Here is a 72,089-nt window from a genome sequence, read left to right as displayed (position 1 = left end):
ACAACATGACACAACAACATGACTCAACAACAACATGACACAACAACATGACACAACAACAACATGACACAACAACATGACACAACAACTTGACACAACAACATGACACAACAACATGACACAACAACATGACACAACAACAACATGACACAACAACATGCGACAACATCATGGCACAACAACACGACACAACAACATGACACAACAACATGACACAACAACATGACACAACAACATGACACAACAACATGACACAACAATAACATGACACAACAACAACATGACACAACAACATGACACAACAACATGACACAACAACAACATGACACAACAACATGACACAACAATATGACACAACAACATGACACAACAATAACATGACACAACAACAACATGACACAACAACATGACACAACAACATGACACAACAACATGACACAACAACAACATGACACAACAACATGACACAACAATATGACACAACAACATGACACAACAACAACATGACACAACAACAACATGACACAACAACATGACACAACAACAACATGACACAACAACATGACACAACAACACGACACAACAACATGACACAACAACATGACACAACAACATGACACAACAACATGACACAACAACATGACACAACAACATGACACAACAACAACATGACACAACAACATGACACAACAACATGACACAACAACATGACACAACAACATGACACAACAACTTGACACAACAACATGACACAACAACATGACACAACAACATGACACAACAACATGACACAACAACATGACACAACAACATGACACAACAACATGACACAACAACATGACACAACAACAACATGACACAACAACATGACACAACAACATGACACAACAACAACATGACACAACAACATGACACAACAACATGACACAACAACAACATGACACAACAACAACATGACACAACAACAACATGACACAACAACATGACACAACAACAACATGACACAACAACATGACACAACAACACGACACAACAACATGACACAACAACATGACACAACAACATGACACAACAACATGACACAACAACATGACAAAACAACATGACACAACAACAACATGACACAACAACATGACACAACAACATGACACAACAACATGACACAACAACATGACACAACAACTTGACACAACAACATGACACAACAACATGACACAACAACATGACACAACAACATGACACAACAACATGACACAACAACATGACACAACAACAACATGACACAACAACATGACACAACAACATGACACAACAACAACATGACACAACAACATGACACAACAACATGACACAACAACAACATGACACAACAACAACATGACACAACAACAACATGACACAACAACATGACACAACAACAACATGACACAACAACATGACACAACAACATGACACAACAACAACATGACACAACAACATGACACAACAACATGACACAACAACATGACACAACAATATGACACAACAACACGACACAACAACAACATGACACAACAACATGACACAACAACATGACACAACAACATGACACAACAACATGACACAACAACATGACACAACAACAACATGACACAACAACATGACACAACAACATGACACAACAACATGACACAACAACATGACACAACAACATGACACAACAACAACATGACACAACAACAACATGACACAACAACAACATGACACAACAACAACATGACACAACAACAACATGACACAACAACAACATGACACAACAACATGACACAACAACATGACACAACAACATGACACAACAACATGACACAACAACATGACACAACAACATGACACAACAACACGACACAACAACATGACACAACAACATGACACAACAATATGACACAACAACACGACACAACAACAACATGACACAACAACAACATGACACAACAACATGACACAACAACATGACACAACAACATGACACAACAACAACATGACACAACAACATGACACAACAACATGACACAACAACATGACACAACAATATGACACAACAACACGACACAACAACAACATGACACAACAACAACATGACACAACAACACGACACAACAACAACATGACACAACAACAACATGACACAACAACACGACACAACAACAACATGACACAACAACATGACACAACAATATGACACAACAACAACATGACACAACAACATGACACAACAACAACATGACACAACAACAACATGACACAACAACATGACACAACAACAACATGACACAACAACAACATGACACAACAACAACATGACACAACAACATGGCACAACAACATGACACAACAACATGACACAACAACATGACACAACAACATGACACAACAACAACATGACACAACAACAACATGACACAACAACATAACACAACAACATGGCACAACAACATGACACAACAACAACATGACCCAACAACATGAGACAACAACATGATACAACAACATGACACAACAACATGACACAACAACAACATGACACAACAACAACATGACACAACAACAACATGACACAACAACAACATGACACAACAACAACACGACACAACAACAACATGACACAACAACATGACACAACAACAACATGACACAACAACAACATGACACAACAACAACATGACACAACAACATGACACAACAACATGACACAACAACATGACACAACAACATGACACAACAACAACATGACACAACAACAACATGACACAACAACATGCGACAACAACATGACACAACAATATGACACAACAACAACATGACACAACAACATGACAAAACAACAACATGACACAGCAACATGACACAACAACATGACACAACAACATGACACAACAACAACATGACACAACAACATGCGACAACAACATGACACAACAATATGACACAACAACAACATGACACAACAGCATGACACAACAACAACATGACACACAACATGACACAACAACATGACACAACAACATGACACAACAACATGACACAACAACAACATGACACAACAACATGACACAACAACATGACACAACAACATGACACAACAACAACATGACACAACAACATGACACAACAACAACATGACACAACAACATGACACAACAACAACATGACACAACAACATGACACAACAACAACATGACACAACAACAACATGACACAACAACATGACACAACAACATGACACAACAATATGACACAACAACATGACACAACAACAACATGACACAACAACAACATGACACAACAACAACATGACACAACAACATGACACAACAACATGACACAACAACATGACACAACATGACACAACAACATGACACAACAACATGACACAACAACATGACACAACAACAACATGACACAACAACATGACACAACAACATGACACAACAACAACATGACACTACAACACGACACAACAACATGCGACAACATCATGGCACAACAACACGACACAACAACAACATGACACAACAACATGACACAACAACATGACACAACAACATGACACAACAACACGACACAACAACAACATGACACAACAACAATATGACAACAACAACATGACTCAACAACAACATGACACAACAACATGACACAACAACAACATGCGACAACAACATGACACAACAACATGACACAACAACATGACACAACAACATGACACAACAACAACAACATGACACAACAACATGACACAAACACATGACAAAACAACATGACACAACAACATGACACAACAATATGACACAACAACATGACACAACAACATGATACAACAACATTTCACAACAACATGACACAACAACATGACACAACAACATGACACAACAATATGACACAACAACATGACACAACAACATGACACAACAACAACATGACACAACAACATGCGACAACAACATGACACAACAATATGACACAACAACATGACACAACAACATGACACAACAACAACATGACACAACAACATGACACAACAACATGACACAACAATATGACACAACAACATGACACAACAACATGACACAACAACATGACACAACAACATGATACAACAACATTTCACAACAACATGACACAACAACATGACACAACAACATGACACAACAACATGACACAACAATATGACACAACAACAACATGACACAACAACATGACACATTAACATGACACAACAATATGACACAACAACACGACACAACAACAACATGACACAACAACATGACACAACAACAACATGACACAACAACAACATGACACAACAACAACATGACACAACAACATGACACAACAACATGACACAACAACATGACACAACAACATGATACAACAACATGACACAACAACATGACACAACAACAACATGACACAACAACAACATGACACAACAACAACATGACACAACAACATGACACAACAACATGACACAACAACATAACACAACAACATAACACAACAACATGACACAACAACATGACACAACAACATGACACAACAACAACATGACACAACAACAACACGACACAACAACATGCGACAACATCATGGCACAACAACATGACACAACAACATGACACAACAACATGACACAACAACATGACACAACAACATGACACAACAACATGACACAACAACATGACACAACAACATGACACAACAACAACATGACACAACAACATGACACAACAACATGACACAACAACATGACACAACAACATGACACAACAACATGGCACAACAATATGACACAACAACATGACACAACAACATAACACAACAACATGACACAACAACATGACACAACAACAACATGACACAACAACAACATGAGACAACAATATGACACAACAACAACATGACACAACAACAACATGACACAACAACATGACACAACAACATGACACAACAACAACATGACACAACAACATGACACAACAACATGACACAACAACATGACACAACAACAACATGACACAACAACATGACACTACAACATGACACAACAACAACATGACACAACAATATGACACAACAACATGACACAACAACAACATGACACAACAACATGACACTACAACATGACACAAGAACATGACACAACAATATGACACAACAACAACATGCGACAACAACATGCGACAACAACATGACACAACAACATGACACAACAACATGACACAACAATATGAGACAACAACATGAGACAACAACAACATGACACAACAACAACATGACACAAAAACATGACACAACAACAACATGACACAACAATATGACACAACAACAACATGACACAACAACATGACACAACAACTTGACACAACAACATGACACAACAACAACATGACACAACAACATGACACAACAACATGACACAACAACAACATGACACAACAACATGACACAACAACATAACACAACAACATGACACAACAACATGACACAACAATATGACACAACAACATGAGACAACAACATGACACAACAACATGACACAACAACATGACCCAACAACATGATACAACAACATGACACAACAACAACACGACACAACAACAAAATGTCACAACAACAACATGACACAACAACATGACACAACAACATGACACAACAACATGACACAACAACATGACACAACAACAACATGACACAACAACTTGACACAACAACAGGACACAACAACATGACACAACAACAACATGAGACAACAACATGACACAACAACATGACACAACAACATGACACAACAACATGACACAACAACATGACACAACAATATGACAGAACAACATGACACAACAACAACATGACACAACAACATGACACAACAACATGACACAACAACATGACACAACAACATGACACAACAACATGACACAACAACATGACACAACAACATGACACAACAACATGGCACAACAACAACATGACACAACAACATCATGACACAACAACATGACACAACAACATGACACAACAACATGACACAACAACATGACACAACAATATGACACAACAACAACATGACACAACAACATGACACAACAACAACATGACACAACAACAACTTGACACAACAACATGACACAACAACATGACACAACAACAACATGACACAACAACAACATGACACAACAACAACATGACACAAGAACATGACACAACAACATGACACAACAACATGACACAACAACAACATTACACAACAACATGACACAACAACATGACACAACAACAACATGACACAACAACATGACACAACAACATGACACAACAACATGACACAACAACATGACACAACAACATCATGACACAACAACATGACACAACAACATGACACAACAACATGGCACAACAACAACATGACACAACAACATCATGACACAACAACATGACACAACAACATGACACAACAACATGACACAACAACATGACACAACAACATGACACAACAACATGACACAACAACATCATGACACAACAACATGACACAACAACATGACACAACAACATGACACAACAACATGACACAACAACATCATGACACAACAACATGACACAACAACATGACACAACAACATGACACAACAACATGACACAACAACCTGACACAACAACATGAGACAACAACATGAAACAACAACAACTTGACACAACAACATGACACAACAACATGACACTACAACATGACACAACAACAACATGACACAACAATATGACACAACAACATGACACAACAACAACATGACACAACAACATGACACTACAACATGACACAAGAACATGACACAACAATATGACACAACAACAACATGCGACAACAACATGCGACAACAACATGACACAACAACAACATGACACAACAACAACATGACACAACAACATGACACAACAACATGACACAACAACATGACACAACAATATGACACAACAACATGACACAACAACAACATGACACAACAACAACATGACACAACAACAACATGACACAACAACAACATGACACAACAACAACATGACACAACAACAACATGACACAAAAACATGACACAACAACAACATGACACAACAACATGACACAACAACATGACTCAACAACATGACACAACAACAACATGACACAACAACATGACACAACAACATGACACAACAACAACATGACACAACAACAACATGACACAACAACATGGCACAACAACATGACACAACAACAACATGAGACAACAACATGACACAACAACAACATGACACAACAACAACATAACACAACAACAACATGACACAACAACAACATGACACAACAACATGGCACAACAACATGACACAACAACAACATGAGACAACAACATGACACAACAACATGACACAACAACAACATGACACAACAACAACATGACACAACAACATGACACAACAACATGACACAACAACAACATGAGACAACAACATGACACAACAACATGACACAACAACAACATGACACAACAACAACATGACACAACAACATGACACAACAACATGACACAACAACATGACACAACAACATGACACAACAACAACATGACACAAAAACATGACACAACAACATGACACAACAACATGACACAACAACAATATGACACAACAACAACATGACACAACAACATGGCACAACAACATGACACAACAACAACATGAGACAACAACATGACACAACAACATGACACAACAACAACATGACACAACAACAACATGACACAACAACATGACACAACAACATGACACAACAACATGACACAACAACAACATGACACAACAACATGACACAACAACAACATGACACAACAACATGACACAACAACATGACACAACAACATGGCACAACAACATGACACAACAACATGAGACAACAACATGACACAACAACAACTTGACACAACAACATGACACAACAACATGACACAACAACATGACACAACAACATGACACAACAACATGACACAACAACATGACACAACAATATGACACAACAACATGACACAACAACATGACACAACAACATGACACAACAACATGACACAACAACAACATGACACAACAACAACATGACACAAGAACAACATGACACAACAACAACATGACACAACAATATGACACAACAACATGACACAACAACAACATGACACAACAACATGACACAACAACACGACACAACAACATGACACAACAACATGACACAACAACATGACACAACAACATGACACAACAACATGACACAACAACATGACACAACAACAACATGACACAACAACATGACACAACAACATGACACAACAACATGACACAACAACATGACACAACAACTTGACACAACAACATGACACAACAACATGACACAACAACATGACACAACAACATGACACAACAACATGACACAACAACATGACACAACAACATGACACAACAACATGACACAACAACATGACACAACAACAACATGACACAACAACATGACACAACAACATGACACAACAACAACATGACACAACAACATGACACAACAACATGACACAACAACAACATGACACAACAACAACATGACACAACAACAACATGACACAACAACATGACACAACAACAACATGACACAACAACATGACACAACAACACGACACAACAACATGACACAACAACATGACACAACAACATGACACAACAACATGACACAACAACATGACACAACAACATGACACAACAACAACATGACACAACAACATGACACAACAACATGACACAACAACATGACACAACAACATGACACAACAACTTGACACAACAACATGACACAACAACATGACACAACAACATGACACAACAACATGACACAACAACATGACACAACAACATGACACAACAACATGACACAACAACATGACACAACAACAACATGACACAACAACATGACACAACAACATGACACAACAACAACATGACACAACAACATGACACAACAACATGACACAACAACAACATGACACAACAACAACATGACACAACAACAACATGACACAACAACATGACACAACAACAACATGACACAACAACATGACACAACAACATGACACAACAACAACATGACACAACAACATGACACAACAACATGACACAACAACATGACACAACAATATGACACAACAACACGACACAACAACAACATGACACAACAACATGACACAACAACATGACACAACAACATGACACAACAACATGACACAACAACATGACACAACAACATGACACAACAACAACATGACACAACAACATGACACAACAACATGACACAACAACATGACACAACAACATGACACAACAACATGACACAACAACAACATGACACAACAACAACATGACACAACAACAACATGACACAACAACAACATGACACAACAACAACATGACACAACAACAACATGACACAACAACATGACACAACAACATGACACAACAACATGACACAACAACATGACACAACAACATGACACAACAACACGACACAACAACATGACACAACAACATGACACAACAATATGACACAACAACACGACACAACAACAACATGACACAACAACAACATGACACAACAACATGACACAACAACATGACACAACAACATGACACAACAACAACATGACACAACAACATGACACAACAACATGACACAACAACATGACACAACAATATGACACAACAACACGACACAACAACAACATGACACAACAACAACATGACACAACAACACGACACAACAACAACATGACACAACAACAACATGACACAACAACATGACACAACAACATGACACAACAACAACATGACACAACAACATGACACAACAACATGACACAACAACATGACACAACAATATGACACAACAACACGACACAACAACAACATGACACAACAACAACATGACACAACAACACGACACAACAACAACATGACACAACAACATGACACAACAATATGACACAACAACAACATGACACAACAACATGACACAACAACAACATGACACAACAACAACATGACACAACAACATGACACAACAACAACATGACACAACAACAACATGACACAACAACAACATGACACAACAACATGGCACAACAACATGACACAACAACATGACACAACAACATGACACAACAACATGACACAACAACAACATGACACAACAACAACATGACACAACAACATAACACAACAACATGGCACAACAACATGACACAACAACAACATGACCCAACAACATGAGACAACAACATGATACAACAACATGACACAACAACATGACACAACAACAACATGACACAACAACAACATGACACAACAACAACATGACACAACAACAACATGACACAACAACAACACGACACAACAACAACATGACACAACAACATGACACAACAACAACATGACACAACAACAACATGACACAACAACAACATGACACAACAACATGACACAACAACATGACACAACAACATGACACAACAACATGACACAACAACATGACACAACAACAACATGACACAACAACATGACACAACAATATGACACAACAACATGACACAACAATATGACACAACAACATGACACAACAACAACATGACACAAAAACATGACACAACAACAACATGACACAACAACAACATGACACAACAACATGACACAACAACAACATGACACAACAACATGCGACAACAACATGACACAACAATATGACACAACAACAACATGACACAACAACATGACAAAACAACAACATGACACAGCAACATGACACAACAACATGACACAACAACATGACACAACAACAACATGACACAACAACATGCGACAACAACATGACACAACAATATGACACAACAACAACATGACACAACAACATGACACAACAAATACATGACACACAACATGACACAACAACATGACACAACAACATGACACAACAACATGACACAACAACAACATGACACAACAACATGACACAACAACATGACACAACAACATGACACAACAACAACATGACACAACAACATGACACAACAACAACATGACACAACAACATGACACAACAACAACATGACACAACAACATGACACAACAACAACATGACACAACAACAACATGACACAACAACATGACACAACAACATGACACAACAATATGACACAACAACATGACACAACAACAACATGACACAACAACAACATGACACAACAACAACATGACACAACAACATGACACAACAACATGACACAACAACATGACACAACATGACACAACAACATGACACAACAACATGACACAACAACATGACACAACAACAACATGACACAACAACATGACACAACAACATGACACAACAACAACATGACACTACAACACGACACAACAACATGCGACAACATCATGGCACAACAACACGACACAACAACAACATGACACAACAACATGACACAACAACATGACACAACAACATGACACAACAACACGACACAACAACAACATGACACAACAACAATATGACAACAACAACATGACTCAACAACAACATGACACAACAACATGACACAACAACAACATGCGACAACAACATGACACAACAACATGACACAACAACATGACACAACAACATGACACAACAACAACAACATGACACAACAACATGACACAACAACATGACACAACAACATGACACAACAACATGACACAACAATATGACACAACAACATGACACAACAACATGATACAACAACATTTCACAACAACATGACACAACAACATGACACAACAACATGACACAACAATATGACACAACAACATGACACAACAACATGACACAACAACATGACACAACAACATCATGACACAACAACATGACACAACAACAACATGACACAACAACATGACACAACAACATGACACAACAATATGACACAACAACACGACACAACAACAACATGACAATACAACATGACACAACAACAACATGACACAACAACAACATGACACAACAACAACATGACACAACAACATGACACAACAACATGACACAACAACATGACACAACAACATGATACAACAACATGACACAACAACATGACACAACAACAACATGACACAACAACAACATGACACAACAACAACATGACACAACAACATGACACAACAACATGACACAACAACATAACACAACAACATAACACAACAACATGACACAACAACATGACACAACAACATGACACAACAACAACATGACACAACAACAACACGACACAACAACATGCGACAACATCATGGCACAACAACATGACACAACAACATGACACAACAACATGACACAACAACATGACACAACAACATGACACAACAACATGACACAACAACATGACACAACAACATGACACAACAACAACATGACACAACAACATGACACAACAACATGACACAACAACATGACACAACAACATGACACAACAACATGGCACAACAATATGGCACAACAATATGACACAACAACATGACACAACAACATAACACAACAACATGACACAACAACATGACACAACAACAACATGACACAACAACAACATGAGACAACAATATGACACAACAACAACATGACACAACAACAACATGACACAACAACATGACACAACAACATGACACAACAACAACATGACACAACAACATGACACAACAACATGACACAACAACATGACACAACAACATGACACAACAACAACATGACACAACAACATGACACTACAACATGACACAACAACAACATGACACAACAATATGACACAACAACATGACACAACAACAACATGACACAACAACATGACACTACAACATGACACAAGAACATGACACAACAATATGACACAACAACAACATGCGACAACAACATGCGACAACAACATGACACAACAACATGACACAACAACATGACACAACAATATGAGACAACAACATGAGACAACAACAACATGACACAACAACAACATGACACAAAAACATGACACAACAACAACATGACACAACAATATGACACAACAACAACATGACACAACAACATGACACAACAACTTGACACAACAACATGACACAACAACAACATGACACAACAACATGACACAACAACATGACACAACAACAACATGACACAACAACATGACACAACAACATAACACAACAACATGACACAACAACATGACACAACAATATGACACAACAACATGAGACAACAACATGACACAACAACATGACACAACAACATGACCCAACAACATGATACAACAACATGACACAACAACAACACGACACAACAACAAAATGTCACAACAACAACATGACACAACAACATGACACAACAACATGACACAACAACATGACACAACAACATGACACAACAACAACATGACACAACAACTTGACACAACAACAGGACACAACAACATGACACAACAACAACATGAGACAACAACATGACACAACAACATGACACAACAACATGACACAACAACATGACACAACAACATGACACAACAATATGACAGAACAACATGACACAACAACAACATGACACAACAACATGACACAACAACATGACACAACAACATGACACAACAACATGACACAACAACATGACACAACAACATGACACAACAACATGACACAACAACATGGCACAACAACATGACACAACAACATGACACAACAACATGACACAACAACATGACACAACAACATGACACAACAACATGCGACAACAACATGACACAACAACAACATGACACAACAACATGACACAACAATATGACACAACAACATGACACAACAATATGACACAACAACATGACACAACAACAACATGACACAAAAACATGACACAACAACAACATGACACAACAACAACATGACACAACAACATGACACAACAACAACATGACACAACAACATGCGACAACAACATGACACAACAATATGACACAACAACAACATGACACAACAACATGACAAAACAACAACATGACACAGCAACATGACACAACAACATGACACAACAACATGACACAACAACAACATGACACAACAACATGCGACAACAACATGACACAACAATATGACACAACAACAACATGACACAACAACATGACACAACAACAACATGACACACAACATGACACAACAACATGACACAACAACATGACACTACAACATGACACAACAACAACATGACACAACAATATGACACAACAACATGACACAACAACAACATGACACAACAACATGACACTACAACATGACACAAGAACATGACACAACAATATGACACAACAACAACATGCGACAACAACATGCGACAACAACATGACACAACAACATGACACAACAACATGACACAACAATATGAGACAACAACATGAGACAACAACAACATGACACAACAACAACATGACACAAAAACATGACACAACAACAACATGACACAACAATATGACACAACAACAACATGACACAACAACATGACACAACAACTTGACACAACAACATGACACAACAACAACATGACACAACAACATGACACAACAACATGACACAACAACAACATGACACAACAACATGACACAACAACATAACACAACAACATGACACAACAACATGACACAACAATATGACACAACAACATGAGACAACAACATGACACAACAACATGACACAACAACATGACCCAACAACATGATACAACAACATGACACAACAACAACACGACACAACAACAAAATGTCACAACAACAACATGACACAACAACATGACACAACAACATGACACAACAACATGACACAACAACATGACACAACAACAACATGACACAACAACTTGACACAACAACAGGACACAACAACATGACACAACAACAACATGAGACAACAACATGACACAACAACATGACACAACAACATGACACAACAACATGACACAACAACATGACACAACAATATGACAGAACAACATGACACAACAACAACATGACACAACAACATGACACAACAACATGACACAACAACATGACACAACAACATGACACAACAACATGACACAACAACATGACACAACAACATGACACAACAACATGGCACAACAACATGACACAACAACATGACACAACAACATGACACAACAACATGACACAACAACATGACACAACAACATGACACAACAACATGACACAACAACAACATGACACAACAACATGACACAACAATATGACACAACAACATGACACAACAATATGACACAACAACATGACACAACAACAACATGACACAAAAACATGACACAACAACAACATGACACAACAACAACATGACACAACAACATGACACAACAACAACATGACACAACAACATGCGACAACAACATGACACAACAATATGACACAACAACAACATGACACAACAACATGACAAAACAACAACATGACACAGCAACATGACACAACAACATGACACAACAACATGACACAACAACAACATGACACAACAACATGCGACAACAACATGACACAACAATATGACACAACAACAACATGACACAACAACATGACACAACAACAACATGACACACAACATGACACAACAACATGACACAACAACATGACACAACAACATGACACAACAACAACATGACACAACAACATGACACAACAACATGACACAACAACATGACACAACAACAACATGACACAACAACATGACACAACAACAACATGACACAACAACATGACACAACAACAACATGACACAACAACATGACACAACAACAACATGACACAACAACAACATGACACAACAACATGACACAACAACATGACACAACAATATGACACAACAACATGACACAACAACAACATGACACAACAACAACATGACACAACAACAACATGACACAACAACAAAATGTCACAACAACATGACACAACAACATGACACAACATGACACAACAACATGACACAACAACATGACACAACAACATGACACAACAACAACATGACACAACAACATGACACAACAACATGACACAACAACAACATGACACTACAACACGACACAACAACATGCGACAACATCATGGCACAACAACACGACACAACAACAACATGACACAACAACATGACACAACAACATGACACAACAACATGACACAACAACACGACACAACAACAACATGACACAACAACAATATGACAACAACAACATGACTCAACAACAACATGACACAACAACATGACACAACAACAACATGCGACAACAACATGACACAACAACATGACACAACAACATGACACAACAACATGACACAACAACAACAACATGACACAACAACATGACACAACAACATGACACAACAACATGACACAACAACATGACACAACAATATGACACAACAACATGACACAACAACATGATACAACAACATTTCACAACAACATGACACAACAACATGACACAACAACATGACACAACAATATGACACAACAACATGACACAACAACATGACACAACAACATGACACAACAACATCATGACACAACAACATGACACAACAACAACATGACACAACAACATGACACAACAACATGACACAACAATATGACACAACAACACGACACAACAACAACATGACACAACAACATGACACAACAACAACATGACACAACAACAACATGACACAACAACAACATGACACAACAACATGACACAACAACATGACACAACAACATGACACAACAACATGATACAACAACATGACACAACAACATGACACAACAATAACATGACACAACAACAACATGACACAACAACAACATGACACAACAACATGACACAACAACATGACACAACAACATAACACAACAACATAACACAACAACATGACACAACAACATGACACAACAACATGACACAACAACAACATGACACAACAACAACACGACACAACAACATGCGACAACATCATGGCACAACAACATGACACAACAACATGACACAACAACATGACACAACAACATGACACAACAACATGACACAACAACATGACACAACAACATGACACAACAACATGACACAACAACAACATGACACAACAACATGACACAACAACATGACACAACAACATGACACAACAACATGACACAACAACATGGCACAACAATATGACACAACAACATGACACAACAACATAACACAACAACATGACACAACAACATGACACAACAACAACATGACACAACAACAACATGAGACAACAATATGACACAACAACAACATGACACAACAACAACATGACACAACAACATGACACAACAACATGACACAACAACAACATGACACAACAACATGACACAACAACATGACACAACAACATGACACAACAACATGACACAACAACAACATGACACAACAACATGACACTACAACATGACACAACAACAACATGACACAACAATATGACACAACAACATGACACAACAACAACATGACACAACAACATGACACTACAACATGACACAAGAACATGACACAACAATATGACACAACAACAACATGCGACAACAACATGCGACAACAACATGACACAACAACATGACACAACAACATGACACAACAATATGAGACAACAACATGAGACAACAACAACATGACACAACAACAACATGACACAAAAACATGACACAACAACAACATGACACAACAATATGACACAACAACAACATGACACAACAACATGACACAACAACTTGACACAACAACATGACACAACAACAACATGACACAACAACATGACACAACAACATGACACAACAACAACATGACACAACAACATGACACAACAACATAACACAACAACATGACACAACAACATGACACAACAATATGACACAACAACATGAGACAACAACATGACACAACAACATGACACAACAACATGACCCAACAACATGATACAACAACATGACACAACAACAACACGACACAACAACAAAATGTCACAACAACAACATGACACAACAACATGACACAACAACATGACACAACAACATGACACAACAACATGACACAACAACAACATGACACAACAACTTGACACAACAACAGGACACAACAACATGACACAACAACAACATGAGACAACAACATGACACAACAACATGACACAACAACATGACACAACAACATGACACAACAACATGACACAACAATATGACAGAACAACATGACACAACAACAACATGACACAACAACATGACACAACAACATGACACAACAACATGACACAACAACATGACACAACAACATGACACAACAACATGACACAACAACATGACACAACAACATGGCACAACAACATGACACAACAATATGACACAACAACATGACACAACAACAACATGACACAACAACAACATGACACAACAACATGACACAACAACATCATGACACAACAACATGACACAACAACATGACACAACAACATGACACAACAACATGACACAACAATATGACACAACAACAACATGACACAACAACATGACACAACAACAACATGACACAACAACAACTTGACACAACAACATGACACAACAACATGACACAACAACAACATGACACAACAACAACATGACACAACAACAACATGACACAACAACATGACACAACAACATGACACAACAACATGACACAACAACAACATTACACAACAACATGACACAACAACATGACACAACAACAACATGACACAACAACATGACACAACAACATGACACAACAACATGACACAACAACATGACACAACAACATGACACAACAACATGACACAACAACATGACACAACAACATGGCACAACAACAACATGACACAACAACATCATGACACAACAACATGACACAACAACATGACACAACAACATGACACAACAACATGACACAACAACATGACACAACAACATGACACAACAACATCATGACACAACAACATGACACAACAACATGACACAACAACATGACACAACAACATGACACAACAACATGACACAACAACATGACACAACAACATGACACAACAACATCATGACACAACAACATGACACAACAACATGACACAACAACATGACACAAAAACATGACACAACAACCTGACACAACAACATGAGACAACAACATGAAACAACAACAACTTGACACAACAACATGACACAACAACATGACACTACAACATGACACAACAACAACATGACACAACAATATGACACAACAACATGACACAACAACAACATGACACAACAACATGACACTACAACATGACACAAGAACATGACACAACAATATGACACAACAACAACATGCGACAACAACATGACACAACAACAACATGACACAACAACAACATGACACAACAACATGACACAACAACATGACACAACAACATGACACAACAATATGACACAACAACATGACACAACAACAACATGACACAACAACAACATGACACAACAACAACATGACACAACAACAACATGACACAACAACAACATGACACAACAACATGACACAACAACATGACACAACAACAACATGACACAACAACATGACACAACAACATGACACAACAACATGACACAACAACATGACACAACAACAACATGACACAACAACATGACACAACAACATGACACAACAACATGGCACAACAACATGACACAACAACATGAGACAACAACATGACACAACAACAACTTGACACAACAACATGACACAACAACATGACACAACAACATGACACAACAACATGACACAACAACATGACACAACAACATGACACAACAATATGACACAACAACATGACACAACAACATGACACAACAACATGACTCAACAACATGACACAACAACAACATGACAAAACAACATGACACAACAACAACATGACACAACAACATGACACAACAACATGACACAACAACATGACACAACAACAACATGACACAACAACATGACACAACAACATGACACAACAACATGGCACAACAACATGACACAACAACAACATGAGACAACAACATGACACAACAACAACATGACACAACAACAACATGACACAACAACATGACACAACAACATGACACAACAACATGACACAACAACAACATGACACAACAACATGACACAACAACATGACTCAACAACATGACACAACAACAACATGACACAACAACATGACACAACAACATGACTCAACAACATGACACAACAACATGACACAACAACATGACACAACAACATGACACAACAACATGACACAACAACAACATGACACAACAACATGACACAACAACATGACTCAACAACATGACACAACAACAACATGACACAACAACATGACACAACAACATGACTCAACAACATGACACAACAACATGACACAACAACAACATGACACAACAACATGACACAACAACATGACACAACAACATGACACAACAACAACATGACACAACAACATGACACAACAACATGACACAACAACAACATGACACAACAACAACATGACACAACAACATGACTCAACAACATGACACAACAACATGACACAACAACATGACACAACAACATGACACAACAACATGACACAACAACATGACACAACAACATGACACAACAACAAAATGTCACAACAACAACATGACACAACAACATGACACAACAACATGACACAACAACATGACACAACAACATGACACAACAACAACATGACACAACAACTTGACACAACAACATGACACAACAACAACATGACACAACAACATGACACAACAACAACATGACACAACAACATGACACAACAACATGACACAACAACAACATGACACAACAACAACATGACACAACAACATGACACAACAACATGACACAACAACAACATGACACAACAACATGACACAACAACAATATGACACAACAACAACATGACACAACAACATGACACAACAACAACATGACTCAACAACATGACACAACAACAACATGACAAAACAACATGACACAACAACAACATGACACAACAACATGACACAACAACATCATGACACAACAACATGACACAACAACAACATGACACAACAACATGACACAACAACATGACACAACAACAACATGACACAACAACAACATGACACAACAACATGACTCAACAACATGACACAACAACATGACACAACAACATGACACAACAACATGACACAACAACATGACACAACAACATGACACAACAACATGACACAACAACAAAATGTCACAACAACAACATGACACAACAACATGACACAACAACATGACACAACAACATGACACAACAACATGACACAACAACAACATGACACAACAACTTGACACAACAACATGACACAACAACAACATGACACAACAACATGACACAACAACAACATGACACAACAACATGACACAACAACATGACACAACAACAACATGACACAACAACAACATGACACAACAACATGACACAACAACATGACACAACAACAACATGACACAACAACATGACACAACAACAATATGACACAACAACAACATGACACAACAACATGACACAACAACAACATGACTCAACAACATGACACAACAACAACATGACAAAACAACATGACACAACAACAACATGACACAACAACATGACACAACAACATCATGACACAACAACATGACACAACAACAACATGACACAACAACATGACACAACAACATGACACAACAACAACATGACACAACAACAACATGACACAACAACATGACACAACAACATGACACAACAACATGACACAACAACAACATGACACAACAACATGACACAACAACATGACACAACAACATGACACAACAACATGACACAACAATATGACACAACAACATGAGACAACAACATGACACAACAACATGACACAACAACATGACACAACAACATGACACAACAACATGACACAACAACAACATGACGCAACAACATGACACAACAACATGACACAACAACAACTTGACACAACAACATGACACAACAACATGACACAACAACAACATGACACAACAACAACATGACACAACAACATGACACAACAACAACATGACACAACAACATGACACAACAACATGACACAACAACATGACACAACAACAACATGACACAACAACATGACACAACAACATGACACAACAACATGACACAACAACATGAGACAACAACATGACACAACAACATGACACAACAACAACATGACACAACAACAACATGACACAACAACATGACACAACAACATGACACAACAACAACATGAGACAACAACATGACACAACAACATGACACAACAACAACATGACACAACAACAACATGACACAACAACATGACACAACAACATGACACAACAACATGACACAACAACATGACACAACAACAACATGACACAACAACATGACACAACAACATGACACAACAACATGACACAACAACATGACACAACAACATGACACAACAACATGACACAACAACATGACACAACAACATCATGACACAACAACATGACACAACAACATGACACAACAACATGACACAAAAACATGACACAACAACCTGACACAACAACATGAGACAACAACATGAAACAACAACAACTTGACACAACAACATGACACAACAACATGACACTACAACATGACACAACAACAACATGACACAACAATATGACACAACAACATGACACAACAACAACATGACACAACAACATGACACTACAACATGACACAAGAACATGACACAACAATATGACACAACAACAACATGCGACAACAACATGCGACAACAACATGACACAACAACAACATGACACAACAACAACATGACACAACAACATGACACAACAACATGACACAACAACATGACACAACAATATGACACAACAACATGACACAACAACAACATGACACAACAACAACATGACACAACAACAACATGACACAACAACAACATGACACAACAACAACATGACACAACAACAACATGACACAAAAACATGACACAACAACAACATGACACAACAACATGACACAACAACATGACTCAACAACATGACACAACAACAACATGACACAACAACATGACACAACAACATGACACAACAACAACATGACACAACAACAACATGACACAACAACATGGCACAACAACATGACACAACAACAACATGAGACAACAACATGACACAACAACAACATGACACAACAACAACATGACACAACAACAACATGACACAACAACAACATGACACAACAACATGGCACAACAACATGACACAACAACAACATGAGACAACAACATGACACAACAACATGACACAACAACAACATGACACAACAACAACATGACACAACAACATGACACAACAACATGACACAACAACAACATGAGACAACAACATGACACAACAACATGACACAACAACAACATGACACAACAACAACATGACACAACAACATGACACAACAACATGACACAACAACATGACACAACAACATGACACAACAACAACATGACACAACAACATGACACAACAACATGACACAACAACATGACACAACAACAACATGACACAACAACAACATGACACAACAACATGGCACAACAACATGACACAACAACAACATGAGACAACAACATGACACAACAACATGACACAACAACAACATGACACAACAACAACATGACACAACAACATGACACAACAACATGACACAACAACATGACACAACAACATGACACAACAACAACATGACACAACAACATGACACAACAACATGACACAACAACATGGCACAACAACATGACACAACAACATGAGACAACAACATGACACAACAACAACTTGACACAACAACATGACACAACAACATGACACAACAACATGACACAACAACATGACACAACAACATGACACAACAACATGACACAACAATATGACACAACAACATGACACAACAACATGACACAACAACATGACTCAACAACATGACACAACAACAACATGACAAAACAACATGACACAACAACAACATGACACAACAACATGACACAACAACATGACACAACAACATGACACAACAACAACATGACACAACAACATGACACAACAACATGACACAACAACATGGCACAACAACATGACACAACAACAACATGAGACAACAACATGACACAACAACAACATGACACAACAACAACATGACACAACAACATGACACAACAACATGACACAACAACATGACACAACAACAACATGACACAACAACATGACACAACAACATGACTCAACAACATGACACAACAACAACATGACACAACAACATGACACAACAACATGACTCAACAACATGACACAACAACATGACACAACAACATGACACAACAACATGACACAACAACATGACACAACAACAACATGACACAACAACATGACACAACAACATGACTCAACAACATGACACAACAACAACATGACACAACAACATGACACAACAACATGACTCAACAACATGACACAACAACATGACACAACAACAACATGACACAACAACATGACACAACAACATGACACAACAACATGACACAACAACAACATGACACAACAACATGACACAACAACATGACACAACAACAACATGACACAACAACAACATGACACAACAACATGACTCAACAACATGACACAACAACATGACACAACAACATGACACAACAACATGACACAACAACATGACACAACAACATGACACAACAACATGACACAACAACAAAATGTCACAACAACAACATGACACAACAACATGACACAACAACATGACACAACAACATGACACAACAACATGACACAACAACAACATGACACAACAACTTGACACAACAACATGACACAACAACAACATGACACAACAACATGACACAACAACAACATGACACAACAACATGACACAACAACATGACACAACAACAACATGACACAACAACAACATGACACAACAACATGACACAACAACATGACACAACAACAACATGACACAACAACATGACACAACAACAATATGACACAACAACAACATGACACAACAACATGACACAACAACAACATGACTCAACAACATGACACAACAACAACATGACAAAACAACATGACACAACAACAACATGACACAACAACATGACACAACAACATCATGACACAACAACATGACACAACAACAACATGACACAACAACATGACACAACAACATGACACAACAACAACATGACACAACAACAACATGACACAACAACATGACACAACAACATGACACAACAACATGACACAACAACAACATGACACAACAACATGACACAACAACATGACACAACAACATGACACAACAACATGACACAACAATATGACACAACAACATGAGACAACAACATGACACAACAACATGACACAACAACATGACACAACAACATGACACAACAACATGACACAACAACAACATGACGCAACAACATGACACAACAACATGACACAACAACAACTTGACACAACAACATGACACAACAACATGACACAACAACAACATGACACAACAACAACTTGACACAACAACATGACACAACAACATGACACAACAACATGACACAACAACATGACACAACAATATGACACAACAATATGACACAACAAAATGACACAACAACATGACACAACAACATGACACAACAACATGACACAACAACATGACACAACAACATGACCCAACAACAATATGACACAACAACAACATGACACAAAAACATGACACAACAACAACATGACACAACAACAACATGACACAAAAACATGACACAACAACAACATGACACAACAATATGACACAACAACAACATGACACAACAACATGACACAACAACATGAGACAACAACAACATGACACAACAACAACATGACACAACAACATGACACAACAACATGACACAACAACATGACACAACAACAATATGACACAACAACAACATGACACAAAAACATGACACAACAACAACATGACACAACAATATGACACAACAACAACATGACACAACAACATGACACAACAACATGAGACAACAACAACATGACACAACAACAACATGAGACAACAACATGACACAACAACATGACACAACAACAACATGACACAACAACAACATGACACAACAACATGACACAACAACATGACACAACAACATGACACAACAACATGACACAACAACAACATGACACAACAACATGACACAACAACATGACACAACAACAACAACATGACACAACAACAACATGACACAACAACATGGCACAACAACATGACACAACAACAACATGAGACAACAACATGACACAACAACATGACACAACAACAACATGACACAACAACAACATGACACAACAACATGACACAACAACATGACACAACAACATGACACAACAACATGACACAACAACAACATGACACTACAACATGACACAACAACATGACACAACAACATGGCACAACAACATGACACAACAACATGAGACAACAACATGACACAACAACAACTTGACACAACAACATGACACAACAACATGACACAACAACATGACACAACAACATGACACAACAACATGACACAACAACATGACACAACAATATGACACAACAACATGACACAACAACATGACACAACAACATGACTCAACAACATGACACAACAACAACATGACAAAACAACATGACACAACAACAACATGACACAACAACATGACACAACAACATGACACAACAACATGACACAACAACAACATGACACAACAACATGACACAACAACATGACACAACAACATGGCACAACAACATGACACAACAACAACATGAGACAACAACATGACACAACAACAACATGACACACCAACAACATGACACAACAACATGACACAACAACATGACACAACAACAACATGACACAACAACATGACACAACAACATGACTCAACAACATGACACAACAACATGACACAACAACAACATGACACAACAACATGACACAACAACATGACTCAACAACATGACACAACAACATGACACAACAACAACATGACACAACAACATGACACAACAACATGACACAACAACATGACACAACAACAACATGACACAACAACATGACACAACAACATGACACAACAACAACATGACACAACAACAACATGACACAACAACATGACTCAACAACATGACACAACAACATGACACAACAACATGACACAACAACATGACACAACAACATGACTCAACAACATGACACAACAACATGACACAACAACATGACTCAACAACATGACACAACAACAACATGACAAAACAACATGACACAACAACAACATGACACAACAACATGACACAACAACATCATGACACAACAACATGACACAACAACAACATGACACAACAACATGACACAACAACATGACACAACAACAACATGACACAACAACAACATGACACAACAACATGACACAACAACATGACACAACAACATGACACAACAACAACATGACACAACAACATGACACAACAACATGACACAACAACATGACACAACAACATGACACAACAATATGACACAACAACATGAGACAACAACATGACACAACAACATGACACAACAACATGACACAACAACATGACACAACAACATGACACAACAACAACATGACACAACAACATGACACAACAACAACTTGACACAACAACATGACACAACAACAACATGACACAACAACATGACACAACAACATGACACAACAACAACATGACACAACAACATGACACAACAACATGACACAACAACATGACACAACAACATAACACAACAACAACATGACACAACAACATGACACAACAACATGACACAACAACAACATGACACAACAACATGACACAGAAACATGACACAACAACAACATGACACAACAACATGACACAACAACAACATGACACAACAACATGACACAACAACATAACACAACAACATGACACAAGAACATGACACAACAACATGACACAACAACAATATGACACAACAACAACATGACACAAAAACATGACACAACAACAACATGACACAACAATATGACACAACAACAACATGACACAACAACATGACACAACAACATGAGACAACAACAACATGACACAACAACAACATGACAAAACAACATGACACAACAACATGACACAACAACATGACACAACAACATGACACAACAACAACATGACACAACAACATGACACAACAACAACATGACACAACAACATGACACAACAACATGACACAACAACATGACACAACAACATGACACAACAACATGACACAACAACAACATGACACAACAACATGACACAACAACATGACACAACAACATGACACAACAACAACATGAGACAACAACAACATGACACAACAACATGACACAACAACAACATGACACAACAACAACATGACACAACAACATGACACAACAACATAACACAACAACATGACACAACAACATGACACAACAACATGACACAACAATATGACACAACAACATGACACAACAACATGACACAACAACATGACCCAACAACATGACACAACAACAACATGACACAACAACATGACACAACAACATGACACAACAACAACATGACACAACAACAACATGACACAACAACATGACACAACAACATGACACAACAACATGACACAACAACAACATGACACAACAACAACATGACACAACAACATGACACAACAACATGACACAACAACAACATGACACAACAACAACATGACACAACAACATGACACAACAACAACATGACACAACAACATGACACAACAACATGACACAACAACATGACACAACAACATGACACAACAACATGACACAACAACATGACACAACAACATGACACAACAACATGACACAACAACATGACACAACAACAACATGACAAAACAACATCATGACACAACAACAACATGACAAAACAACATCATGACACAACAACATGACACAACAACAACATGACACAACAACAACATGACACAACAACAACATGACACAACAACATGACACAACAACATGACACAACAACATGACACAACAACAACATGACACAACAACATGACACAACAACAACATGACACACAACATGACAAAACAACATCATGACACAACAACATGACACACAACATGACAAAACAACATCATGACACAACAACATGACACAACAACATGACACAATAAAACGATGACCCAACAACAACATAATAACATGTTTTGTGCACTATTACATAAAAGCTTCTGATTAAAACGTTTTATTATTTTCCCATGTCTCCAAAGACATCGCAGCATTATATAATTTTAAATATGATGAGATATTTTGTATACAGTCATCCCTCGGTTATCGCGGTTATACGGACCAGACGTCAAAAACTCATTTTTAATATACGTGCAATTTTTGTGTACGTCTATCAATAAGTGTAAATAAAACCAAAGAAGTGCCTATCTTATCATCTTTTCATCTTATCATCTTATAAACTTATCATCTTATCATCTTATCATCGTGTCATCTTGTCATCCTATCAACTTATCATCTTATCAATTTATCATCTTATCAGCTTATCATCTTATTATCTTATCATCTTATGATCTTATGATCTTATGATCTTATGATCTTATGATCTTATGATCTTATGATCTTATCATCTTATCATCTTATCATCTTATCATCTTATTATCTTATCATCTTATCATCTTATCATCTTATCAACTTATCACTTTATCATCTTATCAACATCATCTTATCAACTTATCATCTTATCATGGGTCCACTCGAGAATTTAGATGGACCAGACGTCAAAAACTCATTTTTAATATACGTGCAATTTTTGTGTACGTCTATCAATAAGTGTAAATAAAACCAAAGAAGTGCCTATCTTATCATCTTATCATCTTATTATCTTATCATCTTATCAACATCATCTTATCAACATCATCTTATCAACTTATCAACTTATCATCTTATCATCTTATCATCTTATCAACATCATCTTATCAACTTATCATCTTATCATCTTATCATCTTATCAACATCATCTTATCAACTTATCATCTTATCATCTTATTATCTTATCATCTTATCAACATCATCTTATCAACTTATCATCTTATCATCTTATCATCTTATCATCTTATCATCTTATCATCTTATTATCTTATCATCTTATCAACATCATCTTATCAACTTATCATCTTATCAACTTATCATCTTATCATCTTATCACTTTATCATCTTATCAACATCATCTTATCAACTTATCATCTTATCATGGGTCCACTCGAGAATTTAGATGGTCGAACAGATTTATGAGCCAATTGTGCTCCAAAAAAAAAATATTTTACACACAAAAACACAAGGAAACAAAAAAAATTGTGATGTACTAAAGTCACGTTAAATAAACCCGGCGGTAACGAGGGACGCTGTCTGTCTGTCTGTCTGTCTGTCTGTCTGTCTGTCTGTCTGTCTGTCTGTCTGTCTGTCTGTCTGTCTGTCTGTCTGTCTGTCTGTCTGTCTGTCTGTCTGTCTGTCTGTCTGTCTGTCTGTCTGTCTGTCTGTCTGTCTGTCTGTCTGTCTGTCTGTCTGTCTGTCTGTCTGTCTGTCTGTCTGTCTGTCTGTCTGTCTGTCTGTCTGTCTGTCTGTCTGTCTGTCTGTCTGTCTGTCTGTCTGTCTGTCTGTCTGTCTGTCTGTCTGTCTGTCTGTCTGTCTGTCTGTCTGTCTGTCTGTCTGTCTGTCTGTCTGTCTGTCTGTCTGTCTGTCTGTCTGTCTGTCTGTCTGTCTGTCTGTCTGTCTGTCTGTCTGTCTGTCTGTCTGTCTGTCTGTCTGTCTGTCTGTCACGAGTGTAGTCTTTATTCAACAGCTATTTTTTTACTTTCTCGTATATACGAAGTATAGAGAAAGTCTTGTAATCGTGCAAAAAAGAAAAAAAATCGAGATTTTTGCAAATCTCGACGTTTTACACCTCACTGATACGGAAAAACATAATTTTTCAATCTTGTCCGTATGTCTGTGTGTGTGTGTGTGTGTGTGTGTCTGTGTGTCTGTGTGTCTGTGTGTCTGTAAACACGATAACTTGAGTACCGTTACAGCTAGGTTGATGAAATTACATATATAAGTGTTTTATCAAAATCTTAGATCCGTATCAACGTTTGAGCGATTTCCGATAGCCGGAATTGGACTTTTTTACTTAGAATTTTTCAAAAGCATATAACCTGAGTACTATTTCAGACAGATAAATAAAATTTCACATGTAAGTAAAAGATCTAATTTTCTACATTCTTTCAAATTTTGAGTAATTTCCGTTGACCGGAAGTAGTAATTTACGCGAATAATATTGCGCACTATTATGCACATTTCATTTGGAGTTCACTTGGTGTGCAATTCTTCTTTCTAAGAGATTTTATTCTATTTTAAAAACTTTAAGTATTTAAAATGGAGTTCCCATCCCATGTTGTTTTATATAAGAACTAGACTACCCGTCATCCATTGGATAACTGTGGGTTTCGGGGGTCATCCATCAAAAAGCATCACGTCTGTCACTCAGAGGCGTAGCGACCCTTCCCGGCGCCCGGGGACAAACTTCAAACTTTCCGATTTGAACCCTCCCCCCCGCAAGATTTCGATTTGCAACCCCCCCCCCCCTCAAACTTTTGATGTGCATCCCCCCCTCAAGATTTCGATTTGCACCCCCCCCCCACCTCAAACTTTCGATTTGCACCCCCTCAACCTTTCAATTTATTTTTCCTACCCATTTTGGCTCCCCCTAAGGTCGGCGCCCGGGGACATATGTCCCCCCCCCCACTACGCTACTGCAGTGTCACTTATCGTCACAAAAAAACAGACCCCCACATTCAAAAATATGTTTTTTATCTTTTAAAAGCACCGAAAACACCGATTTCGGACTATCCCTTCATATACTGACGTCACAGGTGACCTACTCCTCTACTTCACCTGCCCAGTGTCCCGTCAAGTCTCAGACAACATGTTTTTATCGTTTAAAAAACGATTCCAGCCGAGCATGTCTCTGACCACACTATCCCTTCATATGCTTAGGACAAAGAAACAGATGGATGAACTCTACTTCACCTGCCCTGTATCCCGCCAAGTTCAGATAGGCAACTTTATCATTCACATCTAAAAAATAAAATAAAAATTGAAAAAAAAAATATCATTGACGTAATGGTCTAGAACCTGTGCCACCCGCATGAAAGCCGATTACACTAACAACTTAACACACCCTCCCTTCCCACACATACACGCCCCATACACACCCTCCCTCCCACACATACATACACGCCCCATACACACCCTCCCTTCCCACACACACATACACGCCCCATACACACCCTCCCTTCCCACACATACACGCCCCTACACACCCTCCCTTCCCACACATACACGCCCCTACACACCCTCCCTTCCCACACATACATACACGCCCCTACACACCCTCCGTGGGGTGGAGGTGGGGTGGAGGTGGGGTGGAGGTGGGGTGGAGGTGGGGTGGAGGTGGGGTGGAGGTGGGGTGGAGGTGGGGTGGAGGTGGGGTGGAGGTGGGGTGGAGGTGGGGTGGAGGTGGGGTGGAGGTGGGGAGCTAGGATCAAAAGGGTGCTAGGTGTCTTTTCTTAGGCGGTAAAGAGATGGGTGAGTGGGGAGGAGGGGGTTGATAAGTACAATTTGCATATACTCGCAATAAAATCAAAGATAAAAAGACATTTTGAACTAAGGGAAGTAACTATTTGAAATTTCTTTATTATATATGTGGGAGTTGTCTTTCCTACAATGTAAGCCCCTAAGCCCAACTGGACACATCCACCAGATACACAGCTACAACACACAGCTACAACACACAGCTACAACACACAGGCCTAACGACGCAGAGCTACAACGACACACAGCTAGAACACACAGCTAGAAAACACAGCTAGAACACACAGCTACACCACACAGCTACAACACACAGCTACAACACACAGCTACAACACACAGCTACACACAGCTACAACACACAGCTACAGCAACACACAGCTACAACACACAGCTACAACACACAGGTACAACACACAGCTACAACACACAGCTACAACACACAGCTACAACACACAGCTACAACACACAGCTACAACACACAGCTACAACACACAGCTACAACGGCACACAGCTACAAAACACAGCTACAGCAACACACAGCTACAACACACAGCTACAACACACAGCTACAACACACAGCTTCAGCAATACACAGCTAGAACACACAGCTAGAACACACAGCTGCAACACACAGCTACAACACACAGCGACAGCAACACACAGCTACAACACACAGGTACAACACACAGCTACAACACACAGCTACAACACACAGCTACAACACACAGCTACAACACACAGCTACAACACACAGCTACAACTCAGCTAAAATGAAGTTTCTCTGAAGCGTCATTAAATATTAATTTTCCAATGTTGGGTTCGCGTACAAATATCGATCCTGACTGACAGTATCGACATCAAAACCTCATTGTTGCCTGCTTGAACGTAAGGAAGTAAAACAACCACTTAACAACTAGATCGATACCGCCCACTAATATTGTTACAGTGAGCTCAGGTACACACAAGAACACGCCGAGTACTTGGGGCGAATATTTCTTCTCTGGATGGTCGTAGGTCAAAGGTCGTAGGTCATATGACGTAGGTCATAGGTCGTAGGTCATAGGCCATAGCGAAAGAATTGTCCAACAAAAGTTGTCAGGTCAAGGGTCACAGAAAACTCTCGAAACATTCAGAATAAGATGTTTCCATTAGCTTTTCTCTGATCGACTATGATCATTTTTTCTATACAGAAGCTTGAGCATGACGACCACGAGACGACCACGAGACGACCCGAGATGACCACGTGATGACCACGTGATGACCACAATGATCAAAGAGCAAGTACGCCGATGTTTGGACTAAAGCCACTTTAAACTTCCCAACCAACCCTCCCTAGCATCACGCCAACCCTCCCATAGCATCACGCCAACCCTCCCTAGCATCACGCCAACCCTCCCATCGCATCACGGCAATCAGCAGTACAGGACTAAATTTTTAATCTGAGATTTCTTGATGAGATAACATTTCTTGATGAGATAACATTTCTGGATGAGATAACATTTCTGGATGAGATAACATTTCTGGATGAGATAACATTTCTTGATGAGATAACATTTCTGGATGAGATAACATTTCTGGATGAGATAACATTTCTTGATGAGATAACATTTCTGGATGAGATAACATTTCTGGATGAGATAACATTTCTGGATGAGATAACATTTCTTGATGAGATAACCTTGCTGTTTTTCTGGTCAAAAGAATTTCTCGCGGCTCTAGTTGGAAGACAGGCCAGGGGGAGGGGTTTCAGCACGCTAGTGACGTCATCAGCTACCAAGCAATTAAGAGTTGACCTAGAGCCAATAGAACAAGGACCCCCCCCCTTGTCTAATTGCTATGTAATTAACTTGTGGCCATGTCAAAGCTGGGCCGCGAGGGTTCGGCTGAGAGGCTGAGGAGGGGCCAGTCCCAGGACGCGTTCAGCACCGTCCACTCCTCCCACCCCCGCGCCAACTTTCTTAGCCCCGACCCCGTGCTGGCGAGCTTGGAGAGAGCGCCCAGCCTGAGTCGTCTGCACGCGCAGAGTTCCACAGAGACAAGCGGGCTGGGCGAGACGGTCACTTCCGGTTTCTCTAGTCAGGAGAGCGTCCACAGTCACTTCGGAGATGACAGAGGGGCAAATCTGTGGGAGCGCTCGAGAAGAAGAGGCGGCAACAGTCCGGGTGGGGGCCGGGGGGACGGACTCGCCAGTTTAGCCAAGCGCCAGAACCCGGCGGTGCCAAACACTTACCTGACGCTCGAGGCCGGTCCTCAGGTGAGCCCACCTGTGGAACACCTGCCACCTGTGGAACACCTGGCACCTGACAGCGACAGGTCCACCAGCCGTCGAGCCCGGGACTCAGGAGGGAGAAGTCTGACGCCACAGCAGGCGAGAGAGGAGCTGCAGGAAAGACAGAGGCGTCAGCAGCAGCGGCACAGGCGCTCACCTCGACGCCCCGAACCCCCAGAGAGGAAAGAGGAAAGCCGCGTTAGGCCCTCGTCTGCGGGGAGCTATGCAGAGGCGGACCCCAGGAGAAGGTTACGTTCTTCGAGTGGCAGCAGAGAAAGCAGCACAGCCGAGGCGGATAAAGAATACGACAGATCATTCGTTGTTGTGGGGCGTGCTAAGACAAACAGCAAAGTGGGCGCTGTACCCCACTCTTCTGTTCGCCTCGACTCTCGAACTAACAGCAAAGAGGGCGCTGTACCCCACTCTTCTGCTCGCCTCGACTCTCGAACTAACAGCAAAGAGGGCGCTGTACCCCACTCTTCTGCTCGCCTCGACTCTCGAACTAACAGCAAAGAGGGCGCTGTACCGCACTCTTCTGCTCGTCTCGACTCTCGAACTAACAGCAAAGAGGGCGCTGTACCCCACTCTTCTGCTCGCCTCGACTCTCGAACTAACAGCAAAGAGGGCGCTGTACCCCACTCTTCTGCTCGTCTCGACTCTCGAACTAACAGCAAAGAGGGCGCTGTACCCCACTCTTCTGCTCGCCTCGACTCTCGAACTAACAGCAAAGAGGGCGCTGTACCCCACTCTTCTGCTCGTCTCGACTCTCGAACTAACAGCAAAGAGGGCGCTGTACCCCACTCTTCTGCTCGCCTCGACTCTCGAACTAACAGCAAAGAGGGCGCTGTACCCCACTCTTCTGCTCGCCTCGACTCTCGAACTAACAGCAAAGAGGGCGCTGTACCCCACTCTTCTGCTCGCCTCGACTCTCGAACTAACAGCAAAGAGGGCGCTGCCACAAATTTTGTGTCGAGTTCACGGTCCAACCTAAACGCCCCTCGAGCTAGCAGCAAAGAGCGCACATCGAGTCAGACGAGCAGCGCGCCAGCTGCTCACACCAAGCTGAGTGGGAGCAGGGACAGCATCGACGGCATCAGTAGCAGAGACAGTGTGTTCCAGACGGACGGAGCTATCGCTGTAAGCTCAGAGCTAAGTGTCCGCAGGTCACGTGACCTGTCCAGCAACTCGCGGACCAACTCGGACGAGTACCACGAGTCGGGGAGCTCGAAGAAAAGTTTCGAGACCGTGAGACTCAAGAGTCAGTCTCAGGACTCGAGACTCAAGAGTCAGTCTCAGGACTCGAGACTCAACTCTGACTCTGAGCCGACCACCAAGGCCCGAGGGGGGAGCCCTAAGCCCAGACCCGTGCTAGAGCCAAGCAGCCAGCTCAACATCGACACTAGAAAGAGGCTGCAGCCCACTCAAGGTGAAGGTCGCTCTGAAGCTCAGCGAAGATCCAGAACAGATTTCATTGAGAATTCCCGGAAAATTGTGGTCGAGCATCCAAGACAATCAGTGGAGGCCGGGGAGAGGCCCGGGGGTGAGAGCCAGACACAGGCTAGGCGTGGCGGTGACTCACACGGTTCAGGTATTGAACGCAACGACAGTAGATACGAAACTAGGTCAAGCCATTCAAGAGCAGGTCAGGCGAGGCTAGGCGAGGCGAGGGCAGGGGAGGCGAGGGCAGGCAGTGAGCCGGCTCAACGTCCTGGGGACATCAGACGGACCAGGGATGGACGAGATAGGGTAGACGAGGTGGGTGCCCAGAGGCAGCAACGTCAGACCGACGGCCTGGAGGGGCGTCACGCAACATCGAGGGACCCGAGGAGGGAGTCAGCGGGTGCTAGACGCAGACCTTCTGAGGACGATAAGTTTTCTGTTTACGACGCCGAAAGTGTGACGCCACGGGCAGGGCCAGGCAACATGGATTATGATCGTTTATTTCACCAAGCCAGCAGAGGAGTGAACGGCGTGGCGGGGGGAGGTTATCCACCAGCGCTTGACGGAGGCTACACGTCACACTCTACTAGGCGAGCTGGCGTTGGAAATCACGTGCAGCCGCTCCCACGTGACCGACCCGGGGCAGGGGGAGAACAGGCAGCCTCGCGGAGTGCGCCTTACACCAAATTCCAAGTGCCGACTACACCCATGGGCCCGATCCCCACCGTACAGCTGATGACGTCACCGGACGGTCCGGGCCTGAACCTGGACAGTATCCACAAGGAGTGGGAGAGAAGGGGCAGCAAAAGTTCCAACAGGAGTCACAACTCCAACAGGAGCTCCGGCACCAAGTTTCTGGGCGTCAGCACCGAGTCGGCCTGGACCAGGTGGTCACGTGATCGCCGGGCCAGCTACCGACGCCGCATAGAAAAGATGGAGCGCATCGGCGCGGGGACGGACACGGCCGAGCCCGACACGGAAGTTGTTCGCGTGTCAACGCCCGTCAAGAAAGCCCGCCAGGAGGGCTTGAAGTTCGTCCACCCTGACCTAGAGGCAAGGTACCTGTCTGAAGACGACCTCAAGGAGCTGAGGCGCCACAAGCAGCAGCAGGTGCACGCCATGAGGGTCATCGAGAGGAGCCGCAAGAACAAGTTCGGGCTGAAAGCTCAGGTCAAACTGACGGCGGAACAATGGCACACTCTCCAGGAGTTCTGGGAGCACTTCCTGTTTGTGCGGGCCCGATTCTTTGGCTTGTTCGTCAGTCTGTTGGCCCTCGTCTTCATGGCCGTCAGCATCGCCAGCCCACAGTGGATCAGCCGCAGTGAGTACTTGGTTTACTTTGTCACGTTAGTCTGTCACGTCAGTTTGTCACGTCAGTCTGTACTTTGTCACGTCAGTCTGTAAATTGTCACGTCAGTCTGTACTTTGTCACGTCAGTCTGTAGTTTGTCACGTCAGCCTGTAGTTTGTCACGTCAGTTTGTACTTTGTCACGTCAATCTGTACTTTGTCACGTCAGTCTGTAGTTTGTCACGTCAGCCTGTAGTTTGTCACGTCAGTTTGTACTTTGTCACGTCAATCTGTACTTTGTCACGTCAGTCTGTATTTTGTCACGTCAGTCTGTAGTTTGTCACGTCAGTCTGTAGTTTGTCACGTCAGTCTGTAGTTTGTCACGTCCGTCTTTACTTTGTCACGTCAGTCTGTAGTTTGTCACGTCAGCCTGTAGTTTGTCACGTCAGTCTGTACTTTGTCACGTCAGTCTGTACTTTGTCACGTCAGTCTGTAGATCGCTACATTTACCCACATCAGACGACCCACCAGTAACTAAATAAGATCCCCTGAGCCCCCGCCCCCAGTTGTAGATGCCAAGATATTACACACACACATACACGCACACACACATACATACACACATACATACACACATACAATAATAGTCTTAGAATATTCATAAGGTTGTGCCAGTCTACAAAAATCAATTTCCACAGGAAAGTCTAAGATTATATATATATATATATATATATATATATATATATATATATATATATATATATATATATATATATATATATATATATATATATATATAACGTGGTAACAAGTGTGACCCTCGGGTCCAACTGCTTAATGTCACTTGTTTCACAAGGTCAAGTTCATTTAAAGTCTGAGTGTGTGTGTGTGTGTGTGTGTTTGAATATTGTTGTGTGTGTGAACCACCTTGTACCGTGCAGCTCTCTGTAATCTTACATTTAGAGGTTGTACCAGTCTCACTTAGAGGTTGTACCAGTCTCACTTAGAGGCTGTACCAGTCTCACTTAGAGGTTGTATCAGTCTCACTTAGAGGCTGTACCAGTCTCACTTAGAGGTTGTATCAGTCTCACTTAGAAGATGTACCAAAATGCTAGGAGTAACATTAACAGGGCATTTATTATTGAAACAAGTAGATACATTGATCACCTCCCCTTTGTCTAGTTTCTTTTAGGTAGCAACGATAAGGGATGTTCCAGTTAAGTGTGTTATTAGGCGTAATTAGGTGTGTAGCTAGGCGTGTAATTAGGTGTGTAGCTAGGTGTGTAATTAGGTGTGTAGCTAGGCGTGTAATTCGGTGTGTAGCTAGGCGTGTAATTAGGTGTGTAGCTAGGCGTGTAATTAGGTGTGTAGCTAGGCGTGTAATTAGGTGTGTAGCTAGGCGTGTAATTAGGTGTGTAGCTAGGCGTGTAATTAGGTGTGTAGCAAGGCGTTTAGCAGGGCGTGTAGCTAGGCGTGTAGCTTGGCGTGTAGTACTGGAATGTTTAACCGGAAACTTCCGAAGATGTAACATCCGGTGTCTGTAACGTCCCAGGCAGATGGAGAGTTCTAGAGAGTTCTAGAATTCCCTGTTCATTCCGCCCATCAATAATTAGCCAAACACGGGGGGGGGGGGGGGGACAGGAAATGGAAGAAAATTTTCTATTGTTTCCTAGAATACTCTTGTTGATGCTTTTTCAAAGCTGTGAACGGATTAACAGACAGACAAATGAGACTACAACTTCCAACAGACTAGAGAGAGGCAGATAATTGTCTGAGTGTTGACTAGAGGGGGCAGATAATTGTCTAAGTGTTGACTAGAGAGAGGGCAGATAATTGTCTAAGTGTTGACTAGAGAGGGCAGATAATTGTCTGAGTGTTGACTAGAGGGGGCAGATAATTGAGTGTTGACTAGAGAGGGAGTAGATAATTGTCTAAGTGTTGACTAGAGGGGGCAGATATTGTCTAAGTGTTGACTAGAGAGGGCAGATAATTGTCTGTAAGCCACGACTCAAAATAGAACGCAAATGTTTTGAGTCGGATGTAACCTCGCTTGTAGAAAATAAAAGAACCAAACAAAAACTTTTGAATGCACTGAAAATGTAAAACATAATTAAACTAATTAATTAACATAATTAAAACTAACCTACTTTGCTTAAGGATTTTTAGTGTTTTTTTTCTTCGGTAAAAATACTCGAATTGAATGTAACTATCATACAGGAGCTTGAATGGTCGTTTGTCAAATACAGACGACAATAAATAATGCGTTAAGTTTAAGTGGATCCAGGGGTGTGTTGTGGTTGCTGTGTCGTGTGGTTGCTGTGTCGTGTGGTTGCTGTGTCGTGTGGTTGCTGTGTCATGTGGTTGCTGTGGTTGCTGTGTCATGTGATTGCTGTGTCGTGTGGTTGCTGTGTCGTGTGGTTGCTGTGTCGTGTAGTTGCTGTGTCGTGTGGTTGCTGTGTCGTGTGGTTGCTGTGTCGTGTGGTTGCTGTGTCGTGTGGTTGCTGTGTCGTGTGGTTGCTGTGTCGTGTGGTTGCTGTGTCGTGTGGTTGCTGTGTCGTGTGGTTGCTGTGTCGTGTGGTTGCTGTGTCGTGTGGTTGCTGTGTCGTGAGGTTGCTGTGTCGTGTGGTTGCTGTGTCGTGTGGTTGCTGTGTCGTGTGGTTGCTGTGGTTGCTGTGTCGTGTGGTTGCTGTGTTGTGTGGTTGCTGTGTCGTGTGGTTGCTGTGTCGTGTGGTTGAATTGTCATGTGGTTGCTGTGTCGTGTGGTTGCTGTGTCGTGTGGTTGCTGTGTTGTGTGGTTGCTGTGTCGTGTGGTTGCTGTGTCGTGTGGTTGAATTGTCATGTGGTTGCTGTGTTGTGTGGTTGCTGTGTCGTGTGGTTGCTGTGTCGTGTGGTTGCTGTGTCGTGTGGTTGCTGTGTCGTGTGGTTGCTGTGTCGTGTGGTTGCTGTGTCGTGTGGTTGCTGTGTCTTGTGGTTGCTGTGGTTGCTGTGTCGTGTGGTTGCTGTGGTTGTTGTGTCTTGTGGTTGCTGTGTTGTGTGGTTGCTGTGTCGTGTGGTTGCTGTGTCGTGTGGTTGCTGTGTCGTGTGGTTGCTGTGTCGTGTGGTTGCTGTGTCGTGTGGTTGCTGTGTCGTGTGGTTGCTGTGTCGTGTGGTTGCTGTGTCGTGTGGTTGCTGTGGTTGCTGTGTCGTGTGGTTGCTGTGTCGTGTGGTTGCTGTGTCGTGTGGTTGCTGTGTTGTGTGGTTGCTGTGGTTGCTGTGTCATGTGATTTCTGTGTCGTGTGGTTGCTGTGTGGTGTGGTTGCTGTGTCGTGTGGTTGCTGTGTTGTGTGGTTGAATTGTCGTGTGGTTGCTGTGTTGTCGTGTTGCTGCTGTGTTGTGTGGTTGCTGTGGTTGCTTTGTCATGTGCTTGCTGTGGTTGCTGTGTCGTGTGGTTGCTGTGTCGTGTGGTTGCTGTGTCGTGTGGTTGCTGTGTTGTGTGGTTGCTGTGTCGTGTGGTTGCTGTGTTGTGTGGTTGCTGTGTTGTGTGGTTGCTGTGTCGTGTGGTTGCTGTGTTGTCGTGTTGTTGCTGTGTTGTGTGGTTGCTGTGGTTGCTGTGGTTGCTTTGTCGTGTGGTTGCTGTATTGTCGTGTTGTTGCTGTGTTGTGTGGTTGCTGTGGTTGCTGTGTCATGTGGTTGCTGTGGTTGCTGTGTCGTGTGGTTGCTGTGTCGTGTGGTTGCTGTGTCGTGTGGTTGCTGTGTTGTGTGGTTGCTGTGTCGTGTGGTTGCTGTGGTTGTTGTGTCATGTGATTTCTGTGTCGTGTGGTTGCTGTGTCGTGTGGTTGCTGTGTCGTGTGGTTGCTGTGTCGTGTGGTTGCTGTGTTGTGTGGTTGAATAGTCGTGTGGTTGCTGTGTTGTCGTGTGGTTTCTGTGTCATGTGATTTCTGTGTCGTGTGGTTGCTGTGTCGTGTGGTTGCTGTGTCGTGTGGTTGCTGTGTTGTCGTGTGGTTGCTGTGTTGTGTGGTTGCTGTGTCGTGTGGTTGAATTGTCGTGTGGTTGCTGTGTCGTGTGGTTGAATTGTCGTGTGGTTGCTGTGTTGTCGTGTGGTTTCTGTGTCATGTGGTTGCTGTGTTGTGTGGTTGCTGTGTCGTGTGGTTGCTGTGTTGTGTGGTTGAATTGTCGTGTGGTTGCTGTGTTGTCGTGTTGTTGCTGTGTTGTGTGGTTGCTGTGGTTGCTGTGTCATGTGGTTGCTGTGGTTGCTGTGTCGTGTGGTTGCTGTGTCGTGTGGTTGCTGTGTCGTGTGGTTGCTGTGTCGTGTGGTTGCTGTGTCGTGTGGTTGCTGTGTCGTGTGGTTGCTGTGTCGTGTGGTTGCTGTGTTGTGTGGTTGCTGTGTCATGTGATTTCTGTGTCGTGTGGTTGCTGTGTCGTGTGGTTGCTGTGTTGTGTGGTTGAATTGTCGTGTGGTTGCTGTGTTGTCGTGTTGTTGCTGTGTTGTGTGGTTGCTGTGGTTGCTTTGTCATGTGGTTGCTGTGGTTGCTGTGTCGTGTGGTTGCTGTGTCGTGTGGTTGCTGTGTCGTGTGGTTGCTGTGTTGTGTGGTTGCTGTGTCGTGTGGTTGCTGTGTTGTGTGGTTGAATTGTCGTGTGGTTGCTGTGTTGTCGTGTTGTTGCTGTGTTGTGTGGTTGCTGTGGTTGCTGTGTCATGTGGTTGCTGTGGTTGCTGTGTCGTGTGGTTGCTGTGTCGTGTGGTTGCTGTGTCGTGTGGTTGCTGTGTTGTGTGGTTGCTGTGTCGTGTGGTTGCTGTGGTTGCTGTGTCATGTGATTTCTGTGTCGTGTGGTTGCTGTGTCGTGTGGTTGCTGTGTCGTGTGGTTGCTGTGTCGTGTGGTTGCTGTGTCGTGTGGTTGCTGTGTTGTGTGGTTGCTGTGTCGTGTGGTTGCTGTGGTTGCTGTGTCATGTGATTTCTGTGTCGTGTGGTTGCTGTGTCGTGTGGTTGCTGTGTCGTGTGGTTGCTGTGTCGTGTGGTTGCTGTGTCGTGTGGTTGCTGTGTTGTGTGGTTTAATAGTCGTGTGGTTGCTGTGTTGTCGTGTGGTTTCTGTGTCATGTGATTTCTGTGTCGTGTGGTTGCTGTGTCGTGTGGTTGCTGTGTCGTGTGGTTGCTGTGTTGTCGTGTGGTTGCTGTGTTGTGTGGTTGCTGTGTCGTGTGGTTGAATTGTCGTGTGGTTGCTGTGTCGTGTGGTTGAATTGTCGTGTGGTTGCTGTGTTGTCGTGTGGTTTCTGTGTCATGTGGTTGCTGTGTTGTGTGGTTGCTGTGTCGTGTGATTGCTGTGTCGTGTGGTTGAATTGTCGTGTGGTTGCTGTGTTGTCGTGTGGTTGCTGTGTCGTGTGGTTGAATTGTCGTGTGGTTGCTGTGTCGTGTGGTTGAATTGTCGTGTGGTTGCTTTGTCGTGTGGTTGCTGTGTCGTGTGGTTGCTGTGTCGTGTGGTTGCTGTGTCTTGTGGTTGCTGTGGTTGCTGTGTCGTGTGGTTGCTGTGTCGTGTGGTTGCTGTGTCGTGTGGTTGCTGTGTCGTGTGGTTGCTGTGTCGTGTGGTTGCTGTGTCGTGTGGTTGCTGTGTCGCGTGGTTGCTGTGTTGTGTGGTTGCTGTGTCATGTGATTTCTGTGTCGTGTGGTTGCTGTGTCGTGTGGTTGCTGTGTTGTGTGGTTGAATTGTCGTGTGGTTGCTGTGTTGTCGTGTTGTTGCTGTGTTGTGTGGTTGCTGTGGTTGCTTTGTCATGTGGTTGCTGTGGTTGCTGTGTCGTGTGGTTGCTGTGTCGTGTGGTTGCTGTGTCGTGTGGTTGCTGTGTTGTGTGGTTGCTGTGTCGTGTGGTTGCTGTGTTGTGTGGTTGAATTGTCGTGTGGTTGCTGTGTTGTCGTGTTGTTGCTGTGTTGTGTGGTTGCTGTGGTTGCTGTGTCATGTGGTTGCTGTGGTTGCTGTGTCGTGTGGTTGCTGTGTCGTGTGGTTGCTGTGTCGTGTGGTTGCTGTGTTGTGTGGTTGCTGTGTCGTGTGGTTGCTGTGGTTGCTGTGTCATGTGATTTCTGTGTCGTGTGGTTGCTGTGTCGTGTGGTTGCTGTGTCGTGTGGTTGCTGTGTCGTGTGGTTGCTGTGTCGTGTGATTGCTGTGTCGTGTGGTTGAATTGTCGTGTGGTTGCTGTGTTGTCGTGTGGTTGCTGTGTCGTGTGGTTGAATTGTCGTGTGGTTGCTGTGTCGTGTGGTTGAATTGTCGTGTGGTTGCTTTGTCGTGTGGTTGCTGTGTCGTGTGGTTGCTGTGTCGTGTGGTTGCTGTGTCTTGTGGTTGCTGTGGTTGCTGTGTCGTGTGGTTGCTGTGTCGTGTGGTTGCTGTGTCGTGTGGTTGCTGTGTCGTGTGGTTGCTGTGTCGTGTGGTTGCTGTGTCGTGTGGTTGCTGTGTCGCGTGGTTGCTGTGTTGTGTGGTTGCTGTGTCATGTGATTTCTGTGTCGTGTGGTTGCTGTGTCGTGTGGTTGCTGTGTTGTGTGGTTGAATTGTCGTGTGGTTGCTGTGTTGTCGTGTTGTTGCTGTGTTGTGTGGTTGCTGTGGTTGCTTTGTCATGTGGTTGCTGTGGTTGCTGTGTCGTGTGGTTGCTGTGTCGTGTGGTTGCTGTGTCGTGTGGTTGCTGTGTTGTGTGGTTGCTGTGTCGTGTGGTTGCTGTGTTGTGTGGTTGAATTGTCGTGTGGTTGCTGTGTTGTCGTGTTGTTGCTGTGTTGTGTGGTTGCTGTGTCATGTGGTTGCTGTGGTTGCTGTGTCGTGTGGTTGCTGTGTCGTGTGGTTGCTGTGTCGTGTGGTTGCTGTGTTGTGTGGTTGCTGTGTCGTGTGGTTGCTGTGGTTGCTGTGTCATGTGATTTCTGTGTCGTGTGGTTGCTGTGTCGTGTGGTTGCTGTGTCGTGTGGTTGCTGTGTCGTGTGGTTGCTGTGTCGTGTGGTTGCTGTGTCGTGTGGTTGCTGTGTTGTGTGGTTGAATTGTCGTGTGGTTGCTGTGTTGTCGTGTTGTTGCTGTGTCGTGTGGTTGCTGTGTTGTCGTGTGGTTGCTGTGTTGTGTGGTTGCTGTGTCGTGTGGTTGAATTGTCGTGTGGTTGCTGTGTCGTGTGGTTGAATTGTCGTGTGGTTGCTGTGTCATGTGGTTGCTGTGTTGTGTGGTTGCTGTGTCATGTGGTTGCTGTGTTGTGTGGTTGCTGTGTCGTGTGGTTGCTCTGTCGTGTGGTTGAATTGTCGTGTGGTTGCTGTGTTGTCGTGTGGTTGCTGTGTCGTGTGGTTGAATTGTCGTGTGGTTGCTGTGTCGTGTGGTTGAATTGTCGTGTGGTTGCTTTGTCGTGTGGTTGCTGTGTCGTGTGGTTGCTGTGTCGTGTGGTTGCTGTGGTTGCTGTGTCGTGTTTTTGCTGTGTCGTGTGGTTGCTGTGTCGTGTGGTTGCTGTGTCGTGTGGTTGCTGTATCGTGTGGTTGCTGTGTCGTGTGGTTGCTGTGTCGTGTGGTTGCTGTGGTTGCTGTGTCGTGTGGTTGCTGTGTCGTGTGGTTGCTGTGTCGTGTGGTTGCTGTGGTTGCTGTGTCGTGTGGTTGCTGTGTCGTGTGGTTGCTGTGTCGTGTGGTTGCTGTGTCGTGTGGTTGCTGTGGTTGCTGTGTCGTGTGGTTGCTGTGTCGTGTGATTGCTGTGTCGTGTGGTTGCTGTGTAGTTAACTTAGACCCAGACATGTAGGCCTAACTATCCATAACCGATAGATGGTGACACATGGTGACACATGGTGACTCACGGTCCCAGATGGTGCAAGACATTGGCCTAGATTGATTACCACATGCTGGGTGAGCTTAACTAAAACATTCAAACGTGTAGGTCAGCAGGTGGTTGGCTGGGTGGTTGGCTGGGTGGTTGGCTGGGTGGTTGGCTGGGTGGTTGGCTGGGTGGTTGGCTGGGTGGTTGCTGGGTGGTTGGCTGGGTGGTTGGCTGGATGGTTGGCTGGGTGGGTGGTTGGTTAGGTGGTTTGGTGTGGACACTTGCCCGAATGGACACTAGCCCGAATGGACACTAGCCCGAAAGTTTTTACATGGGGGGGGGGGGGGGGCGGACGACGACACCAACTGCAAAATTAAATTTACAGATCAAATTAAGAGAGGGGGGGGGGGGTGACACAATGAGGTGCCGCATCGGGTGATACCCGACCTAGCGACGCCACTGGCTTGTGTTGCCATAAGTCTTCTGACTCCTATATTAGCCTTGTTCCCTTCATCTGACTCCTATACGTGTATGGTTCCCTACATCTGACTCCTATATTAGCCTTGTTCCCTACATCTGACTCCTATATGTGTATGGTTCCCTTCATCTGACTCCTATATTAGCCTTGTTCCTTTCATCTGACTCCTATATGTGTATGGTTCCCTACATCTGACTCCTATATTAGCCTTGTTCCTTTCATCTGACTCCTATATGTGTATGGTTCCCTAATCTGACTTCTATATGTGTATGGTTCCCTACATCTGACTCCTATATTAGCCTTGTTCCCTTCATCTGACTCCTATACGTGTATGGTTCCCTACATCTGACTCCTATATTAGCCTTGTTCCCTACATCTGACTCCTATATGTGTATGGTTCCCTACATCTGACTCCTATATGTGTATGGTTCCCTACATCTGACTCCTATATGTGTATGGTTCCCTACATCTGACTCCTATATTAGCCTTGTTCCCTACATCTGACTCCTATATGTGTATGGTTCCCTTCATCTGACTCCTATATGTGTATGGTTCCCTACATCTGACTCCTATATTAGCCTTGTTCCCTACATCTGACTCCTATATGTGTGTGGTTCCCTACATCTGACTCCTATATTAGCCTTGTTCCCTACATCTGACTCCTATATTAGCCTTGTTCCCTACATCTGACTCCTATATGTGTATGGTTCCCTGACCTTTCAGGCTAATCACAGACCACTTGGATCGTAGCGCCTACACTAATTATGCTAATGATAATTGCTAAACCTAATTATTTGGCCGATTAGTTAAAAGTCACCGGACCATGGGTGTAAGCTGAAGACATAACTCAATCATGGGACTAGTCATGTGACTTAGCTCAAGTCACGTGATCGGGTCACATGGCTACGCACGTCTCCCAATAGACACATAGGACAACCGTGTTAGCTGTTTGACGTCACTAGCATGCCTGCGCACACGGCGTGTTTACAGCACAGCTAGAGCTAGTATCGATTCTCACAAGTGGGAGTATCGATTCTCACTAGATAGAGTATCGAGACGAGCCGTCTTGTCCATCAAGACCCTACTGTTAGTTTTGACTTGCGATGTTTTTTTAGTGATGTTATTTACTGTCTTTCTGATATTGTGACCTAACCACCACTTTTCCCATGCCCTTATTTCGTTCTCCACTGTTTGTAACCTAGCCTCTAGCCATACAGTAAAAGGGGTCTACGACAAATGCCCGAAAGTTTTTTCGACATCAACTGCCGGCCAAGGGACGAAATCAAGAGCTATTTCAGACTTTGGCCGGTCCACCATGGGCAGTCTGCGGATTGGCCGGTCAAAGGCCAAAATCAAGCAAAGTTTCGGGGTTTGACCGACCTATGGGAGGCGATATTGGCCAATGCGCGTATTGGCCGACTTCGAGCTTTGACCGTATATATATATATATATATATATATATATATATATATATATATATATATATATATATATATATATAATGTGTGTGTAAATATATACTGAAATGGATATCTGAAATGGATATCTGAAATGACAGAGAGAATCGACAAAAACGACCACAGGGCCTATGACAAGAAGAACCCCGACCAATAGAAAAATGATAAAAAGACAAAGTAGCCCACGAAAACTCAGTCACGGAAAAAAAGCTCCCGACTATATCTCTGGTTAAAATATAACTTGTAAATATGAGAAGGACATACACGTTTAGTACCAGGACCTCATATAAGGGCGGCTCAGTTGCCATATTGGCCATCGAAGTTATTCACAAGGCTAGAGTCATGACGTCCTTTGTATTGATGTTGTCCTTTAATTCAAACTTGATTAGTTAGGGTTGAATAGATGGGGCTGTTTTATCAGGAACCTTTTTACACAGCTTGAAATTTTGGGTGACCACAAATAGCCTATATGTATATATATATATATATATATATATATATATATATATATATATATATATATATATATATATATATATATATGTGTATATATATATATATATATATATATATATATATATATATATATATATATATATATATATATATATATATAGGCCCTATATGTGTATGTATAAAACAATATTAGTCATGTACAAATTCACTTTTTCTATTTTAACCACGGAAGTAAGCGAATGTTTGCTATTAAACCGAGCGTTAGAAATAGGATTAAGGTTAGTTTAATTAGTTATGTCATAGCATTAAGGCTAGTTTCATTAGTTAAGTGTGGGTTAACAGTTGCCGTGTTAAGGGGTCACCCATAAAGACGCCAATCTTTTCTCTCAATGTCTAACGAAAATGGGACCAGGTGTAAGAAAAATGGGACCATATGCAGTCTACACTCTGTGTGTAATTGACTTTGAACTTTCTAGAATCAATGAGGAGGGGGAATACATGCTGCTAAAAAAAGCTTCCTAAAAGACTTTGTGGCGAGGCCACGCCCAGGCTCCCATCCGTTGTGTCACGCTCTCCAAACGATCGACTTTTTTTTTTACATCCCTTAGTAGAGAGCTGCTCCTTGTGTAGATTTCATGCCCATTATTTAAAGGACAAGAGAGATAACTTGCTGAGATATTAAATCAATAACATTTGAGGGGAGATAACTGGCTGGGATATTCTATCAATAAAATTTTCACTTGAGGGGAGATAACTTGCTGGGATATTCTATCAATAACATTTGAGGGGAGATAACTTGCTGGGATATTCTATCAATAACATTTGAGGGGAGATAACTTGCTGGGATATTCTATCAATAACATTTGAGGGGAGATAACTTGCTGGGATATTCTATCAATAACATTTGAGGGGAGATAACTTGCTGGGATATTCTATCAATAACATTTGAGGGGAGATAACTTGCTGAGATATTAAATCAATAACATTTGAGGGGAGATAACTTGCTGAGATATTAAATCGATAACATTTACACTTGAGGGGAGATAAGTTTGAGGTAGTGAGTGACTTAGTGGGAGACCAATGAAGCTCGTGTCGACAGACGGACTCATGGGTTATAGTTTGTTTTGTTTGTCTGTCCATCTGTCTGTGAGTGTGTATGCCGCTAAGCAATTTATTTTAATTACTTCTTTGATCCCCTCCATTTGCCTTAAGATGTTGACCTAATTAGTTGTATAATTTATTGGTTCAGTAATTACAAATAGTTATAAATAGTATTAAAAGGGATTTAGGTGATAGGGGTGTGTGTCAAGTAGTCAATGCGTATTTTAAAATGTTTTCCTTTAATACTAGACCTGCCAATAATACTAGACCTGCCAGTAATACTAGACCTGCCAGTAATACTAGACCTACCTTTACAACTTTGTGAGTTTGTGGGCTTATGACTTTGTGAGATTGTGGGCTTATGACTTTGTGAGATTGTGGGCTTATGACTTTGTGAGATTGTGGGATTATGACTTTGTGAGATTGTGGGCTTATGACTTTGTGAGTTTGTGGGCTTATGACTTTGTGAGATTGTGTGCTTATGACTTTGTGAGTTTGTGGGCTTATGACTTTGTGAGTTTGTGGGCTTATGACTTTGTGAGTTTGTGGGCTTATGACTTTGTGAAATTGTGGTTCATGCGATGAACATTTTTTTTGAACAAACAATAGTCAGAAGGAATCTTTGACTTTATTTTTCATAGTCTTATGTGGCGACACCTATACTTTCACCAGGGTGAAGGTCATTGTTTTTCCTTTGGACGTAAGTTCCTGTAATAGAAATAACAAAAGGTCAAGTTCAAGTTCCTCTAACTTTCAAAAATGTCCAGTTCATTAAATCAACCTTAGGGCCCTCCATGTCTATATGACGTCACATCCCTATTTCACGCCTGCCCCCCCCCCCCCCCCCTCTGTCCACCGTCTGCCGCCCCCTCCCCCACATCAAGTTCATCCCGGAATCATTGAACCGCCAACAAAAAACCTTAAACAATGACATTTTGTTGTTGGCGACAGGTGGACCTACCGTTACCATGGCGACAGGTGAACCTACCGTTACCATGGCGACAGGTGTACCTACCGTTACCATGGCGCTGCCTCTGAAATAGCGAACAGCTATCCACTCCATTTCCCCGGCAGAACCTTCAGAAACCAATTTGTCCCCGTCCATGTAAGATTTGGCCTAGAGAAAAAGTTAGGGAATCGTCATCTAGACCTACCTACCTCAATCATCAGGACACCTATCTCAATCATCTAGACACACCTGTCTCAGACTATCATCTAGACACACCTGCCTCAGACTATCATCTAGACACACCTGCCTCAGACTATCATCTAGACACACCTGCCTCAGACTATCATCTAGACACACCTGCCTCAGACTATCATCTAGACACACCTGCCTCAGACTATCATCTAGACACACCTGCCTCAGACTATCATCTAGACACACCTGCCTCAGACTATCATCTAGACACACCTGCCTCAGACTATAATCTAGACACACCTGCCACAGACTATCATCTAGACACACCTGCCTCAGACTATCATATAGAGTCTAGAGACACCTGTAACAGACTATCATATAGACACACCTGCCTCAGACTATCATCTAGACACACCTGCCTCAGACTATCATCTAGACACACCTGCCTCAGACTATCATCTAGACACACCTGCCTCAGACTATCATATAGAGTCTAGACACACCTGCCTCAGACTATCATCTAGACACACCTGCCACAGACTATCATCTAGACACACCTGCCTCAGACTATCATATAGAGTCTAGAGACACCTGTAACAGACTATCATATAGACACACCTGCCTCTGACTATCATCTAGACACACCTGCCTCAGACTATCATCTAGACACACATCTGCCTCAGACTATCATCTAGACACACCTGCCTCAGACTATCATATAGAGTCTAGACACATCTGCCTCAGACTATCATCTAGACACACCTGCCTCAGACTATCATCTAGACACACCTGACTTAGACTATCATCTAGACACACCTGCCTCAGACTATCATCAAGACACACCTGCCTCAGACTATCATCTAGACACACCTGCCTCAGACTATCATATAGAGTCTAGACACACCTGCCTCAAACTATCGTATAGAGTCTAGACACACCTGCCTCAGACTATCATCTAGACACACCTGCCTCAGACTATCATCTAGAGTCTAGACACACCTGCCTAAGACTATCAGCTAGACACACCTGCCACAGACTATCATATAGAGTCTAGACACACCTGCCTCAGACTATCATCTAGACACACCTGCCTCAGACTATCATCTAGACACACCTGCCTCAGACTATCATCTAGACACACCTGCCACAGACTATCATCTAGACACACCTGCCTCAGACTATCAGCTAGACACACCTGCCACAGACTATCATATAGAGTCTAGACACACCTGCCACAGACTATCATCAAGACACACCTGCCTCAGACTATCATCTAGACACACCTGCCTCAGACTATCATATAGAGTCTAGACACACCTGCCTCAAACTATCGTATAGAGTCTAGACACACCTGCCTCAGACTATCATCTAGACACACCTGCCTCAGACTATCATCTAGAGTCTAGACACACCTGCCTAAGACTATCAGCTAGACACACCTGCCACAGACTATCATATAGAGTCTAGACACACCTGCCTCAGACTATCATCTAGACACACCTGCCTCAGACTATCATCTAGACACACCTGCCTCAGACTATCATCTAGACACACCTGCCACAGACTATCATCTAGACACACCTGCCTCAGACTATCAGCTAGACACACCTGCCACAGACTATCATATAGAGTCTAGACACACCTTCCACAGACTATCATCTAGACACACCTGCCTCAGACTATCAGCTAGACACACCTGCCACAGACTATCATATAGAGTCTAGACACACCTGCCTCAGACTATCATCTAGACACATCTGCTTCAGACTATCATCTAGACACACCTGCCTCAGACTATCATCTAGACACACCTGCCTCAATCATCTAGACACACCTGTCTCAGACTATCATCTAGACACACCTGCCTCAGACTATAATCTAGACACACCTGCCTCAGACTATCATCTAGACACACCTGCCTCAGACTATCATCTAGACACACCTGCCTCAGACTATCATCTAGACACACCTGCCTCAGACTATCATCTAGACATACCTGCCTCAATCATCTAGACACACCTGCCTCAGACTATCATATAGAGTCTAGACACACCTGCCACAGACTATCATCTAGACACACCTGCCTCAGACTATCAGCTAGACACACCTGCCACAGACTATCATATAGAGTCTAGACACACCTGCCACAGACTATCATCTAGACACACCTGACTTAGACTATCATCTAGACACACCTGCCTCAGACTATCATCAAGACACACCTGCCTCAGACTATCATCTAGACACACCTGCCTCAAACTATCGTATAGAGTCTAGACACACCTGCCTCAGACTATCATCTAGACACACCTGCCTCAGACTATCATCTAGACACACCTGCCACAGACTATCATCTAGACACACCTGTCTCAGACTATCATATAGAGTCTAGACACACCTGCCTCAGACTATCATCTAGACACATCTGCCACAGACTATCATCTAGACACACCTGCCTCAGACTATCATCTAGACACACCTGCCTCAGACTATCATCTAGAGTCTAGACACACCTGCCTCAGACTATCATCTAGACACATCTGCCTCAGACTATCATCTAGACACACCTGCCTCAGACTATCATCTAGACACACCTGCCACAGACTATCATCTAGACACACCTGCCTCAGACTATCATCTAGACACACCTGCCTCAGACTATCATCTAGAGTCTAGACACACCTGCCTCAGACTATCATCTAGACACATCTGCCTCAGACTTTCATCTAGACACACCTGCCTCAGACTATCATCAAGACACACCTGCCTCAGACTATCATCTAGACACATCTGCCTCAGACTATCATCTAGACACACCTGCCTCAGACTATCATCTAGACACACCTGCCTCAGACTATCATCTAGACACACCTGCCACAGACTATCATCTAGACACACCTGCCTCAGACTATCATATAAAGTCTAGACACACCTGCCTCAGACTATCATCTAGACACACCTGCCACAGACTATCATATAGACACACCTGTCTGAGACTATCATCTAGACACACCTGCCTCAGACTATCATCTAGACACACCTGCCTCAGACTATCATCTAGACACACCTGCCTCAGACTATCATCTAGACACACCTGTCTCAGACTATCATATAAAGTCTAGACACACCTGCCTCAGACTATCATCTAGACACACCTGCCTCAGACTATCATATAAAGTCTAGACACACCTGCCTCAGACTATCCTCTAGACACACCTGCCTCAGACTATCATCTAGACACACCTGCCTTAGACTATCATCTAGACACACCTGCCTCAGACTATCATCTAGACACACCTGCCTCAGACTATCATCTAGACACACCTGCCTCAGACTATCATCTAGACACACCTGCCTCAGACTATCATCTAGACACACCTGCCTCAGACTATCATCTAGACACACCTGCCTCAGACTATCAGCTAGACACACCTGCCTCAGACTATCATCTAGACACACCTGCCTCAGACTATCATATAAAGTCTAGACACACCTGCCTCAGACTATCATCTAGACATACCTGCCTCAATCATCTAGACACACCTGCCTCAGACTATCATATAGAGTCTAGACACACCTGCCTCAGACTATCATCTAGACACACCTGCCTCAGACTATCATCTAGACACACCTGCCTCAGACTATCATCTAGACACACCTGTCTCAGACTATCATCTAGACACACCTGCCACAGACTATCATCTAGACACACCTGCCTCAGACTATCATCTAGACACACCTGCCTCAGACTATCATCTAGACACACCTGCCTCAGACTATCATCTAGACACCTGCCTCAGACTATCATCTAGACACACCTGCCTCAGACTATCATCTAGACACACCTGCCTCAGACTATCAGCTAGACACACCTGCCTCAGACTATCATCTAGACACACCTGCCACAGACTATCATCTAGACACACCTGCCACAGACTATCATCTAGACACACCTGTCTCAGACTATCATCTAGACACACCTGCCTCAGACTATCATCTAGACACACCTGCCTCAGACTATCATCTAGACACACCTGCCACAGACTATCATCTAGACACACCTGCCTCAGACTATCATCTAGACACACCTGCCTCAGACTATCATCTAGACACACCTGCCTCAGACTATCATGATTCACTCAGACTGTTACCTTTATCTTGACTCCACCTGGTCCCTGACTTTCATAAGTCTCCCCCAACGTATGTGTCTCCCTCCGAGGATCTCTGCCATCAATGTTGGTGATAGTGGTAAGATCGGTCCCGTCTAGCAATATTTCTATGCTTGCTATTTTCTCAATCTCTTGAAGGGCTTCTGTTTGACCAGCTGGGGACGGTTCATTGTATCAGATATTTTGTTTGTTTTACGTACTTGTATCATCTAGTTGTATAATATGCTCGTATCATTTGCTTGTATCATGTACTTGTATCATGTGCTTGTATAATGTGCTTGTATCATGTGCTTGTATAATGTGCTTGTATCATGTGCTTGTATCATGTGCTTGTATCATGTGCTTGTATCATGTATAAAACCTACTTGCATGGAAATATTCCTCTGCCCCGTCTACCCGGTCCAGTTTCCAGACGCCAACAAAAGCCGCCGCCATTTTGTTTGACACAAGTCAATGGTCAGTTGATCACGTGATACCGTGGTCAGTTGATCACGTTGTACCGTAGTCAGATGAATGAACTGTCTGAAAAAAAACTACTTAAAACACGAACACAATCCACTGATAGACTGCGTATTTATAGTGTCATCTTAGTTTAGCCCCCCCCCCCCCACACACCCGCCCTTCCCCCCCATCCTATATCTTAAAAGATCAATTTAGCACTTAACAACTACTTCAAGTCTGGGCTAGACGCTTGTGATACATATGTCCCATGTGATACATATGACCCATGTATTACATATGTCCCATGTGACCCATATGTCCCTTGTGACCCATATGACCCATATGACCCATGTGATACATATGTCCCATGTGACATATATGTCCCATGTGACATATATGACCCATGTGACCCATATGTCCCATGTGACCCATATGTCCCATGTGACCCATATGACCCATATGACCCATGTGACCCATACGACCCATATGTCCCATGTGACCCGTATCTGTGTTGCCGTGAATTGTTTGACCTGATAATGTATTGACTTAAGTCAATAATTAGATGATAACACCAAGTGGGTAGACAGTCAAGTTGACTTGAAACATTTGCACCGTGACCGAGACGAATTGACCCACGACTCAAGTACGACACAAGTATCGAACCTTTAACTCAAGATGTTGATTGTGTAGGCGGTTGGCTGTCATAAGTGGAGTTGTTGGGATTGTGGTGTTGGTGGTTGTGTTGGTGGTTGTGTTGGTGGTTATGTTGGTGTTTATGTTGGTGGTTGTATTGGTGGTTGTGTTGGTGGTTGTGTTAGTGGTTGTGTTGGTGGTGGTGTTAGTGGTTGTGTTGGTGGTTGTGTTGGTGGTTGTGTTGGTGGTTATGTTGGTGTTTATGTTGGTGGTTGTGTTGGTGGTTGTATTGGTGGTTGTGTTAGTGGTTGTGTTGGTGGTTGTGTTGGTGGTTGTGTTGGTGGTTGTGTTAGTGGTTGTGCTTGGACCCGTGTCAATACAATGTGGGTCTACTGCCGCTTATTCTAACCCAAGACAAAATCAAAACCTAGAAAAACCTAGAAAAACCTAGAAAAACCTAGAAAAACCTCTATCCTAAACAAATGAATACAAATAAAACCATAATCGTCCTTATTTATGCACAAAATGGCGGCCCATTCGTTTGTGTCAGATTGCTATGGGTAATTATATGCCCAGCATCAAATAACACCGCGGCAATCATCGCGTCCCCACTAAATAGTGCATTTAGTTACATGGACATAATTTATAGGGGAATTTGTATATTTTTGCATTTGTTCTTTGTTGCTTTGTATATTTTTCATTTGTTTATTTGTAAATTTGTATATTTTTTCATTGTATATCTATGTATTTGTATATGTGTATATTTGTTCATTTGTATATATGTGTGTTTATTCATTTGTGTATTTGTATATTTATACATGTGTACATATGTACATGTGTATATTTGTATCTGTAGCGTAGGCAGAAGGAGCAGGGGGAGCAGACACCCCCCTGGGACCATGCTCTAGAATCAGGCGCGTCCGCAAACAACCCGACAGGGTGCAATGTGGATCCCTGTGCTATCCATTTAGCACTACGGCGTCTACGTTTTATTTAAGCAGCCAGGGGCAGTACGCGGCGCCCTAGCGGTAGTGTAATCGGGGGCTCCCGAGAGCGCCCCTCTACGTCCCTGACACGAGGGCGGTCACCAAAGTCTGTTCTACCTCACTATTTCGGTTAGTGATTAACGTGCACTCAAGGCTTTCATGCGGTAGAGTAGGTAAACCCATGCCCTGATAAATATGATCCAAACGCAGGCATTGTTTACATTTAGAAAACTCAGTTTGAGAAAACAAGGTAACACGTCAAAGAATATAATATTAGTACCGCAATGATGAAAACCTCTTAAAATATTACGTCATATTACGCGGCAACGAACAGAAACGGGCACGCCAGTGTTTCATAAAGATTCAAATTTTTATTTCGCCCAAATATTCAAGAGTTATTTAATTTTTTATAGATCTCCCTCCCCCATAGATCCCCCCCCCACTCCTCGGTCTGAGAAGATTAAAGGGAATCGACAACGAAGTATCGAATCAAGAAGAAACACATCGAATACCTGGGGTGAAAGGTCAAGTAAGTTTCTAAGTCCCAGTGTCAGTTTTGTGGAAGAAAACGTCTAAGCTCCCTGAATATTCATATCAAACGATCTTAGCTCTGTGAACATTCATATCAAACTATCTTAGCTCCGTGAACATTCATATCAAACGATCTTAGCTCCGAGAACATTCATATCAAACGATCTTAGCTCCGTGAACATTCATATCAAACGATCTTAGCTCCATGAACATTCATATCAAACTATCTTAGCTCCGTGAACATTCATATCAAACTATCTTAGCTCCGTGAACATTCATATCAAATGATCTTAGCTCCCTGAATATTCATATCAAACTATCTTAGCTCCGTGAATATTCATATCAAACGATCTTAGCTCCGTGATCATTCATATCAAACGATCTTAGCTCCGTGAACATTCATATCAAACAATCTTTGTTCACCATCAGCAGCAGGTTTTTAGCATTTCTCGACATTTTTCTAATGATCTTCTAATGATCTTCTAATGATCTTCTAATGATCTTCTAATGATCGTGTGGATCTTCGCTGATCTGTCACTGTCTCCTCGCCCCGCCCCTCTCATGCATCACGTGATCACCGTGTGTCAGACACACGCAAGAGCGTACCGCAGCTCAACTTTAAGCTGCTCTCGGCTGTGTCTGTGTGTGTGTCTGTGTGTGTGTCTGTGTGTGTGTGTCTGTGTGTCTCTGTGTGTGTGTCTATGTGTCTCTGTGTGTATTTGTGTGTGTCTCCGTGTGTATATGTCTGTGTGTCTGTGTCTATGTGTGTCTGTGTGTGTCTCCGTGTGTGTGTCTGTGTGTCTGTGTGTGTTTGAGTGTGTGTCTCCGTGTGTGTATGTCTGTGTGTCTGTGTGTGTCTCTGTGTGTTTATGTGTGTTTCTATTTTTGTATGTGTGTACAGTTTCCACTTTATCTTCTCAGTGTCTGTGTTGTGTTGGCTGTTTTATTCTTTATACTAATATTATTTTTTTCTCTTTCCGATAAATACCCACACATATACATAAATATATATAGATCAATCAATAAATAAAAAGTTTATATATATATATATATATATATATATATATATATATATATATTTAATATTAAATAGGAAATACGAAATAAGAAATATGAAATTAAAAAATATAAAAGTGTAAGGTGTAAAGTGTAAAGTATAAATTATAAAGTAAAAAGTAAAATGTAAAATGTAAAACGTAAAACGTAAAACGTAAAACGTGAAACGTGAAATGTAAAATGTAAAATGTAAAATGTAAAATATATAATTTGAAATGTAAAATGTGAAATGTAAAACGCAAAACGTATAACGTATAGCATATAACGTATAACGTATAACGTTTAATAAAACGAAATCTGTAAAACGTAGAACGTAGAACCTGAAAACGAAACATGAAAAACGTAAAATGTAGAACATAGAATATAGAATACGGTATATATATATATATATATATATATATATATATATATATATATATATATATATATATATATATATATATATATATATATATATATATATATATATATACACACGAGATAAATGGCCCGTTGAGGCATAGATACAACGGGCGCTAGGTTGATAGTGTTGACTCTTTTCTCTTAACCAAAACCAAAATCGCCACCTTAACTTCAAATTGAACCGGTAACGAAAAATGACATTATCGCAATTTTAATCGGATTTAAGCTTGATCTATTTGTAGTTACTGCACATTGATACTAAATATAGTCGTAGCCATACCTCTAAACCTCGCTCCTAATCTCAAACATGACAAAAGTCGCATTTAAAGTTTCTTTCAGACGACTCTTAACTTGGTAGGGAGGGGGGGGGGGATCAGCTCCGCCGCCAGACAGCCACCCCCTTCCCCCGCCCCAACCACCCCGAAGCACGACTACCGTCCCCTTCAACGAAATAGAATTTATATAGATAACATACTTTTACTAGTGTCCGCCTCCTCCGAAGAAAATTTAGTCCACGCCCACCCCCGATTATTTCAAGGGGGTAGGGTACGGTTAGGGGTAGGGTACTTGAACTTTTGCAGTGTCGAATAAAATTCTCCGGGGCGGGGGAGGCCGACACTGGTAAAAGTAAATATTTTCCACGGGTGTGTCCACGGGTGTGTCCACGGGTGTGTCCACGAGTGTGTCCACGGGTGTGTCCACACTACCCTCCTGAATTTCATAATGTGTATAAAAACTTGAGAGTCTAGGCTCAGCGACTAACCAGCTGTTCATTCATCCGTGCGGTTGTTACGTGTGTGGTTGGTCTCTGTTGGGGTTGGAAAAAGTAATCGAAAGTTTGAGGGGGGGGGGAGTGCAAATCGAAAGTTTGTCCCTGGGCGCCGGGAAGGGTTGCCTCTGTTGGGCGATCAAGATATATTTCCTAAAAAAAACATCCTTACACATTTATTTAAATAGTGTATTATTACTTTTTTTTTAATGTGTTGTTAATTTTTTGGGACATTTTTTCTCATTTTTTTTACCAGATAAGGGAAGCAACTAGAATAATACTTGTATTGATATAAGGGCAGCAACTAGAATAATACTTGTATTAATATAAGGGAAGCAACTAGAATAAAACTTGTATTAAGCGGTATTTTTGCTGCTTCCCTTGTTAAATTAAATCCTCGGTATTTGTACTATACATTTTTTTTTACTCTACAAACGTGCTACTACACTCATGTGCTACTACACTCATGTACTACTACACTCATGTACTACTACACTCATGTACTACTACACTCATGTACTACTACAATCGTGTGCTACTACACTCATGTGCTACTACACTCATGTACTACTACACTCATGTACTACTACACTCATGTACTACTACACTCATGTGCTACTACAATCGTGTGCTACTACACTCATGTACTACTACACTCATGTACTACTACACTCATGTACTACTACACTCATGTGCTACTTCACTCATGTACTACTACACTCATGTGCTACTACACTCATGTGCTACTACAATCGTGTGCTACTACACTCATGTACTACTACAATCGTGTGCTACTACAATCGTGTGCTACTACAATCGTGTGCTACTACACTCATGTGCTACTACAATCGTGTGCTACTACAATCGTGTGCTACTACACTCATGTGCTACTACACTCATGTGCTACTTCACTCATATACTACTTCACTCATGTGCTACTACAATCGTGTGCTACTACAATCGTGTGCTACTACAATCGTGTACTACTACACTCATGTGCTACTACAATCGTGTGCTACTACACTCATGTGCTACTACACTCATGTGCTACTACAATCGTGTGCTACTACACTCGTGTGTGTGGTTGGTCTGTGTGGTTAATCTGTGTGGTTGGTTTGTGTGGTTGTCTTGTGTGTGGTTGGTCTGTGTGGTTGTCTTGTGTGGCTGGTACTCAAGTTATCGTGTTTACAGACATACATACACAAAGACAAACGGACAGAATTGCAAAACCCAGTTTTTCGGACTCGATTACTTATAGAACTCCGAAATTTTGATAAATCTGCATTCATAATTTTTGCCCGATTAAAATAAGTTACTTATACTCCGTATATGATGAAGTTCTGAGGTGTAAAAAGGTGAAAACTGTCAGTATTTCTTGTGCCCGCTTACAATACTTCCTCTATACTCTGTATACGACAAAGTTAAAAGAAGTGCACATCAATTGAACGCGAACAATATGGGTCTAATAGAGCGGAAAATGAGTACTTATTAAAGCAAACATTATTAATTTTAAGAAGTTGATTATATGTCACATTTTATGTCACAGTGCGCTTGTCATCAAGTCTTGACCCGCGTGAAAAACTTGAAAAAAAAATGGGTCTGGTAGATGTGAGCTTTTTTTGAGGAATCGTAAAATACTTTTTTTAAGTCACAGAAAAACACTTTGAATTTTTTTACAAGATTTTACTTAGTTCACAACGTCATGTAAGTTTGTGTGTTGGTTGGTGGCACATCTTGTAGCTCAATTTTGACCCACTAATGCAGAGTCAAATTTCCAGATAATATCGCCTTCGAGAGAAATGCATGCATATCTATGTTTAAAATTTAATTAAATTTACAAAAATTTTTTTTAATTAAGTAAAAGGTTTTGAAGCTAAATGGATATAACACAATTAAATGCTGGCGATCATTTAATAGATGACTATATGCAGAAGGGGAGATAACTAAACACTCTCACTGGTGAGTTGTGGTTCACGAGAATGTTTACAGAGTTTCTTCCAGACTTTTTTTCTCCGGGGGGGGGGGGGGGGGGGGGGCACTTGATATTTTCGTGGGGGGGGGGGCGGTAGACTTTCTTCGGGGAGACTCTGCCCCCCCCCCACCCCCCCGAAGAGATGCCTGGAAGAAACTCTGTTTACAATCGTAGAGCTGAGCCGAATTGGTGAAGGCGGGACAGACAATTTAGTTTTTAAACGATTTGAAGCTAAGGTGAGGTAACAAGATTTATTGTCTGTAAAATATCGTCACGGACGGCTGCATTCACGGGGCAGGTAATCGTCTTTCAGATATCGCGAGCTACTGATTGATTTTTTAATGCAAATATTTTCAGTCGTTGACTTCATAAATTAAGAATCTAAAAATAGGAAAATGAAATCAAATTAAAAAAAAAACCTGATAGCAACAAGCTTTTGAATGCACTGAAAATAAGAAAACAAAATTTATTTGCTTTCTTTCAAAATTCCTAGTCTTAAGTCTATCAAGGTGCGAAAAAATAAAAGTATTTTTTTTTGGTCAGATGTTAGTTCCCCTAAACGGCATGTGACCTTCCCCCCCCCCCCCCTCCTTATTCGGGGTCTGCGGTATGATGATAGTCCTGACCCTGACTTACTCACTGCTCACATGACAGACAGGCATACAGACGGACGGACGGACGGACGGATGGACGGACGGACGGACAGAGGAACGCAGGGAGATTTTTTTGCGCGATTACAATACTTACTCTATATCCTACTTAATTACAATACTTCCTCTTTATCTTACTTCATTACAATATTTCATCTATAGCCTACTTTGATACGAGGAAGTCAGTCTGCAGAAAATGATGGAATCAATTCTAGGTCCAAATCTGCACCACTTAGTGCCACTGTTTCTCCCAGCGCATTTAAAAACAATTCTAAAACTATATGTTGTATTTGTTGAGTTGTAAAAAGTATGTGGATTTGATTGAAGTGTTATGTGTTTTGATGCGTTAAGTTGTGTGATGATGTGTTGTGATGTGTGATATGTTATGATGTGATGTGTTATGTGTTGTGTGATGTGTTGTGTTGTGTTCTGTGGTGATGTGGTGTGATGTGGTAATGTGTTGTGTGTTATCTTGTGATGTGTGTTGTATTGTGTTGTGTGTTGTGTGTTGTATTGTGTTGTGTCATGTTGTTGTGATGTGTTGTGTGTTGTGATGTTGTGTGTTGTGATGTTGTGTGTTGTGTGTTGTGTGTTGTGCCACTAATCAAGTCGTGTCTCCCAACAGATGCTTGTTTTGTGTTGTGGTGTGTTGTGTTGAGTGTTGTGTTGTGTGTTGTGTGTTGTGTGATGTGTGATGTGTGTTGTGTGTTGTGTGTTGTGTTGTGTGTTGTGTTGTGTTTTGTCTTGTGTTGTGTGTTGTTTTGTGTGCTGTGTTGTGTTGTGTGTTGTGTTGTGTGTTGTGTGTTGTGCCACTAATCATGTCCTGTCTCCCACAGATGCTTGTTTTGTGTGCTGTGTTGTGTTGTGTGATGTGTGTTGTGTTGTGTGCTGTGTTGTGTGATGTGTGTTGTGTGTTGTGCCACTAATCAAGTCATGTCTCCCACAGATGCTTGTGTTGTGTTGTGTTGTGTGATGTGTGTTGTGTGATGTGTGATGTGTGTTGTGTGTTGTGTTGTGTGTTGTGTTGTGTGTTGTGTGTTGTGTTGTGTTTTGTCTTGTGTTGTGTGTTGTGTTGTGTGCTGTGTTGTGTGTTGTGTGATGTGTTGTGTGTTGAGTGTTGTGTTGTGTGCTGTGTTGTGTGTTATGTCTTGTGTGGTGTTGTGTTGTGTGTTGTGTGTTGTGTGTTGTGTGTTGTGTGCTGTGTTGTGTGTTGTGTTGTGTGATGTGTGTTGTGTTGTGTGTTGTGTGTTGTGTTGTGTTGTGTTGTGTGTTGTGTGTTGTGCCACTAATCAAGTCCTATCTCCCACAGATGCTTGTGTTGTGTTGTGCTGTGTTGTGTGTTGTGTGATGTGTGTTGTGTGTTGTGCCACTAACCCTAAGTCCTGTCTCCCACAGATGCTTGTGTTGTGTTGTGTTGTGTGTTGTGTGCTGTGTTGTGTGTTGTGTGATGTGTGTTGTGCCACTAACCCTAAGTCCTGTCTCCCACAGATGCTTGTGCTGTGTTGTGTGTTGTGTGATGTGTGTTGTGTGATGTGTGTTGTGTGTTGTGCCACTAATCAAGTCCTGTCTCCCACAGATGCTTGTGTTGTGTTGTGTTGTGTTGTGTGTTGTGTGTTGTGTGCTGTGTTGTGTTGTGTGTTGTGTGCTGTGTTGTGTGTTGTGCCACTAATCAAGTCCTGTCTCCCACAGATGCTTGTGTTGTGTTGTGTGTTGTGTTGTGTGCTGTGTTGTGTGTTGTGTGTTGTGTGTTGTGTTGTGTTGTGCCACTAACCCTATGTCCTGTCTCCCACAGATGCTTGGAACCTGACTATCGTTGAAGGACTCTGGTTAAACTGCTCACATTCTGACGTCATAGCTAATGCCGTTGATGAATGCAAATTAATTACAGGCAGAGGTCAGTTCTGGTCAGTGTGTCAGTATTTGTCACAATTTGTCCATTTTGTCAGTGTGTCAATGTTTGTCACAATTTGTCCATTTTGTCAGTGTGTCAATATTTGTCACAATTTGTCCATTTTGTCAGTGTGTCAATGTTTGTTACAATTTGTCCATTTTGTCAGTTTGTCAATGTTTGTCACAATTTGTCCATTTTGTCAGTGTGTCAATGTTTGTCACAATTTGTCCATTTTGTCAGTGTGTCAATGTTTGTCACAATTTGTCCATTTTGTCAGTGTGTCAATGTTTGTTACAATTTGTCCATTTTGTCAGTGTGTCAATGTTTGTCACAATTTGTCCATTTTGTCAGTGTGTCAATGTTTGTCACAATTTGTCCATTTTGTCAGTGTGTCAATATTTGTCACAATTTGTCCATTTTGTCAGTGTGTCAATGTTTGTCACAATTTGTCCATTTTGTCAGTGTGTCAATGTTTGTCACAATTTCTCCATTTTGTCAGTGTGTCAATGTTTGTCACAATTTGTCCATATTTGATTGTTTTGATGCCAACAAAAAATAAAAATGTCCCACTGCAGCATAGTTTTGTTTTGCTTGTGTTTCTCACCAGACCAATTTTTAGGGCAACACACGCACAGGCGTAGCGACGGATTCCGGCGCCCGGGGCGGACTATACATTTGTGCGCCCCTCCCTCCCATTCTATTTATAGTTATTCCTGTCATTGAAAAAGCGCCCACCTTTTGGACCCCCCTCCCCACCCCACAGTAAATACATTAGAAAGGTTTTTACCATTTACGATCCCATAGGATTTTTATTTCGGTGCCACAAAATTGATATAGAAAACAGTTAAATCAATGCCCTGAAGTCGTTTATTTTCGTAACTTTGACGGTATATAATTTAATACTTCAGCTTAAAATGATCTTTTAAATTAGTTTTTCTTTTGGCGCCCCCTTTGGGTTGGCGCCTAGGGCGGCCGCCCCACCCGCCATAAAAATGGCTACGCCACTAACACACAGTTCAATTTGTGACTGCCCATTCACATGGGAATCTTGCGTATAACAGTGATTTACTGCACGATATTTTGCCTTGGAGCGTGTTTCGCCTTAGCACTTGGAAATCAATACGCCTCCAGTTCTACAACATAAGGTTGGTTCACATGTGTGGATCTACCAATTATGGCATACTCACATAGCAGTTTGTCTCGTGGTTACTTTGTTTAATGGTCAGTTTGTGTAGGCTTTTTCCTATATGAATGGATCATCTAGTTGGGCTTAGTTATAGACTGAAATAAGATTTCTAGCAAGCAAAAAGTCTCTGTGAAATTAGAAGCGTCACCAAAGGGAGGTCATTAAAAAAATGCACCATTTTCCGAGATTTTCTTGAAAATGGTCAGATTGGAGACCCATAGTGAAGCCGATAGAAAAATCTATTTCAGTTACCATCAGCATCTTTTCTAGACACAACACCCCCACCATCTGCACCTTTCTCTCGTTGGTCGTACAAAAATGTCGGATACTATTGTAGGATTTGTACACCGCTTGTGACGTCATGGGGTTCTGTGCTTGTTTCTCTCCGTGTTGGCCAGTGTGTTGGCTGCTGATGACGAGTCTCGCTAGGTCCCTTCAACTTTTGGTCGTCATCTGACCTCCGACCTTGTGCCGTTCGTGGTGGACACTATCTTGTGTACAAGTTCGTTTCTTGTTATTCCATTCATGTGCAGGATCCGTGGATTTTTTTCTCAACTTGTCGTGGCAGTATGGATTCTCCTCTCACTGTACACGCGCGCTGCGTTTGGCGTGTGTATTGATCGTCTGCTCACATCACTCATGTCTGCTGACAGCAATGTGTTTTTGTAAATCTTGCTTGTAATAGTTGACAGCATCGTGTGCCGCGTTCGAATCCATCTCACACCAGCACCGGTGTGGTCAGCAGCGAGTTGAGGGGGGGGGAGGGGCTAACCGGCATGTGGTAAAAGTGGTCCAGTGGTAGAACACGCGACTAACCTACTCAAACATTTCCTGTTCGGTTATTAAAATACAGTCCTCAGAATATCCGTCTTTTAACCCAACACAATTAGAACATCCGACATCCGACATCCGACATCTATCTAACAACACAATTAGAACATCCAACATCTATCTAACAACACAATTAGAACATCCAACATCTATCTAACAACACAATTAGAACATCCAACATCTATCTAACAACACAATTAGAACATCCAACATCTATCTAACAACACAATTAGAACATCCAACATCTATCTAACAACACAATTAGAACATCCAACATCTATCTAACAACACAATTAGAACATCCAACATCTAAGTTAAACACAATTCACCTGTAAATTACACCTGATAGAATGTACAGGTGTAATTTACAGGTGATGAAGAGTATGGATGATGTAATCTACGGGTGATAATGTGATGTTATGTAAGTGGTGTTTAACATGTGATGTAACGTAATGATGACGTCAACTGTACCGGTTTTGCTTATGTGCTCAATTCATTGAATGTGTTGTGTTGTAATGTGTTCAATTCATTGAATGTGTTGTGTTGTGATGTGCTCAATTCATTGAATGTGTTGTTGTGATGTGTTCATTGAATGTGTTGTGTTGTGATGTGTTCATTGAATGTGTTGTGTTGTGATGTGTTCATTGAATGTGTTGTGTTGTGATGTGTTCATTGCATGTGTTGTGTTGTGATGTGTTCATTGAATGTGTTGTGTTGTGATGTGTTCATTGCATGTGTTGCGTGTGTTTTGAGCAGTTTTTGTTGAAGTTCGATACCGCTCTAGCGCATACAATTCTCCTCGCTCAGTTCGCCCACCGCATTAGGTCACTGCGTTAGGTCACCGCGTTAGGTCACCGCGTTAGGTCACCGCGTTAGGTCGAGGTCTGTTTCATCGCTCTTTGTTTATCTCCAAGTTTTCTTCCCTGGATGAAAATATTTCAATGTCAACTGAGGAGATGACGAGATCAAACTGCTATCTGAGGACGGTCTTTGTATTTAACCGTAAGAAAACTTTGAGCCTCGATGTGAAATCACCAGCCAAGCTCTGAGCGTTGACCGCAGACACGATGACCAGCATGAAGAACTTCCTCAAGTTCAAGACGCGGCAGAACAGCTCGGACCACCGCAGGTTGGGAGAGGAGTACTACATCAGGGAGGCTAAACTTTGGCGACCTTTTCGCCTCTTCGGCGTCTTCGCCACAGTCACGGCCATGACCTTCATTCTATCGTCACTTGCGAGCGCCGATTGGATCCATGGCCAGGGTGAGTTAGTTTGTTTGTTTGTTTGTTGGTTGGTTGGTTGGTTGGTTGATTGATTGGTTGGTTGCTTGGTTTATAGAGTAGCCAATCATTCGTGCTGATAAATTTTGGCCCATCTCTACCTGGGCAACTTGACACAGAACCTATATATATATATATATATATATATATATATATATATATATATATATATATATATATATATATATATATATATATATATATACGTGTGAGTGTGTGTGTGTGTGGGTTTCTAAGGCATAACAAGAACACCCCAAGTTATTTCTCGGTGGATTTGTCATGAGATATAATTATAAGGTCAAATTTTTCATGAGATATGGGGAGGGGGGCACTAATTCTAAGTAAGCCGGCACTCTATGTAAGATGACCTGCTCTATATGTATATTTACCAGCAGTGGATAGAAAAATGCCGGTAGAGGGTAGAAAAATGCCGGCAGTCCGTAGAAAAATGCCGGCAGTGGGAAGAAAAATACCAGTTGCCGTTTCTAATTCATCAGTTCCATGGATAATCGATTACACAAGATGATTGAAGTAATCGATTATTGCTAAACAACAGAGGCTGGTATCCTGTTGTTAACAGGCCGGCTATATTTAGAACTTGACCTACTTATGGGTACCCCCTGACTTCGAACTCTGGATTGTTTGAGTAAGCCGTTAGGGGCGGTTTGGTTTGGTCACCGATGGAAATAACTATTGACACAGTCCAATATGTTTGTTTTTTATTGACACAGTCCAATATGTTTGTTTTTTATTGACACAGTCCAATATGTTTGTTTTTTATTGACACAGTCCAATATGTTTGTTTTTTATTGACACAGTCCAATATGTTTGTTTTTTATTGACACAGTCCAATATGTTTGTTTTTTATTGACACAGTCCAATATGTTTGTTTTTTATTGACACAGTCCAATATGTTTGTTTTTTATTGACACAGTCCAATATGTTTGTTTTTTATTGACACAGTCCAATATGTTTGTTTTTTATTGACACAGTCCAATATGTTTGTTTTTTATTGACACAGTCCAATATGTTTGTTTTTTATTGACACAGTCCAATATGTTTGTTTTTTATTGACACGGTCCAATATGTTTGTTTTTTATTGACACAGTCCAATATGTTTGTTTTTTCTTTCGAGCAGGATTTGAAGGAGGACTTTGGATAAATTGTTACCAGAACATGACAGATCCAGTGGCCTTGACACTTTGCCCTGACAGGAAGCCACGTAGGAACGGCTTTAGTTACATCAAGTCTCATTGTCCCGTTGAATATGATCTTTGTTATACTAGTCATGTCATACCTAATTGTCATGTCATACCTAATTGTCATGTCATACCTAATTGTCATGTCATACCTAATTGTCATGTCATACCTAATTGTCATGTCATACCTAATTGTCATGTCATACATAATTGTCATGTTAAAATGGAATTCTCATGTCAAATATCGCACTGTCATATCAAATATGAAATTGGCGTGTTCAATATTGTTATGTTCAAGTTAACTCATTAATCTACTGACGTGTTCAATATTGTTATGTTCAAGTTAACTCATTAATCTACTGACGTGTTCAATATTGTTATGTTCAAGTTAACTCATTAATCTACTGACCTAATGAAGAGGCTTTCATTTTCCTTGTACCGTACCACATGAACCCCACACCACACACACGCCACTCATCTGCCCCACACCAAATCTTCCCCTATACCACCTCTACCCCACACCACCTCTACCCCACACCACCTCTACCCCACACCACCTCTACCCCACACCACCTCTACCCCACACCACCTCTACCCCACCGCCACCCTCTACCCCACACCAACTATATCCCACATCCAAACCTTCATGTAACGATCCGATAAGGGACTCCCCATGGGCACAGTTGTCGATCTTGTTGTAGTTGGGTTTGTCGTCCCTTCCCCCCCCCCTTCCCTCACACACGCATACAAACAGACACACACTAATAGTTTACTGACGTTTTTTAAAACACACACATTCACACACATGCACATAAATTATAATAAGGTAAAACATTTAATGAGATATAATTAAAGGTAACCTTTGTCTTGAGATATAATGTAAAATTTGTCCTGAGATATAATTATAAGGTCTATTTGAAACTTTTTATCAAGTTACACACACACACACTAATATTTCATTTAGTTTTTCTATTTAGAAAAACAAAAACGCATACAAACAAACACACATACAAACACACACGCATACAAACAAACACACGCATACAAACAGACACACACTAATAGTTTACTGACACACACATTCCCACACATGCACATGAACACCTATTGTAGAAAAGTCACTGTATGTTGATTTTTTTTTTATTTGAATAAAATGTTGCAGTGTAGTACATGAGGGAATATATCGATGGGCCAACTTGGTCGATTACTGTTAGCAGGAAGAAAGAATCGATTATTGTCTGACCTTCTTTTATTCCAGACTGGCAAAATGTCGTCATTGGGTTAATGATATTTGCGGCCACCTTTGGCTTGCTAGCTGCGGTACTTGCAATCTGCGGTGTCTGCACTAACCCTTTACCCAGAAAAATTTATTACTTCCATTCTGCTGGGGAAATATTTCTCATATCTGGTGAGTAAAGGGTTAATCTGTATTTATCTGGAGGATAGATAAAGGTTAAATTATATGTATCTGGTGAGTAAAGGGTTAAATTATATGTATGTGGTGAGTAAAGGGTTAAATTATATGTATGTGGTGAGTAAAGGGTTAAATTATATGTATGTGGTGAGTAAATAAGGATTAAATTATATGTGTTTAGTGAGTAAATGGTTAAATTTTATTTATCTGGTGAGTAGAGGGTTAAATTGTTTTGAAATGTTAGATAATGGTGTGGCTTTATGTTTACCACCAGTGGCTTTATGTTTACCACCAGTGGCCTTATGTTTACCACCAGTGGCCTTATGTTTACCACCAGTGGCTTTATGTTTACCACCAGTGGCTTTATGTTTACCACCAGTGGCCTTATGTTTACCACCAGTGGCTTTATGTTTACCACCAGTGGCTTTATGTTTACCACCAGTGGCTTTATGTTTACCACCAGTGGCTTTATGTTTACCACCAGTGGCCTTATGTTTACCACCAGTGGCTTTATGTTTACCACCAGTGGCCTTATGTTTACCACCAGTGGCTTTATGTTTACCACCAGTGGCCTTATGTTTACCACCAGTGGCCTTATGTTTACCACCAGTGGCTTTATGTTTACCACCAGTGGCTTTATGTTTACCACCAGTGGCTTTATGTTTACCACCAGTGGCTTTATGTTTACCAATAGAAGATGTTTTAACATTTTAAATTTTCTGCTCTTAGAATCGTTATGGCGTCTGTATGTGTGTTTTACACTACACCCCCCCCCCCCCTCCCCCTCCACATGACAAAGTCCTGTCTGCGCCACTGACCTTGAACTTTTGATCTATTTCCAGCACTTAGTGCCAGTGTTGCCTTACTCGTCTTCCCCATCGCCGTGGAGACGGACAGCAGCATCAGGGCGCACCACTACGGGCTGGGGTACGGCCTGGGCTGGGGCGGCGCCCTCTTCCTCCTGGCCGCGGCCGTCTGCATGAGTTTAGACGATCTAGTTCGAGAATCTTCTAGAGCCAAGTGTTGCCGCTGGTGCTGGAAGTCTAAGCCCACCGACCGCAACCAGTTGAGACAAGTGTGACGTCATCCAGTTGAGACAAGTGTGACGTCATCCAGTTGAGACAAGTGTGACGGCAACCAGTTGAGACAAGTGTGACCGCAACCAGTTGAGACAAGTGTGACCGCAACCAGTTGAGACAAGTGTGACGTCATCCAGTTGAGACAAGTGTGACGTCATCCAGTTGAGACAAGTGTGACGGCAACCAGTTGAGGCACATGACGTCATCAGCACCACATCCATCACATGACGTCAAGGTCACATGACGTCATCAGCACGACATCCGTCACATGACGCCAAGGTCACATGACGTCATCAGCACGACATCCGTCACATGACGTCAAGGTCACATGACCTCACCAGCACGACATCCGTCACATGACGTCAAGGTCACATGACCTCATCAGCACGACATCCGTCACATGACGTCAAGGTCACATGACGTCATCAGCACGACATCCGTCACATGACGTCAAGGTCACATGACGTCATCAGCACGACATCCGTCACATGACGTCAAGGTCACATGACGTCATCAGCACGACATCCGTCACATGACCTCGTCCACTCTCAAATCAGTGCCATGCCTTTTCGGGTCTAGTCGACCATGTCAGATGTCAGGACTGACTCATGTCAGATGTCAGGACTGACCCATGTCAGATGTCAGGACTGACCCATGTCAGATGTCAGGACTGACCCATGTTAGATGTCAGGACTGACCCATGTCAAATGTCAGGACTGACCCATGTCAGATGTCAGGACTGACCCATGTCAGATGTCAGCGCTGACCCATGTCAAATGTCAGGACTGACCCATGTCAGATGTCAGGACTGACAAGCAACGTACTTGAGCCGCATATAAGTCTTCCATTTGCATTATTCACTGTCCCCTGTGCCAATGTCCTCATGTGCTAATGTCCTCATGTGCTAATGTCCTCTATGTTGACAAATGCGCCTTGGTTGATTCATGGCTACAACCCAATTTTTCTTCCACATGCTGAGTGATGACGTCACTTTCTCACACTAAATCTGCTGACGTCACTTTCACACACAATCTGATGACGTCACGTACACACGCTGAATCGGATGACGTCACTTTCGAAAGTTTAATCTCTGACGTGGCTCTGCTACCATTAAACTATTGCTACCACTACTGATGTGCTGATGACTGACTAGACATTGGAGCAGAAGATTGGCTTTTATCTTCATGCAAGCTT

The 72,089-nt window shown here is 41.7% G+C and overlaps 2 protein-coding genes across 2 annotated transcripts; one reads left to right on the top strand and one right to left on the bottom strand.

Moving 5' to 3' along the window:
* Positions 1–34,656: 34,656 nt before the first annotated feature.
* LOC131944003 (uncharacterized) lies at positions 34,657–71,854 on the top strand. The gene is made up of 4 exons (XM_059304440.1): positions 34,657–38,080; positions 63,807–63,908; positions 69,661–69,810; positions 70,659–71,854. The coding sequence occupies exons 1-4, from the start codon at positions 34,906–34,908 to the stop codon at positions 70,895–70,897; spliced, it is 3,666 nt and encodes a 1,221-aa protein (XP_059160423.1). The 5' UTR covers positions 34,657–34,905; the 3' UTR covers positions 70,898–71,854.
* LOC131944004 (uncharacterized) lies at positions 49,877–55,130 on the bottom strand. The gene is made up of 4 exons (XM_059304441.1): positions 54,940–55,130; positions 54,557–54,729; positions 50,280–50,381; positions 49,877–49,972 (listed from the first exon to the last, which is right to left on the bottom strand). Exons 1-4 carry the CDS (start codon positions 55,007–55,009, stop codon positions 49,922–49,924), a joined length of 396 nt encoding a protein of 131 aa, XP_059160424.1. The 5' UTR covers positions 55,010–55,130; the 3' UTR covers positions 49,877–49,921.
* Positions 71,855–72,089: the final 235 nt, after the last annotated feature.

This window comes from Physella acuta, unplaced genomic scaffold (genome assembly GCF_028476545.2).
Source record: "Physella acuta isolate Inbredline_101_S28 unplaced genomic scaffold, ASM2847654v3 ptg000476l, whole genome shotgun sequence".
Lineage (NCBI taxonomy): Eukaryota > Metazoa > Mollusca > Gastropoda > Physidae > Physella > Physella acuta.
The sequence above is the reverse complement of the archived record's forward strand: the minus strand, read 5'-3'. Positions and strand labels throughout refer to the sequence as shown.

Bases quoted from the DNA above. Each gene is read 5' to 3' on its own strand.
- LOC131944003 (XM_059304440.1), top strand. From the start codon at position 34,906: ATGTCAAAGCTGGGCCGCGAGGGTTCGGCTGAGAGGCTGAGGAGGGGC. The intron at 63,909-69,660 runs GTCAGTTCTGGT...CTTTTATTCCAG, and splicing joins CAAATTAATTACAGGCAGAG to ACTGGCAAAATGTCGTCATT. The intron at 69,811-70,658 runs GTGAGTAAAGGG...ATCTATTTCCAG, and splicing joins GGAAATATTTCTCATATCTG to CACTTAGTGCCAGTGTTGCC.
- LOC131944004 (XM_059304441.1), bottom strand. From the start codon at position 55,009: ATGGCGGCGGCTTTTGTTGGCGTCTGGAAACTGGACCGGGTAGACGGG. The intron at 50,382-54,556 runs GTAACAGTCTGA...CTTTTTCTCTAG, and splicing joins CAGGTGGAGTCAAGATAAAG to GCCAAATCTTACATGGACGG. The intron at 49,973-50,279 runs GTAGGTACACCT...TTTCTATTACAG, and splicing joins GAGGCAGCGCCATGGTAACG to GAACTTACGTCCAAAGGAAA.